This window comes from Elaeis guineensis, chromosome 15, assembly GCF_000442705.2.
Source record: "Elaeis guineensis isolate ETL-2024a chromosome 15, EG11, whole genome shotgun sequence".
In the NCBI taxonomy this organism is placed as follows: Eukaryota; Viridiplantae; Streptophyta; class Magnoliopsida; order Arecales; family Arecaceae; genus Elaeis; species Elaeis guineensis.
Window position 1 is genome coordinate 64,253,673 of NC_026007.2, and position 72,089 is coordinate 64,325,761.

At 37.8% G+C, this 72,089-nt stretch overlaps 2 protein-coding genes and 1 pseudogene across 2 annotated transcripts; 1 reads left to right on the plus strand and 2 right to left on the minus strand.

Moving 5' to 3' along the window:
• Positions 1–9,759: 9,759 nt before the first annotated feature.
• Positions 9,760–11,223, minus strand: LOC105058238 (uncharacterized). The gene has a single exon (XM_010941117.4). It carries the CDS (start codon positions 11,039–11,041, stop codon positions 9,827–9,829), a length of 1,215 nt encoding a protein of 404 aa, XP_010939419.1. The 5' UTR covers positions 11,042–11,223; the 3' UTR covers positions 9,760–9,826.
• Positions 11,224–26,629: 15,406 nt separating this feature from the next.
• On the minus strand, positions 26,630–35,102 carry LOC105058239 (protein DCL homolog, chloroplastic). Its single transcript, XM_010941118.4, has 3 exons — positions 34,522–35,102; positions 29,055–29,169; positions 26,630–26,968 (listed from the first exon to the last, which is right to left on the minus strand). The coding sequence occupies exons 1-3, from the start codon at positions 34,911–34,913 to the stop codon at positions 26,792–26,794; spliced, it is 684 nt and encodes a 227-aa protein (XP_010939420.1). The 5' UTR covers positions 34,914–35,102; the 3' UTR covers positions 26,630–26,791.
• Positions 35,103–63,161: 28,059 nt separating this feature from the next.
• LOC105058303 (uncharacterized) lies at positions 63,162–64,563 on the plus strand (annotated as a pseudogene).
• The last annotated feature ends 7,526 nt before the right edge of the window (positions 64,564–72,089 follow it).

Sequence of the window (72,089 nt, forward strand, 5' to 3'; positions counted from 1 at the left end):
CTCATGGTTCTCTTTTGTTCTTTCTTTCTTTTTTTTTTTTTTCTTTTTTTTTTTGGCTGAGTGGTATCACTTTGATCTTTGATATGACACGATATGGATGGCAGTTTAGTATTTCAGTCTCATGACCACCTCGACAGACTATTGCTAACAAGGTTTAGAATAACTGTCACAATGTTATAATGGCTTTTGTAATGATTTTGGCCCCCTCCATTACATTACCATATATAAAAACGGGAAGATAATGGTTGTTATGACACATTATTTGGGTTACAATGATCCGTTTATGATATGAGTTCTATTGTTTCTCTAATAAAAATTGATTTTGAAAAATCATTTTTTTCCATCAATTTTCCTTTAAAAAAGATTATATGTTCCCCTAAAAAAAATAATTTTCTTCAAGCAAATAGTTATTGGAAAAAATAACCATTATATTTTTTGTAATTGCCTATTATTTTCCATTATAACATCATTATAAGGGCCATTACAATGTGATATTAATATTAAAAATATTGAAATGATAACCGTTGAAGCAAATAACAGCTGTTATAACTATTATAATTGTTGTGGGGGGTTTAGTCCCACATCGGTTGTCAGTCAGGTATATTCTGTTTTATATGAGATAGGAGATCCTTTCTCTCTTAGGAGATGTTTTTTAGACCAAAATTTGGAGGATAAAGTCGTAAATTACGGTATAGTGAGGCAAAATCTGCAATGTCACAAACAATCATGGTAAAATCACTTGTTAAGATAATTGAGAGAACCAAAATGACTGAAAATAACTACAGTTTAAGTGCAGGAAAAAAACAAAAGAAGGAGAATCTTATTAAACATATAAACCTATTTGTGATCCCAATCTTTTTCATAGCCATCGCATCTGCACTGTCACCATAATTACTTTAATTTAAATCATATTCACAAGAATATGGTTATTGTTAAGATGTTAGTGTTGGTGGTTATTATTGTTACCGTTGTTGATGTTATTATGCGTGAGAGAGACCCTCTCCTTCGCAACCTGACAATTGAAGACTAGTGATGAACTAGGTTTAGAATTTTGAAAATATATTTTAGTTTGAGAGATCAACGTATTTTGAACATCAGGTTTTTCATTTTTTTTGGATCATTCATTTGAAAATATTCATGATAGTGCAATAAATGATCAAAGCGAGCTCCACGAGACCAACTTGTTGTACTCGTCCCAATATTACAGACTTAATGTGGTCTACATGTGACTTAATCGTTATAGATAATTTAAGATAATTAAAATAATAATAAATTATTAAAAAAAATTTGAGATAAATTAAGAAAGACTCCAATCAAAATAAGGGCTCCACTATGATTATGATTTCTTGATGGAAAGAAAATTATGTTCATCCAAAAGAATCCCTGGTCTAGTTTATAATTATAACCTATGACTCTCTATCAAATAATAGGTATCGAGATCCGCAGACATGATTGAAAAAAAATTTTTATAGCATTTTTTTGCAGGATAAAAATATTGATGTTCCAGTATTTTTGCAATATTCTTCGTCTTTGATTTATTTTTGGACTTGAACATCAATAACTGGAGGTATATTTATTTCTATATTCAGATTAAATTTTTTATATTCAGTGATATCAGAACTATTTTTATGTTATTTTGTTCAATCCAATAATTTTATTGTTATATGAAAAATTTTTATATTTTATATTTTTATTTATTTTTGACATATCAGGGATTTTATGGTTATTTTTTCTGATTCTTTCGCCAACCGAGGGGATGGGGCTGACGGTGAATCTTGCAACCTCAACATCTGGATCCTGTTTCAGTAAAGAATATAAAGTTATTTATTTATTTATTCTATAATTTATTTTAGAGCTTGATTATTGCTGTAATAACTAAATAAATAAGGAATTTTTAATGGAAGAAGAAGGCCGTTGCCCTCCTCTTCTCATCACGGTGGCCGGACCTCCGATTCGTGTCTATCGGCCACGATTAGCTGCCAGCGTCTTCCCTTTCCGACGACCTTTTTCCCGAGAGCCACCCACCGGTAAAGTAATATTCAAAAAGGAGGAGGAGGAGGTTAAAGATGGATCCGCTGGATCTTCGTAATCCGGCGAATCTTCCTCCCAATCGTCGGCATAATGGGGTGCTCGATCTTGGGAGACGGCGGCGGTCCGCCATATGGATTTTCTGACGGCCGCCGGCCTGGGTTTAAGGGGCAAAAGCACCGGTATGTGCTCCTCGTTCCCCCACCGATCTCCCATCAAGCAAATTCGCTCATCGCCGACCCACCGGCGGTCGGGACGGCCGTCTAATTAGGCCGGCCGTCGGTGGTTGAGGACTCCAGTGCTTTGTCGGTGGTGGATTTGGGGTGTTTTCCCGCCGCCGACCATGGGGTTTGGATGGTAATCGGGAAAAGAGGAGAAAAATGGGAGGAAGAAAGGGGATTTGGTTTTAATGGGTTTGGGTCTCAATCCGAAATCCGATACCCATTTATTAAAATAGGAGATTTTGCATTTAAACCCCTGAGAAAGTCTATATTCGGAAAAAGCGCTTCTAATTGAGTCAACCTGATCTATTCATGCACTTTTGCAACTTAGTCCCTAAAAAATAATTAATTTCATAAAAGTCTTCCTAAAATTATATTTTGATCCCTATCATAAAAATTGTTATATAAGAGCCATTGAATTATTATTTAGTCTCTGTATTACATAAAGCTTCTTTTAAATTATATTTTATAATTTATTTTGAATTATTATTTATTTACTAAAAATTTTGTGATCATGATAAAGATGAAAATCATAATAAAATTTTATACAGTTATTTGAGTTATTTAATATCATATTAAAATTAATAAATTTATTATATTCAGAAATACTTATAACATCTTAGATATAGTAAAAATCATATAAAGATTATAAACTAAAGTGTAATGACATGCAAATAAAATTATAATTAAGTCATAGAGATAATTATATTTATTTACAGGGAGTGCTTATTTTTGTGATTTATTTGAAATAAGATGGTAATTTAGATATTAAAGATAGATTTTTTCTAGGCTCACAGGTATGAAAATTTATTATCTCTTGATATCTATATTGCAGGTCTTATTAATAAAGTATTAGTAAATTCTATACATGATGCACCTCTATCCACAGAAAAGTTAAAATTTATTACTAAAATTAATATTGATTATTTTATATTACAATTTATGCTTCATAGCACTAAAGTTTTCTTTGCTTGTTGATTATTGCAACTAATTCTACTGCATATATTAATGATGCTGTTCTTATTCCAATATTAAGTGGTGATAATTTTTCTGACAGAAAAAATAATATTTTTTACACTCTTGAATATAAAGATCTTGACCTGGCGCTTCATATGGATGAACGACCTATTCTTATATATTCAATTACGCCACAATAGATTTTGGCATAAAAAAAATGAGAGCAATTTAATCATTTGAGTTTGATGCTCATCAAGTCTCGGATGCCTAAAAGTATTAGAAGATCAATCCTTTAATATGATAAGCTCAAAAATTTTATAAAGGCCATTGAAAAATAATTTGAAAGTTCTGATAAGGTATTGGCCAGTACCCTAACGAAGAGGCTTTCAGGCATGAGATTTGATAGTACTACGTTATCATATCATAGAGATGAGAGATATTGCTGCTCAACTTCAATCTTTGGAAGTTGAATTTTTGGATACTTTTTTAGTCCATTTCATTTTAAATTTTTTATTTACAAAATATAGCTTTTTTAAGATTTTCTATAACACACATAAGGAAAAATGATCTGTCAATAAACTTTTGACCATATGTATCCAAGAGAAAGAAAGATTGAAACAAAAGAAATGAGAAATAAAATATGAAAGTGCTAAACTTGCTTCTCATCGTACAGAAAGAAAAGAAAAAGTTACTCCTAAAAAGAATGATGTTGCAATACCAATAAAGCGCCATGGCAATAAAGATACATGTCTCTTTTGCAAGAAAAAGGGACATATGAAGAAGGACTGTATAAAGTATAAGAAATAGCTTGAAAAGAAAAGTATTTTAATATCTCTAATGTATCATGAATCTTTTTTTGTTGATGTTCTTAATAATACACGGTGGATTGATTCTGCTACTATAATTTATATTGTCAATACCATACAGGACTTTCTCAATCTAAGAGATCCAAAGAGAAGTGAACAAAGTATCTATTCAGATAATCAGATACTTTCACATGTAAAAACTATGGGAACTTTTAAATTAGTTTTCAATTCTGATTTTATTTTAGATCTTGAAAACACTTTTTATATCCTAAATTTCTCTAGAAATTTAGCTTCTATTTTCAAGTTAACAGATATTGGTTTTGATTTTTCATTTTTAACATTCTGTGGTTAACCTTTTTGTATATAAGTGTTATTGGCATTGACTTTTTGATGAATGATTTTTATAAATTAGATTTCAATCTGAATTTTGAATGTAATCATTCATCAATGCATGGTGATAATATTGGCATAAAGAGGAACATTATTAAAGAGAATTTTTCAAGTTTATGACAAAAAAAATTAGCCCATATCTCTTTAGAGAGAGTAAAAATGTTGGTAAATAATGATATTTTAAAAGATATTGATTTTACTGATTTTGGCACTTGTTTGGGTTGCATAAAGAAAAAATAAACAATTAAGTCCTCTAACGTGCCAGAAAGAGTTCTAATATTTTGGAAATCATACATATCGATATCTGTAGATCGTTTTTTAGTCTCTGTTTTAATAGATAGAGATATTTTATCTCATTCATTAATGATCATATCAGATACATATATCTCTATCATCTTTTTGAAAAAAGTGAGGCACTAAATGCCTTTAAGATTTATAAAATGGAAGCAGAGAAACAACTGGGCAAAAAAATAAAGATCGTAAGATCTAATAGAAGTGAGGAGTACTATAGAAGATATACTAAAAGGGGTCAGTCCATAGGCCCATTTGGTAAATTCGTTGAAGAAGAGGGTATTATTGCTCAATACACAATATCTGGAACATCACAACAAAATAGCGTGGTAGAAAGAAGAAACTGTATACTGATGGATATGGTAAGGTGATTCTAATCTTCTTTTATCTCTTTGAAGTGAAGTATTAAAGATTGTAATGTATGTCTTAAACAGAGTTTCATCAAAGACTGTACCTAAAACTCTTTTTGAATTGTGGAAAGAATAAAAATTGAGTTTAAGTCACTTACACATATGGAGATGTCCCGTTGACGTGCGGATTTATAATCCATACTTAAAGAAATTAGATTTCAGATAATTAATGGCTATTTTATTGATTTTATGGGAAACTCTAAGGGATATAAGTTTTATTGTCTTAACCATGTACCTAGAATAGTTGAAGCTAGGAATACTAAGTTTCTTGAGGATTATGAACTTATTGAGAGTAATTTTTCTCGTAAGGATGAATTTGAAAAAATAAGGAATCAAATTGATCAACCCACGAAAGATATGAAATTGATGGTTATTGAAGAACAATTAATTCAAGAACAATCACTTCATAAGAGCAATTTTGTATTGAGCTTACTACTGAAAATACTTAAAATACAGATACAATATGATTAAGAAGATCTACAAGAGAAAGAAGATTTACAATTCCTAGTGATTACATTATGTATCTATAAAAATTCGATTTTGATGTTAGGCCGGATAATGATTCTAAGTTGTTTTCACAAGTCATGAGTGGAAACAAATCCACGTACTGGCATGATGTCATGATAGATGAGATTGAATCAATGGCTAAAAATCAAATCTGGGATCTCGTTGAATTACCTAAAGGTGCTTCAGCTATTAGTTGTTAATGGGTCTATAAGACCAAAAGAGACTCATCAGGTAAAATTGAACAATATAAGGCCAGACTTGTAGTTAAGGATTTTACTCAAAAAGAAGACATTGATTATCATGAAACCTTCTCTTCAATTTCAAAGAAGGATTCATTAAGAATAACTATGGCTTTAGTAACTCATTTTGAATTAGAGTTACATCAAATGGATATGAAAATGATATTTCTGAATGAAAATCTAGAAGAGACAATGTACATGACTTAGCTTAAAGGTTTTTATACAGATAAAGATAGTCATCTTGTTTGTAAGTTAAAGAAGTCCATAGATGGACTTAAACAGGCCTCCACCAATAGTATATGAAATTTCATGATGTTATTAGCTCTTTTAGTTTTAAAGAGAATATCGTGGATCAATGTATATACCTTAAGGTTAGTGAGAGTATATATATATATATATATATATATATATATAGATGATATATTACTTGCAAGTAGTAATTTGGGTTTATTATAGAAGATAAAACTATTTCTTTTTTCAAACTTGGAGATGCAGGATATGGATGAAGCATCTTATATCGCTGATATAGAGATTTACAGAGATAGATCACGAAGGATTTTAGATTTATCTCAAAGGACCTACATCAAAAAGTTTTTGAAAAGATTTAAAATATTAGATTATACTTCTACAGTTGCATCCATTATGAAAGATGATAAATTCAATCAGAATAAGTGTCTACAAAATGAATTGAAAAAAGAGCAAATAAAAAACATCCTATATACATTTACAGTGGGAAGTTTGATGTATGCGCAGGTCTGTATAAGACCTGATAAATACCATAATAATCCTGACCTTGATCACTGAAAAGCTACAAAAAAGGTTATGTGGTATCTACAAGGAACCAAGCATTATATGCTTATATTCGGACTCAAATTTTATGGATGTGTGGATACAAAAAAAGTCTACTTCAGGATCATTTTTCTTCTTGCTGGAGGTGATATATCTTGAAGAAGTAATAAGTAATTTATAGTTGCTTTATCTACCATGGAGGCAGAGTCCGTTGTATGCTATGAAGCTACTTCACTGGCAATATGGATAAAGAATCTCGTTTCTGATTTGAGAGTTATCGATTCTATTGCAAGATCAATAAAAATTTATTGAGACAACTCCGCTATAATTTTTTTCTATAAATGATAAAAGTGAAAGTCACAGCAAGCATATTGATATAAAGTATCTTGCTATTAAAGATCATGTCAATAAGTATGAAGTGGATATCCGACTTATCAGTACTAAATTAATGATTGCAGATCCCATGACTAAAGGATTATCGATCAAATAGTTTAAAGATGATATGGATCATATGAGAATCATTAGTTCAATTTTTATTTGATTTGCTTCTTATGTAAATATTTATGATATTCTTAGAAATAAAAAACATGATTTTTTTTTATATACATAAAGTTCATGTCATAAAGTTAGGCTCTGAATAATTTATAGGAAGTTATTCATAAAGAAAAGTATAAAGTGTTTAAATAAAAGGTTTTATGCATCATGATACATGGAAGAGAGTATTCAATTTATAGAATATTACTGCCATTATTCGTGTATTGAAATTTCTTATTTAAGTGGGAGTTTTGACTTGAGTTGATTTAGGTCTATATTATAGTTTTGTTTATCACCTATAGGGTATCTTAATTATAACACGTGGGCCAAATGGGAGAATATTGTACTCGTTCCAATATTAGGGACTTGATGTGGTTCATATATGATCTAATCGTTAAAGATAATTTAAGATAATTAAGATGATAATAAATAATTAAAACTCTTTTGAGATAATGATAGACTCCAATCAAAATAAAAATAAAGACTCCGCTACGGTTATGATTCTTTGATGGAAAGAAAGTTGTGTTTATCTAAAAGAATCCCAGGTCTAGCCTATAAATATAGCCTGTGACTCTCCATCAAGTAACAGTCATCGAGATCCTCAGGCATAGACTGAAAATATTCTTTTGTAGCATTTTTTTGTAGGATAGAAACGAGGCAGATCCATCTGGTAGATCGGTCTTCCGGTATTCTCGCAATGTTCTTAATTTTTGATTCATTTTTGGACTTGAACAACAATGGCTGGAGGTATGTTTATTTCTGCATTCAGATTAAATTTCTTATACAACCAACAAGATTGGCTCTAGTATTTCCAACTAACAACCTAGTTCAATTCTAATTTGGCTTGAGCTAGTAATTGTGTATGAGAGAAGGTGCCGTAGTCTGGACCCAACCCAACCCATCGCCAAGCACTCTAGGTGCACCAACTCGGACATCAATACATGTAATATTACAACATGACTTCATGAGCATAGGAAACTCCCACATGATTAGATGTCCTAGACTGTACTACTTGACCATCGAACAAAGATTCATGTGGTGGCACTACTTGACTATCACACCTGGCATGCCAAACATTATCCAAGATCAGGTTAGATTGTTAGAAATCATGTCGGCTTGGCATCAAAGAAGCATGATCTAGTTGGGTAGGGGTCATATGTCAGCGTTCAAATGGGCCATAATTTAGGCCAATCTGCTCTTGGATCAAGATGGAAGTCAGTGTCACGGGCTTAGAATTTCTTCAAGCACCCATATGGTAGTTAGAAGCTTTGCTTGACCGTAATTGCCACTAGGTCAGCCTATGACCCTAGCTTCTCAAGCTCGAACATCCAAGAGAAGGAGAAGAAAAACACACAAGAGAGAAAAAGAGAGCTTGGGAGGATGAAGAGTCTAATAAGACTTCCACATTTTTATAGGTATTATCGGTTATAATGAATAGTTAAGATACGTACAAGTGTCACAAATTCCAAGAAGTAAGATTCCTCTACCTCTTTTCATGAGAATCTGAAAAACTATCTTATCTTCGGCCAAGAGAAGACATGGTAGACCAGTCCCACCTGAGCTGAGCCAGGTTTTACCTTCCACTGAATAATTGCTGTCCCGTGGTAGCCTCCTGAGTTGGTTCCCGGCAGGTGACCTCCTGCAAAAAAGCCTGCTCCTAGTAACATGACATAAGATCTGATCTATACATGCCTAACCGATTGGGCCACACTCTGGATCGCAACCCAACGTCTCACGGCCCTCAGCCTAAAATTTCAAAATGCGAGCCGATCCGACCTCATCTCGACCCCATCTTGTACACTCCAGATGCCCATCATATGCGTGGCAACTGGCACGGCAAGAACCCCATAAATAACTTGTACCGGGAGCGCTGCTCCTCGCTCTCTTTTATGATTATTTTTTAACTTATCTTTTCAAATTAAAGCAAAAGCATTTTATCCTGTCCTGCGGTAAAATAAAATTTAGGGATTCTCGAATGCCACATCAGAGGCGAGTAGGGACGTGGCAGTCGAACATATTTTTCGACTAAACAACAACTACTTGCACGTCACTTTCGTCCTCCTACTAGGATTTCTTCGATGCCAATCGGGACAGCTCCAAAGCAATCACGCAAGGGAACAAAAGAAAAGGAAAATGACAGCGGGAGCTTTCACGCTTTCACAAAAAGTAGAGCAAGTCTGGACGCCTCTCTCTTCGATATCAGGCGAGGCCCGCGAGCGTGTGGTCGCCGTGCCAGAGGAGCTGCTGCACAGCAATTTAAAACCAAAGAAATAGGGACAGGACGCACAGCCACCGATCCAGGCTCACACATTAGCCCAAAAAACAAACAAATCCAACGCACACCAACCCCAAGGAAACCACCAAAGCTTGAACCCAGGCTCTTCGCTGGATCATATCATTCATGTTATTCCCCTTACCATTATTGCCCCACTTTTATTTATTTATTGATCTTTTTATAACCTCCTCATATATAAAAATATATATAGTACTTGTACACCGTTTTTTTTTTTTTGTGGCTATACTCTTTCCTCGAATTATACAGTTCTTTGTAGCGTTACAAAAGAGTTTCGTTCACGATTTTTTCCAAAAAAAAAAAAAAAAAAAAAAAAGGAAAGGAAAGGAAAGGATTCGGTTTTGAATCCGGAAACGGACGGTCAGGATCGAGCGACCGCCTGGGCGAGCTTCTCGATCTTCAGAGCGATCTCCGGTGGTAACTTCACCAGCGGTCGGCGCGGCTCTCTATGGCGGCGGAAATCGAAGCCGAGCGCGTCGGAGACGTCGTCGGAGCTCCAGCCTGAACGGCGGAGGGAGTCGGAGCAGCGGTCGGCCTTGAGGAGTAGAGCATCGAGCACCGCCTGGGTGTCGACCACCACGGCCTCGCCATCGTCGTCGAAGAAGTCGGAGGTGGCGGACACGTCGACCATCTCGCGGACGTCCGATTCGTCCCACCCGCCCTCCCGCAGAACCGAGCCGATCCGGTCCAGGTAGGTCTCGACCCAGTCCGGCAGCCTCGGCCGCGGCCGGATCTCGACGAACAGCTCCGGATCCGGCGGCGGCGGCGAGGAGGAGGAGGATGCCGTCTCGTAGGAGGAGATGGAGGTGGTGGAGGAGGAGTTGCGGCGGCGGCGGTCGGAGGCGGCCGCATCGCTCCAGAACTCGATCCAACGAGGGGTCTTGCCGACGATGGAGTCGAGGCTCCGGCGGGTGGACGGCAGGGATTCGTCGGAGGCGGACGGATGGAGGCGGAGGGAAGGAGAGGGGGAGCGGAAGGCGGACTCGCGGGGGAAGAAGTCGGAGAGGTCGAAGCCACAGCAGAAGAGGCGGGACTCGTCGACGAAGAAGACGGGGTTGCCGGCGAGGCAGGGGCGGCAGGGGATGTAGCAGCGGTCGAAGAGGGGAAGGAGGAGGGGGGCGCGGCGGAGGGCGGCGCGGGCGAGTCGGAGGGCGCGGTCGGGGTCAGCAGGGCGGGGACCCCAGGAGCGGGGCCAGAGGGCGGCGCGGGCGATCTGGAGGGAGACAGCGGCGAGAGGGAGGTCGAGGGAGGTGCGGAGCCGGGGAAGGGAGCGCCAGTCGGGGAATCCGGGGCCGGCGGGGAGGCCGAGGGCGAGGACAGCGCGGAGGTCGGGGGGGAAGGCGAAGCCGAACTGGGCCTCGAGGCGGGCGAACTCGGCGTCGGAGAGGCCCGGGTGGACGGGGACGGCGGAAGCCTTGAGGTGGGAGATAACGGCCTCGGCCAGAGGAGAGAAGGAGAAGAGGCCATTGCGGGCGGCGGATGTGGAGGGGGCGGTGGCGGCGCGGGAGGAGAGGCGGCGGAGGCCCGCAGCGTGGGCAGGGGTGAGGCCCGCCATCCTCCGGTCGACGTCGACCATGGCCGGCGATGGAACGGCTCGCTTAGGGTTCCGGCGACGGCGGAGTAGGGCGCTGCTAACTAAGTTATCGGAAATCGAGAGAGAAACGGGAAGAGAGATGTCGGGCGAAGGAGGGAGAGGGTGGTGGTGGGGATGGGGGTTTATATACAGGGGTGGAGGAGGACAGAGTACTGGAGGGGACCACCTGAGAGATCCTGCCTTTCTAGCTGGTAGTTGCTATGGTGAGCTTTTGTTAGATTTATCATAATACCCCTAGAGGCGTGAAAATGGGGCTCCCGTGTTGCACCGCCGGGTGGCATCGCTGGGTGCAATTAATCTTCGGTGCCTTTTGTTATTATTAAATGCAAAAGGTGCTAGTGCTTGTAGGTTATGTACGTTGGGCATTTGAACTTCGGATACAATTCAAAAAATACAAAAAATATTTTAACTTGAAATATGTTCTCAAACACAGATTTTCAAATGGATCCATTCTACATTTATTATATTTATTTTCGGTAGTGATAAATGATACAAAAAATTTGCAAATTAATGATCCCACTTCTATAGAAGGTAATGCAACGTGCAACTTTTATATCTGATTTTTTGTTGGGAATTTCTCTCTTTATTTTGTTGTATTTGGATATAGTTTCAAATGTTTATCTATTATTTGTTTTCTAATAATATTTCTATACATAATATTTTTATTTTGAGGAGTGCATCAGAATAATAAAAAGATATTTTTTAGTGAAAGAAATAATAAAAAGGTATTTAGGAGAAACATAATCTTTAGGTTAGACTAATTGAAAAAGAAAAAATGATACAAGAATTACTTAATCTTGCTCGACCATTATAAATCTGGCACACAAATGGATCATCACTCATTTAATTAACTCCAAATGAATCATAATGGTCCTTCGGGCAGCTGATGGATTTGTTTATTTGTGTAATTTATCAAATTTCAAGAGTTGAAGTATTTGGACTTACTCTAGTAATTGAAATAGTATTTTTCTGCTAGCATGCCATGCAGTAAAAGGGGATTGCTAATTCATGAAACTGGTGTGATATACAATGTATTTGGGGTATAAACAATAAATTGTAAATTCACTTTTGGTGTGTGATCAATAAGCTTTTCCTTTTCATGGTTTACATGTAAATATAAAACAATTTGACAATATGTAGTAATACTATTAGTTATCAATTATTACAAGCCACTAGATATTGGAGGAGCTTATAACCATTACAGAATTTTGTTTAAATGATGGCTACTAGTAAAACTCTTTATTTGCAACATGTTTGATGTTTTATAAGTTTAAACTTAAAGATACAAAATCCAATATAGGAAATATTAGTAATTCAAAAGAGTTCCTTAGCTCCTCTTGCTATGCTATTATTATTAAAATCCATCTATTTTTGGTACGAAACAAAATAAGTTTTCAAATGTTGCAATTGAAGGTACAATAGTTTATGGAACAGCAAAAGCTTTTGCCTCTTTTTTTGGGTTTACAGTTGCTTATATATAATGATTATGTAAATAACCAAGATGATCAGTTAAAAAAGAATACAGATCTTGATTCCATTTGTCACAGCATGCCATAGCCATTATTTCTCCCCAAGTTCTTTTAGTGCATTATTGGTTACCTTTCAGTATGTATGGGAGCTGTTGAAGATTTGTAAACCAATGATTAGCTTCCAAATATCATGAGTATTGGATGATGATCAATGCATAGAGACACTATGACATCGCATTTCAGTACATAACTATCATGGAATCTCCCTCCAACCATATACCCTATGCAGGAAGGACCTCAGTGCAATACATGCATTTGCCTTTTGATGGATAAGTTTGTGTTCCACAATGTACACTTATGTCATGCTAGGACAACATGATGAGTGTTTTGCTAGAACTACAAATAAAGGCAATTTGGTCTGTCTTTATAAAAGAGAAGAGAAAATAATCCTAGAACAAAGAGATAAAGCATATGGTCAAGAAATAATCCAGGGCTTCAATGTTGGTACTTATGCAAGACCATAATATATCATTTAAGAGATCACTTTAATGTAGTAGTTGCAATAACTTGGATCGATTTAATAATGTTTATACTTCATGATTAATTAATGGTACTATGCATGCATATATGCAATAGAAAAAGCAGTAATTGGTTGTAGTTATCACAATCTGGTGCCATTTAATTTGATAAAAGAATTTAGTATAGAACATTATCAAGAGAAAGATTAAGAAATTGTCCTTAATTGAAGCACATCCATTCATGCATCAAATAAATAAATAAACATTCATGCTATGTTTGGGTAGATATATAATCTTAGTGCAAGTACATAGATGTGTTTAAAACATGATGTAGCATTGAATATTGAAGTGTAAATAAGAAAAAAACAGTATGGATCCTCAAGATCTGAATAATATTAAAATATAAAAATCTAAAACATAATAGAAAGAAACTAATAATTTCTTCTATTGAAGTGCTCCAAATTTCATGTCATGATTTATTATTAATGATAAAAATATGAAATCGTACAAGACTCTATGTACGGTTTTGCTTATTCACAATATTCTTAACAGATGTAAACTTATTTAAAAGCAATCAAAACCTCCTTATTAGCTTAATTATTTTTTTTCAAATATCAAACAAAAAAGAAAATCTCATTTATTTGATACCAAAGATAAACTTTAAAAGTTTGAAATTTTTATTTAAATATAAAAATACATGAGTTGGATTAGAATCAGATCGATCAGATTTGAGTCATCAAAATTCTATAATAAAAGTTCTACATCAATGATCCAAACCATTTGATCTACTGCTTCAAACTGTTTGTACATAAAAATTCATATGATTTGGTGGTCCTAATCTATGCATCAAGTACTTAAAATTGAATAGTCTAAATAAAATTGAATTAAATATATTGTTTGGTCACTTGATGCATAAGTTAGGAATATTCCAATCATATAATTTTTTGTGTATAAGTAGTTTTGAGATAGTAGATTATATCCAACAGTTTGAATTATCGATATAAGATCTTTATTATCTAATTTTGATCTAATTAAATCTAAATTTAAATCTGATCAATTTTATTTAAATTTATTTTATAATATTATATATATATATATATATATATATATATATATATATATATATATATATATATATATATATATATATATATATATATATTTTTTTTGCAAGCATGCTGCACATTTACAAAGGGCTATTTCGATTTAGATGTGCATTTATTGACGCCTGACAATCCTCGAAGCGCATGCATCACCATGCATGACATGCAGCATGTATCGCACGTTGCAGTTATTTGGCCGACCTTTGGGTGGGGTGCAGATGTGGTTAGGAGCGGCGCCGTATCGACGCAGGAGAGGGATATGCGCAGTGAGGTGAGGTGACAGGGGAATAGGAGTGAGTCCCCATCAATCGCCGTCCAGTCACGATCGGACGATTTCAATCGGTGGGCCCTTTTGAACTCCGAGCCCAATTCCACGTTGGACGGTGGCAATGGCATGCATGCGTCTCGACGTTTTAGCCCGCAGGACGCACGTCTCAGTCTGTCCATCACTCACTCTCAACCGCAGTGGTTGCAGCCGGTGGTGGTGCACCTCCCTTTCTTCTGTGAGGTTTATTAAATGGCATCCCCACCCTGTGGAACGCATTTTTCACATCATCTTTAGCAAAAATATCTGAGGGTTTATGAGGTCTTTTAATTAGTGAAAGTTAAATAATAAATATTAACGCTTTGAATATATAGTATTCCAGAAACTCTACTTGATAATTGTTGAAAAAATCTTCTAATTAGTTAAATTTAAATATTAACTGACCAACAAATAATTCTCTTTAAATTTTAATTATCTTGATAATTGTTGGAAAACTTCATTGCTTGATAGCAGCGGATCTTTTACAAGGAAGACAATTAAATGATCGAGCTAGTCATAAGCAATTCATGATCAGCTTGAAAATTTACTTGTTTGATTAGAAAAATTTAGATCTAGAGTTGGTTTACTAGATACTAGATCTCTAACTAGACTACGATGGAAATAGAAATAATTAGTTTATAGTGTATTATTCTTTGAAGTACTATCTGATACAAATTAATTTTCTATGCTGTAGTAGATTAATATCAGTTATATATAGGAGAATGTGCATAGGCTATATATAGAGATAAAATGCAGAATTTCTTTTTTCAAAGTAAGCAATATGAAAGCCTTGGGGGACGACGTTTTCATATAAGAGATGTGAGGTTCAATCTTGAGTGGTTGGAAATAATTATCATATCATCAAGAAAGAGAAAATATGGAAGCCTTGCTGGATTTTTTTTTCTCCAAAAAAAAAAAAAAGGTATTGTGAGATCTTTGTATCAAATATGCTGTTTGAGAGCGGGTTAAGTTCAGCTTGAAAATAAATAAGATGGTCCGAATTTGGCTCAATTAGAAAATAAACCAAGCTTGAACTAGGCCTGGCTCACTCGAGCACAGCTTATTTACATCCCCAATTAATCATAGGTTTCATATATACAGGTCAAAGAAAGTAGACATGGCATTTGATTAACTCTATATATCTTTCCTTAATCTCAGCATGAAATGCATTATATGTGGGACTGGGAGAGAGTTACAATGTGATTTTGTCCCCCTTGCTAAGAACCAACCTCCTACCAGGCTGTAGGAAATTCATAGAAATGGGGTTGTAAGGTTTCACCGGAAAAAGAATTGAGAAGTACCAAAACTCGCTCCTTTTCACCAGCTATGAGCCCCACCCCTTGTCTTTCCCCACTTCCTTCTTTTTATATGTGCAAGTTCGCAGGCTAATATCACTTTAGCTCAGTCTTATCCTTTCATACCCAAGTCCCTACCAGCGGTATCAGGGCTAAATATAAAAGAAGCCCCTCATTGCCCAAGCCCCACCATGTGTCAGTGAGGAGTGTAATGTTAGATGTTGTCAAAAGTGGGAGTATTAATTATTAATATAATCTCCCATAAGGGAACATATAGATCAGCCCTTGGATACACCCTTTTGATGCTTCTAGGCTGCATGGTTTTATGTTCCTGCCATTTTCTTGTCCTTGCTGCAGCAATGTACTGATGCATTTAAATGTTTCCAAACTACTAAAACAATTAGAGCTATTGGACCACCAATGTTATTTCAAACTCCAAGAACAAGCATTTAGAGGTGGTCCTCACCAATAACCTTCCTCACCTGATAGTGGACCATGAGAAACAACTTGAAGGACAGAATTACCAGGCCCTCAGTATAGCCATAACACATGTTAATATTGCCATCATCTTCATCCATAAACTTATAAAGACATAGCCATCAAATTAAAAGGAGACTATTGGTTGATGCTCCTCTGCAATCCAGAACTAGAAGCAACTAAAATTATTCTATTTCTTTAGCAGCACTTGCCACAAAAGCTCACATTGTCTTCTAAGGGAGCATGTGTTGGATGGTGTCTACTAGCCGTTGCGAGATAATGATTATATATATATGGTTTGGTACGTCCGAAATCTTGTTTAATACTTGAGTTAAATTTCTTTATTTGTGCACCAAGTGTGAAGCAGTTGACGAGAGCTAGTAGTAAACACTGATTCCTTCAGCAGCACCGCTCTGCTCGTGCTTTTGAATTCATACGGGGCATGTGGCATCGAACTCAGTCTCCATGCACGTGCCATCACGTGATGGTGGCTTCTGAAGTGATATCAGGTCATCCTCATGTACTTGTTCAGGATAAACAATATTTTTTAATGTAACAAGATAAATAATATCGTCATTAGCCAATGACTAACGAGTTTTTTTCCCCTTAAAGTAAGGTAGAATCTATGGGCTTTTGGAAGAAATAAGGGAATCGTAAGTTTGAATGCCTGTTCAAAAGACTATGCTGACAGTTTTGTTACACCACTTTAGCATCTAATCAAGAAAGGAATCATAATGGAAAGATAAACTATATCCCAACATGTGATGGTGCATCATACCCATCATAGCCGTTTGTTTCTGTAGATCTTATTCATCAAGTGCTCATCTCGATGCACAATTATTGGAATGGGTAGTTATAATTGATGCAGTGCACCACCACGCCTAGTACTGTGGTGTAAGATATAATTTCTTGGAATGAAGATATTTTTTTGCCTCTCCTTTAAATGTGTTACTAAGTGAATGGTCTTTGATATAGAAACAGGCATCATTCTCAAAATCTTATCTACATATGGAAATGTTGAAAGACAATAGAAATAATACTATTTTCTATGAATCTCCAAAGAAGCATCGAGGGAGGGATCGGAAGAAATATTGTCAATATTTATGTTATTTGCTATGATTATGCACATAATGGTTTACTTAATATAGTTGAATGGATTCTACATCAATTCAAACTCTATGAGAGTATGTTAGTAAAAGCTAAGAATCTTTTAATGGCAGAATTATAGAATACAAGAACATTTCAACGAATTCATATATTTTATTTTTGTGATATGTATATTTTTAGTTTCTGTTTGTTTTAAAATTTTTTTTTTTCAAATAAGTGGTAGAGCCATAGAAGTACAAATTAGGAATAGACTACATATTATTTGTAACTGTTGATATGCAGGCATGTATTTGCATAAGTACACAAATATATACTATATAACACTAACTTCTATAATGCGTATGTGCATGAGATGTATTTGACTACTTGCATTTCACTTTTTTCTTCTAGATGTCTTCGACCTACATCAAATTATCTTGTGCTCTCTTCATGTGTTTCACTTTCTTTGTATGATTGTTAACTATTAGGTCAAAAATTCAAACCCTTTTTTCTAACAATCATTTTTTAAATATTTTTTATTTTATTAAAAATAATATATTGCATGTACGCTATTTTAGTATATGCATAATGAAAGAATCAAAATTGAGCAATAATATTGTGATATCATAAGATGAGGGTGAGCTTTGGCACAATGGTAAAATTGCTCCACTTGGATGTCACAGTTGGAAATATAGAAATAGCATATTTGCACATAGAGGTGGAGAAGTTGCGGAAGGTAAGGCTAAGCATATCTGACTCTCCTTAGATTCTGTAGTGGCGAGAGTATGGTGCAATAGGCTACCTTTAATTTAATATCATAAGATATTATAGAAGTTCATTAAAAAACTTGATACCTACCATCATTAATTTACCGTATAGTTCACGAGATCCCTTAACAGTACCAAAAAAAAGAAGAAATTGAAAAAAAACCAATGAAATTTCATCTTAAACTCTCAGGATTAAGTGAGGCTCCATGATCCTCTGGTTCATGAATCTTTTCTTTAAAAAGGAAAAGAAATGCATTTGATGAGAACACCATTGCCAAATCCTAGGATTAAGTGAGGCTCCATGACCCTGTTATTTTTCAGAGAAAAGGAAAGGAGACTTGCCCTTAATTTAGTTATCAAATCCTAGGTTTTTTGGGATGCACTATCCACAAATCTAATCTAGAACCTCTGGTTGCTAGAAGAGGAGTGTGGTCACTAGGGAAAGCCATGTTTTCTATGCTCCATGATCCTTTACTTGGTGAGTCCTTCCTGCATCTAGTTTGCGGATACAGCATGGCTTGAGCTTGTACTCTTAGAAACAAAGGCTTAAATAGATTAAGGTTCCCATATATAAAGTTGTCCTAGGTGTTCACCCTATATATCTCAACATATAGTTCAAGCGAGTGAAGTCAGTTGCTACATGAGGTGGGCATACTGCAGAGCTTGAATGACCTTGACCTTCACAAAGATAAAGGAGAGTGGGATCTCACATCCACCAACTTCATTGCAACTATTTCTAGTCAAACTCGGTATTCAATTCCAGTAGACGAATGCATGGTTGGTTAATTGTGCTTTACCTTTTGTTGCTTTTGTGTGGAAATGACGACAATAAAACCAAGATGTCATAACCTTTTTGAAAAATAAAAGAAGGCAACCAGTAGCATGCTAAGCAACTCTGTGTAGCTCTCCCACTTGTTCTCCACTTTAGATGACAATAATGGAGTTCCAGTTAAAACTGTGTTCTGATGGATAGTAAAAGTTAATCAATAAACATACTTGCAAGCTTAAAATTATAAAATTGTCAACATACTATAAATTATGATCAAGTCCTTATCCCACAAAAACCAATTCACTGGTGAGGGTTCATTTAAGCTATGCTAAACCTGCATTCCTTTCCCCTCCTCGATCGAAACATCCATATAATAGGATTCTTATTCGATCGGATAAGTTAAATATCCTTTGATCATTATGCAAAAGTATCATTTTTGTCTGTTTATTAAGAAGAAAATTTAAAATTCATGGTTAATATTGATTAAGAACCTCCATTTAAACATGGATGGTCATGACTTGGCGGCTTTTAGAGAAGCTTTGGAAGTCAATATTGTATTCTCTAAGGTACATTGGAGACAAGCAACTCACCCTTATATGTATGTACCCTTTTAGTTGACTGGATGTTTAATAAAGATCCAAACTTTGAATATGGTATGAGAAAGGCTGAAGTAATTATCACTTAGTTGAGGTCCATCCTTACTCTTTTAACAGCCTTCTCAGTGAAAGCAAATTTTCTACTTGTTATCTTCAAGCATTGTTCCCCTTTTCAGACAATCTTCCACATCTTTTAGGCTGGCATATTGTATGACTTCAAGAGAAAATGGGATTTTGTGATCATCTAAAGAAATCTTTTGAATGCATGCATTCACCATGATTTTCAATTCAAGTATCATCGAATCATATTTTGGATTTTTTCCCTTTAACCTATGAGAGTTTATTCTCTCTCTTTCACCAAAAAGTTTCCAACATTTTAGTTTTCCTTTTAGAAGCATATCATTATATAAACTTCCTTGATCGAAACAATCTTGCTTTATGAAATGTCTGAAGAACAATATTAAAGCCTACTTGGACTAAGGAGGTTCTTATCTGATCTGCAAATCTTTTCTGTTTATTTCCATGCTTACACATATAATTATTTTCCCTAGATAGAAATGAAAAAGAACTCACCCATGATCAGTGATAATTTCTTAAAGAATTCATGGATAAAAATCTGCACAGAAAAGAAAATTTAATATCATTTCCTTATTTTCTTGTAATAGGGGGAGTGAAAAGTATCAATGCACTTCAGGTGGTCAGACCAGTCTCTAGATCATGGTCCTTAAATCAAAGGTAAAACTCACCATAGCAATCAAGACTGAGAGACTTAATATATTATTATAATAGCTCACTCTTTTATATTTTAGTACTTATTGCACCAAATGAACCATGAATATATGCAGTCTAAAACTCACCATATATAGCAATCAAGACTGAGAGACTTAATATATTATCATAATAGCTCACTCATTTATTTTTTAGCACTTATTGCACCAAATGAACCATGAATATATGCAGTCCTGCCACCCCATGTGCACTTGCTAGATTCATGAAACCTTCCCAAAAAGGAGCTCCATCTCACTTGCTTCTAAAATTTTTTAAGTGTAAACTTTATAGAAAGAGGGTTGTTAATAATGGATTACAGGATATAAAGGCTATACAGCCTACAGGTGGGGTGGATTAATAGGGGCATCATTAGCACTCTATTATATGCTAACATAGATTAGTAAACAAGTAAAAGGGGTTTGGATATAGATTGCTTTAGAGGAGTACAAAGTGTGTTCACATCGAGGCATAGAAGTGGGAAGGGAGATATTTCGCTATCAAACAAACAAAACAACCTGATAGAACAAAAAAGAAGATGCCAACTTACTTTTAGGTAGTTAGAGATTAATTAAAGGGAAGCTGCACCCGTGCGTTACTGTAATCAGATACCTTCCCCGAGGCATGCAGAAGAGCTTGATATGTAGAGGAGAATAAATAAATTAAGCTAATCTTTATTGTTTGGGGAGGCATTGCAGTGGGTCCTCTAAAGCCCAAGCATCACGGTAAAGGCCCATGAAATCAGCATTAAAACTTCTCTCACAATTGATCGAGCCATTTGTAAGAAGCTCATGTTTGGCTTCATATTTGGTTGGATGAAAGAGCTCATTTTATCGATAGATTAGACCAATTGTGAATCTAGATGGGCTTGAAAGTTCCCTAGCTTGCTCGAAATTTGCGTCATGACACCTAGCTCCCACTCTATGAGATTTGTCTATGCTCGAGTGTTGGATGAAGATCTAACCTCAGATAGTTAGCCTCCCACTATAGTGTTGTAAATCAATATGGTTATGATCATGAGTGGGTTACAGTATAGGACATTTTAACATGCAGACCTTGTTGGAACAGGGCTTTGATGTAATTTAAAAGGCTAAACAAAATTAACTAATCTTTATTATAAAAAAATTATAAACGACTCACAGAATATCAAGACATAAAAAATGATCAAATTTGGAAGCATACGAGGCACTGTCCTAAAATCTATTCCCACCCTTCATATAAGAATATTCGAAAAAATCATCTCAAGATACGATCGGAATCCTCCGTCTGCGAGAAAGAGATTGATGAAGACTCTTTCAGTACCCAAAAAGAAAAAAATTTGAAAAAAATATCAGAAGGAAGAGAGGGAGAAACTTGGATGGGATAACTAAAATTAGGTCTCAAGACAGTCTTTTTATAACCATCTAATATGACTGTTTGTAACCATTGGGACTTTTATTGATCTATTAAAATCTTAATAAGGAGTCCAATGGTTATACAATAAAAATGATATTAAATGTTGGTAATTAGGAATCCAACAGTTAGATATTAAAATTATGATAAAAAGATTAAAATATTTAAATGATAAAATTTAAAAATTAGATTAAAATACTTGAAGGATAATTTTAGAAAAAAATTAAGTTTTTCTCCAACAGACCTCTCATGGATTTGTGTGTAAAGGTTAAGGGCCTGTTGACTGTCTCTTTAATTTGCGGCCCCTCTCCTATTCACCGCTACCACGTGTGATGCATGGTTGAGAGGGACTAGAGTTAAAAAACACCTGATCATGTGAATCGGGTGTTGAAAGAACAGTCCAGAGGGGTTTATTGTTAGAATCCGGTCCACTAGGAGACCGGTCAATAAGCTCCCACATAGTATATTCCATGAACAACATTTCAGACTCCAATTATCATAAAGAGAAAGACAATGTTATCTTTCACACATGCTTGCATAAATGCGTATGTAGTTTTATGTATAACATTTACTTTGCCAATGTGAATTCGCCCGTGTGCTGAAGAATTGGTTTCACGCCTGAAGAAAAATGACACGTGGACATGAAAGCCATGCATGTGTTCCTGAGAAAATAATATAGTTTTTTTTTGGTAGAAAAAGTAATAATAATATAGATTTGAAAAGGAAATTTTGTTCATGCATCCCAAGATGGCACAATCGGGTATTTGTGCAACAACCCAGATTTAAAAAAAAAAAAAATAAATAAAAAAACAGAGGAGGAAGACTCCTAGCCGGAGTCTTCTTCCTTCCCGTCTCCGGCAAAATCGGATCGATAGAGTCCGATTAGGGGTAGGAAATCTCCTCTATAAAATCTCTTTTCCCCTTCCTTTAGGTTTTTATCACGGGATTTTGAGAGATCGAGGGATTTTTTTTCAAAAGGATCCGCGGGTTCTTAGATGGAAAAGAAAAAGATTGCCGGAGTTCTTCTCGGCTGCCGGAGCTCGAGGTAAGCCCCTCCCCTTCTTCCTCTCCCTCTTCCCTTTCTCCTCTGGCCCAAAGCCTCGCCGCCGGCCACCGTCTTCGCCGGAAAATCCATAAACAAAAAAAAAATTTCCTGTTTTCCGATCTCTTTTTGATTCTCGCCGGCCGAACCTTGCCACCGGCCGTCCACTGCCCACCGCCGCCTCCATCTGTTGTCGAATCTCCGGCCAAACTGCCGGAGCCCGAGCCACCGCGGGGGGGGACCTCACGGTCCTCCCCTGTTTCAGCCAAGGGAGGCCGCGGGAAAAGAAAAGAAGAAGAAAGAAGAAGAAGAAGAAAAGAAAAGAAAAAGGAAAAAGAAAAAGGAAAAAGAAAAAGAAAAGAAAAAGGAAAAAGAAAAGAAAAAAAAAAGGAAAAAAAAAGAGAAAGAGAAAAATAAAAATAAAAATAAAATAAAATAAAATAAAAAGAAGAAGAAGGAGAGAATTTTTCTCTCTCTCCTTTCTCTCTCCTTTTCTCTCTTTTTTCTCTCTCCTCTCTCTATCTTCTCTCTCTATATTTTCTCTCTCTAGACTTTTCTCTCTCTTTACGGATTTTGTCTCTCTAGAATCTTTTCTTCCTCTCTGATTGCATCATGAACCCTAGAATAAACTTGAAGATGAAAATAAGATGATTCGAGATTGCTCCGAAATTTGTGCGATAGATCTGATCCCAGCTGATCCTATTCGAAATTTGTAACACTTGATTCATATTGAGTCACCCTGATAGGACCTCTGATGATCTCGATCATGAGTGCCTCATCGGAAGGATACGAAAGTTTCTCTCTCCACTTTCTCTCTCTACTTTCTCTCTCTAAAATTTTCTCTCTCTTCATGAATTTTCTCTCTCTAAAAGTCTTATGGATCAGTGGAGGATCCAGATACTTAGATAAATCCTAATTTTGATTAATCCTAAGAGAGATCCTCGATTTGTGTATTAGGATCAATTATCGGTAATTTTCTCCATATATGTGATTTTTATATTGATCAGGGTTATGAAGAGATGATTGTCTGCATATGATATCGAGTGGAATATTTTGTTAAAGAAATTCATAAATCAAAGAAGAACATCGATTTCTGTGTTTGGATCAGTCACCAGTAAAGGTAAGAATCCCTGTACATGATCACTATTATATATGCTATTTTACTATTGGTCTTGCATCGTTGGTTTTGCATTATCGGATTTGAGATCGATGAATTTATTATATCTGAGATACTGTTATTTGATTTTGAGCATGAGTATGTTATGTCAATATATATGTATTAGAGATTTATAGCATGATTATATGGATATGACATATCTGAGTTGATCATAATGCAAGTCGGAATTGATTTGATGAAATCAATACATAATGATTAAATGAAAAGAAAGAGATATATGGTATGGACTAGCCTTATCATGTGGAACAGCCGGCCAGGAGCTTATGCCTAGGATAGCCCGCCAGGAGCTTATGCCTGGGACAGCCCCCACTGGCTTACAGGTGGATCAGCCGGCCAGGAGCTCATGCCTGGGACAGCCCGCCAGGAGCTTATGCCTGGGACAGCCTCTCACGGGCTTTGGTACGTGGGACAGCCGGCCAGGAGCTCATCCTGGGACAGTCTTGAAAGACTTTTAAAATGGATTCGATCCGGATGATGACTGAGGTATAGACTTGGATAGTCCAGAGCCAGAAGGAAACTGTTAAAAATCATGTGATTGTGAAAGAAGAAATGAAAGATAAGACATGAAATAATTGTGGAACAAAAGTGTTTTACCTGTTAACATATGATGATGCATCTATTTTGACAAGACAGAAAATTTATGAATGTTTGCATTATTCTGGACATTGAACATGAGATTTTATATTTTATTGCTTATCCTTATTTTCAGACTATATTACTATATCAGTGTGATATGGGAATTCTTACTGGGCTGTAAAGCTCACACCCCTTCATCTTTCTTTTTCTTCTCAGAGTTACAGGATGACTTAGATTGGCTATGGCTTGGATTTACGGGTGAGGAGAAGGATAAATAGAGTGTCATAGTATCTGATCAGAAAATTGAAAAAAAAAATTAAATTGTAATTATGCAAGATTTTATGAATTATTATTGAAATTAAATATTATGGTTGATGAGATTGTAATGATTTAATTTGGCCTTGCATATTCTTTAGGGCTTGCTCTAAGGAGTGTGCGGCCATCACGTATCCGACCCGGATGTTGGGTTCGGGTCGTGACAATTTGTATGCAGATCTTTCAAGTTGGGCCACAAAATGACACTAAGAACTCATTTAGGGGGAGCCGTTGGGCTCAGTTAAAAGTATACGAATTGAAATCACCTAAGTTTGTAACATTCATTCGATGCTAGCTAATCTTTCCCAAGGAGGCAATTATGCTCATATAAAAGGAGGTTGTGTTTAGTATAGGCTTGGTCTAAAGATTTAATAACAGACGGCAGTATTTAGGCTGGTTCTGCAACCTAAGAACTGAAATCAGAACAGTTTAAAACCAAGTTTGTGGTTCCACATAATAGTAACATCCCTTCTGCGAACCGGTTGTAAAGTCTTGCCTTTTTCTTTTTCTTTATTTTTTTAGTACGTTTGATTTCAGGAGCAGTGTCAGGGCTCAAGCTTCGCGCAGGGGGTAAGTCTGAAGAATTGTGAATTGTTTCTGTCCAATGCAATATCAACCACATGTCCTGAAAGCAATAGACTCTGGACTGCGCAGGTACGAGGCAGCCTCAGATGGGCATGCCCAAACTTATTTAATAAAAATATAAATTATAAAATCTTTTTGAGATTCCTCTTTATTACACTTACGTCCAATAATTTTTAAAACCAATATTTATATCTAGTTAGTTTAATGAAATTAGTGAAACCATTTATCTCACATAAAATGCCAAAATTGCTCCCAAAACGGGGAGGAGAATGCACATATTTTTGTGATCTTAGATGGTTGTATGTCCACTTAAGATTACTTTGATTATGTTTGTAATTTTTTCCTCTCGAGGTATTCAGACATTCTTTAAGATTAATGATTCTATTAAATTATGGATTAAAATATTAGATAAAAATAAATTTTAAAAGATAAATATAATTTTTTTAAATTATTAGATGTAAATATAATTTAACTTTAATCTTTATTTTTTTTATAAAAAGGTAAACCAAGTAAATCAACCATACGTCAACATGTCAGTCCTCGAGATGCATTATAACCAGGATGGAGGAGTGGATAGAATCAACGTCCTCAATAACATATGGATCTGTGCATGAGTGCAGCACGCAGTTAAAACCATGTTGGATGATCGTAAAGTCCCGCAAATCTGGCATCCATATAGGAGTTCTTTCACCTCACTAATCTTGACGGGATAAAGCTTTTTCACCTCGGTAATCTTGATGGGATAAAGCTTAGTGCTGTTGCATAATATATTTATAAACAACAGAAAAATGCCAAATATTGATCGTTCTGACGGTTGTATGAGGTCACTATCATATTACAAGTATCGTAGGTCATTGGCCGATTCACAATTTAAAAAAACGTTCCCTGGAACTTGTACAACCATGTTGGTGTACGACTGTAAGAATACAACATGAAAGCCGCAGTCATGTCAGACAATTTTGGAAATATAGACCGGCCTCTAATATCTATGAATCCATATCTATGAAGATTAAATCTGCTGTCTTATTTCAAAGATAACTGTAATATTTTTCTCATCCAAGATACCAAATCCTATACTGATGATATGATATGGTTCAAGATTGTATGGCAAACACTACTGTCACCCCTCTCTTCAACATAGCTGCTCATCTTCATCATTGATATACTTTATTCCCATAAAGTGTATTACAAGAACTACCACCAACCATACGTTCTCTAACGTGTTGATGACCATTAATCTAAAGAAACCAGCAAACCACATAATCGGCGTCACCTGTTAAAAGCTCTTGGACAGTGTCAGCACTCCATATGGTTGCAAAGACGAGACTCAGGCCTTCCAATAACGAATCTCCATTTTGTAGATAAATAAAAAAATTACAAGGTTGCTGCTGAATAAGAAGCAGAAAAGAGTGCTACCTTAATTAAGACAATTCAGGATATGACCTGTAATTATAGACACATACACACATAAGGGCACACTTGTCCCGCGAGTCACTTCAATCAGTATGCCTGCGTCTCCGAAAATGTCTGAGAATGAAACCATCTGCATACAGGGGGTAGTTCTTCCTTATAAGACCTTTTATGCACTTCCAATATGAGAAGTCAACCATCTCACCATCCTTTCGTACTATGAACAGACAACGGGAGTTTTCAAATTCTGGATGAAATCCTATCTGCCAAATGAAAAGTAACAATAGAATTAAGTATTAAATCCAAGCCAGAAGGTTACATCAACAGACACATGCAATGAAGAAAAAAAGTTGTTTATATGAGAATCAGATAAGTAAAAAATTACTAGTCATTTATTTATTTTCTTTCTTGCTTATTCTCCTCTTCACTTGTCTATCTTCCTTGCCTCCACTGCCTTTAATTCAATCTTCCTGTACCTCTCGTTCCATTCCCTCCTTCAACTGTCTTTCTTAAATTTTCTTAGATTCTATTGCTTTTTTTTCCCAATGAAGCAAGTTCTTCAACCTAGTTTCATACCAATACTTGCATCCTTCATCCTTTTAATACTTCAAGTTTTGGAAACTCTTCATAAAACAAAGAGTAAAATATATCGTATTTTTCAGATTGATGGACTGTGGCTCTAACTTGTGTGATCGTGATTCTTTGTGGATGCAGTTTCCATGCATATTGTACACATTACAGTGCAGCAAAAGACAGACTTATAAAAGGTTGTAAAATTGTCAAATTGGAAAGAAAACCACTGGTCCACTAGTGCTGTTAATCATCCATTGATCTTTTGAATGTTGTCATATCGGCAAGATCCATGTAGCAACTACTGGAAAATGCAATTATGCACTATTGAGCCGAACATTAAGTTTTGAATTTCTATTTGCTATTTAACCATTTGGCAAAATGAAAAAGTATCATTTCTACCAAGTCATTAATTATTTAGACATAGATTAATCTGAAAATTGGAGAAGAGATGGTTCAAAAAGCTTTCTAATTGAAACTAAGCACAACCATATAAGAAATGCATTGCAATATTTTATGAAATTTCTCGAACTTAACCCTTGAGATTTCCTTTCTGTTTGTCTATTTCTTTTCTGGTAGGTGGGATTTCTGTATCAATATTTGTATTACAGATGTACTCTCTGTAAGCCACCTTATTACATTTTTCGATTTAAACTTTGGCAGAAAATGGTTTCTATAAAGGTTAAACCATCAAAGATGAATGTATGTTTAGAAATTCACTAAAGGTGTTAATTCTCAGATAAGACAAATAAATAGAATCAGAACTGAAATTATGAAAAGAACAGAAAAGAAAAGTAAGAAAGGAAGAATGAAGAACAGCAACATGAGAAGTGGAAGGAACAAAAGAGAGCAAAACAGAGAGAAGAATATGACAACTGACTTGTGAGAAAGGGAAGGGATTGCACCCTTTTGCACATGTTTATCTTTACATGAGTTTGCATAACCTCTATCAATAAATCATCTGTGTCCATTTTGTTTCACATATTTAATGCCTCTCATAGTGATATTCAAGAAAAAAAAAGTATCTTTATGTTCGATTCAGTTCTCACTAATATTAGTTAAAGATAAGTTTGCATTTTCTAATATTTCATTCCTTATTGCTATATTTATATGAAGACATGACATCTTAGGGCAATCAGATACTGCTGCTCCTATCCTGTAACTAGATTCTTGTCTCCTATCAGCAGTGAAGGTGCAGGGTCACAAGATTTTCTTTGTGAAACCCATATGTTACATAAACAGAGGAACGGTAAAACAAATGCTTCACTTTATATTGTGTGACCAGATTCAAGATTAATTCTGCCATCACAACACAAACATGATAAAAAAATGCATCACTCTCAGCTTTCAGATACATCTATTCCTCCATAAAATGGTGAACAGCTAACGTCAACAGACAATGGCAGAGGGTCAGGAGCCAACACAAAACATACTGAACAATATACATGCATAAGAAGAAAAGCTAGCCTTCCAAAGAAGTATGGACAAGATGCAAAGTGAATTTTCCACAAAATACCCTTCTTATGAAGCTCCATAAGCTAACAGACTAAATGATGTCAAGCTGTGGTTCAAGACTCCAACAATGATTTATTGAAAAATACATAAATATCTGTTTATGACCTGTAACTTCTTATAGATTTAGCATAGGGCAAGATAAAATGAACACGATAAACAAATGCATGGACTCAGATGTCAGTGTATGGAGAATAAAACTATCAAACTCCAGATTGTATCAGGTAAAGAAAAATTAATAACAAAAGCATTTTAAAGAAGACATACTGTGATAAAATCAATTCCACATCCTATCTTCTTTTCAAACTGTGGATGATATGGAAGCACCCTTTCCAGAATTGTTTTTTCATGTTCTGGACTTAGTCTGTCACCGTTTTCATACCTGTAAAAAGGAATTGCAAGAACATTTCGTAACACAAAATTAAGATTAAAAGCAATACAATGTACACTTGATAATTGACGATCTGCAGTATACAATTAAAAACTCAATATGTAAATGCAATGCAATGGTAACTATTGACTAAAATGCAACTAAAGATGAAGGGAATCCAAATCATTATTGGTTATGTTAAACCATTATATAAATTTTTCATAATTGTTGAACGGGAAAGATCTCCAGTAGAAACAAAGTTATAGATTAAAGACTTCACATATAGATCATCAGAACAATACCAAAGACATAGTACATTGTCAGACATTACAATACCAATAATTATCTACTAAAAATTCTTATTGAGTGTTCCACTAATAGTTTGCATCTCTGATAAAAGGATATATAGGACATTAGTATGTTCAAAAGAGATTCTTGAAAAAAAAAAAAAAAAAAAGAGAACTAGAGTTACTAATTTTATCACATCACTATTAATATCAGCCCCTCCCCAAACAATTCAAGTGACTATTTGGTTGGTAATGAAAAGAGGTGTGAAAGAATAACAGGACATCATTTCCCAGTTGTTTTCAATTAGGTGATATTCGAAGAGGTGCACAACATGTAAAAAGATCTGGCTAGATAAAGGTAAAATGCAATGCAATATGCAACACATGCATGTCTTTTAGTTATCCAAAATGAAAAGTTTCAAAATCCTACACAATCTAGACCACTTTTTCTTAATACATAAGATATATAGACCACTCACCTTGCAAATCTAACCCAGAACTAAAGTGCTTGACTGTAGCATAACTTATCCTGCATACATAACCCGCCAATAAGTTATTGCCAATAGTGCGAGGCTGCATACAAACCATGCTTAAGTGCGTCAAAGTGTACCATCTAGCATTGGTGCTTATGTCTTTGATATGCACAATAAATACTGATATATAGTAATATAAGCTTGGGACAGAATGTAACTGTGGATCTACATTCAGTCAAAAGCTAGCCCCGTATTTTCTTTATTTGCCCTTTCTTTATAAAATTCAATTAGATTATTTCTTCTTGCTCTAAACTCATTAACTATAGAAAATGAGGAAATGTTACATCAGAGACACAATGGCCAAGGTCTTCTAGGTGCTCTAAGATACATCCCACAGGCTTAGGAGCTATTGCCCCTAGATTCTCAGATGGAAATGATGTCCATCAGTGATAACAAATACATGTCTTTCTATGTCTATTCCATTGTGTGCGTTTTACTCAGGAATGTCTACTACTTATTTTGCATGTGGTTCATGTTCCTATATGATGACCATAGTCAAATTCAGCATTCTACATGTGTGGGTGTATGTGTGTATATATGTGTGTGTGTGTACATATATCTATTTAATTGTTTCAGATCCATATGACCTGTAGATGCTCAATGAATATAAGTATCCTTATCCCCACTATGAATACGTACTTCAGACTAGCCTTATGCATCATGCTGGTGTCGGCCTATGTTCACAACAATGTAATAGAGCATATGAAACACATAAGATGGTATTAAGAATGTCGTGATATGTACATGCGCTTTCCACTGAGCATAATCATAATTTCAGTGTTTGGGAATTGTTTGGCAAGAAAAAGGATTCCAAATATGGAGAAAATCTGGCAAATTCGTCAAATGTTCAGAAATAGTTTGGATAACTTATACTAGGAAAAAACAACACAAAGCTAAGAGAAATGTAAGCATCCTAAAATATTTGTATGATTATTCACTTAAAATAGGTGTAGGAAAAGCAAGAATAACATGGTTGCTAAAAAAATCACCAGCAGCAAGCCAGCAACACTATATGGTATCAATTGTAACACATAAATATTTCTTAAATCTCATAGATAATGCATGAACAAATCGTTAAATCCATGTATGATTCAAAAGCAATTGAGTAGTTCTGGATTTATTTGTTTAAGGAGAATAATACAGGAAACCATTTGGCTAAGAGAAAAGAATAACTTGAGGTTTTTTCAATAATATGAAGAATATTGTCACTATGCCATGGCACACGACATGTTATTAGTGCATAAATATAGTTGTATATCCTCCTAATTTTTGACTCTGATAAAGGCAGTTGATTACATTGCCTTTTAAGACATTACATGAAATTATAACTGCAGCAGTTAAACAATCATCACCATGAATATTTATGAAAATATATAATGTCAATTTTCTATAGCACAGTTTGAAAGAATAGCTGAACTTGTTCAAAACATGTTTATCACCAGTATAAAACAATCAAAATTTGTCTAATCTATATATAAAAGAAAAATAGAGTAACGTAATTTATCTTAGAATTCGAATAATGAATCTTATGGTAAACTTGCATATCTTTCATGACAATGAATGCCAAACATCAATACAATACATGTACCATGCTGGCAGCTAGCTTACACAAATGCAATATATGATACTTAAATCCCTTAATCTCACCACATACTGGTTAATTGTTAATATAAAATTATAAAATTAGCACCAAAGTAAATTTCTTTCCAAAATCAAGAAAGTAAAATTTCAGGTTTTTTTTTATATGTTCATTGGAAGATTTCAACAAGCTGGAAAACTCCATACCTGGATAGGGACAAATGTATTTTAGTTGGCTTTTCAACAATATGCTTACATTTTCTGCATCACCACCTCTAGGTGAATTTAATACTTTTCAACCCTTCTCACTCCTATAACATCTCTTACTCATATATAATGGAAAGTCCTAAGAGACTGTCCATTGAGCAGACATTAAACCGATTCACCCGATCACATGTGACACATAAAACACATATAATAGAAAGTCCTAAGGAAGAGTCCCAAGGAAACCAGGTTTCAAAGAGTCCAAAGAAACGAGCAAAGAAAAAAAAAAAAGGTCTCTAAAAAGTCCAAAGAGACAAAAAAGTACTGGATAGAGTCCAAACTCCAAAGAAATAAACACAATACTAGATTTCAAGGATTTGTTTCAAAAAATAAATAACAATAAGATACATTAGTCTAACACATTATTTTTTCTTCCCATCTCACACGTATTAATCTATTTGTGAATCTCAACACTCCATGCTTTCACTGATCTTTTTCTCTAAAGAAATCCAAATTTGAAGACTAGATGGATTTATCATAGCCATCCATGCTTATCACCTTCTTTCACATGCATAGCATGTGTTAGATAATAGTGCCTAAAAGCCAACTTCAATCAATGTTACCATAAATTGTTGCTGAAACTTGTTGGAGGTCTGGAGTATATGTTAGTTGATCAAACAGTTAACTGTGACCCTTGCATTGTCTATAAGCATCACCAGTAACATTGTCAGATACTAGTGATTGCTCACTAGGAAGCCAGCACCCATTGCTTGATTCCAATTAGGATGTAACAGATTGGTTGAGCCGAACTATCCATAAATACTAGAGTCTGGTAACTACGGGCTTGGAATCTTCCATTACTTAATAGTGCAACCAGCTAGGCCTTTACAATAATGCTCTCTCTTCTTGAGACCAATCCCCCACAAACATTTTGTGAAGGTGAATCCTATGTATCACCAAAGTTCTAGCAAGTGGTAATGAATCTTTTGGCTATTGATTTCTTCTTTTTATTGGTCTATGACCATCGATTTTGGTCCAATATGAACCTGTGAGCCCCTTTAGTATCCATTTCCATTTGCAACTATTCTCATGCCCTTCTTTAATTTGCATTTTATATTAGTATCAAGGTTTGTAGTGCTGGAGCATACTGTAACATATTGATACTAAACCAATACTCGGTAGAGGGGGCGGACCAAGTCTTGATATGCCGAATCAAACCTCATACTCATTATACTCATTATAACAACATTGTACCAACATGCTATTGGTACAGGTTTTGATACCGAGATTACAAACCTTGATTAGTATCATAAAATTACTTCATGACCTACCCAAGGTATCCTACTGCCCACACTATGATTGCTTACCGTTCTACCACTACTTTCAATTTTATCATCCCTCATCAGCTTCTTGATTGTGACCAAAAAAGAACCTAATAATTAATACCATAAAGTTTGGTAAAAGTAATGCAACTCCACTCATGGTTGACCAAATCATGCTATATCTAATGCATAATGTCTAGAGAATTAAGCATTAAGTTGGCTAACAATTTTATTCTTATCTAATATCCTTAATCGTCTTTGATTCTAGCATCATTATAGGTTTCATCTTTTAATACATTTCAAATTCTGAGACTTTTATTTTACTTCTAAGGATTAAAATTATGTGATTAGAGCCCTGAATATGTTTAATAAAATAATGCTGCCTTATAGTACTTATGATCAATTTGATGCTCAATATTATATAGTTTTATAAATGAACTTACTGATTAATTCTGTAACTTTTACAAAAAGTAATGCACACTCCTCTAATGGGTGATCAAATTATGTTGTTTCTAATGATCAGTTCTTAAAATACCTTTTCCTTCCAGATGAATTTCTAGTGAAGTTAGCACCAAAGATAAACTATTGCATATCTCACCCATATTGGCCAAAGGAAAATTATGTTCCAACACACCAGCACGTCACACACATCAACATCATAAGGTATGCAACTAAGAAAGAAGATTAAGCATTGGCATACCAAACTAAAACCTTAATATTTCTCAATCAACCAACTTCACTTCTTTGAATAGTGTATGTACATTCTTTGAACAAATAAAAATAGATTTACGGGATCAATCAAAGCCTACAATCACAAAAATCCTAAATATTTTGTTGATCACAGGTTAGCACGTGCTTTGAATTGTTTCAAGTAGTTTAGACACACTAAACAAGAGAATACACAAAGCTATGACTTGGAACCAAAAGTACACTGGCACACACCACTATTTCATGTCCATAACTTGCAAATAAATGTAATGGTAAGGACTGGTACTAATCCTTGTTCAGAAAACTAACATTCAACTCTACAAATGAACAGACTGTCAATAGAGCTAAATTTAGACAGTGATATGAAAAACAAGAGAGTAACCTTAGGAACTACATACAAGTCCAATGTGCTTTCCATCATAAGCATAAACCTACTATTGCAACATTTGCAATTAGGCAGCAGGGAATTGAACGACAAATCCATATGAAAGATCTATGATACATCAATTTTTATCCAATTCAAAGATCAGAAAATGTAAATCTTTTGAGCTTTTAGTTAGTACGTGAGTCAGAAAAATATACAAGATTTCATCCATTAAAGCCTAACCTATTCCTTTTACAAATTAAAATGACCAATCACACAAAATATGCTCAAAATCACCCAACCAATTACTAAACTTCACATCAGAATGGAGAAAGGCCATCTAAGTAGCTTAATTGAAGAGAGCTTACTTTCCAGAGTGGAGGATCATCCGGACAAAACTGACAAGGGGCACAGTGTCCTGCAGGATCACATCCTCCCAGTCCACCAATTCCTCATCCTTCGTCCTCTTGCTTCTGATCTTCTCCTCTTCCCCCGGGTTTCCGTCCACGGCGTCCACGTCGGAACTGATCGCAGAATCTCCGTCTTCCGGCGAAGGAGGCGATGGCCTCCTCAGGAGGGCCGGATCCTGGGGGCCGTGGCTCCTGACCCGGATTCCATCCGTCCCCGTGGCTCTGAGAGCTAACAACCTCGGGAGGAATGGGGTTGGGAGAGAGATGAAAGGGAGAATTAGAGAGGAGGGGCGAAAAGGGACGGAGTTGCGGTAGAGTGGAGGAGGGAAGGAGGTAGAGATGGAGGCCATGGATGAAGGCTAGAGAGGAATTTAGAAATCTTTTCTTCGCGATTTCCTTCTTCTTCTTCTTCTCCTCCTTCTATCCAATTCAAATCATTATTATTACGTTAAATCCGTGTCCGCATCTCCTCCGCTCTGCTTCTGAAGCTGGGGTTTTGGCTGGGGAGAGAGGGTTAACGCTTGCGGCTCCAGCACCAAACGGATATAGATGGATTCGATATGAGGTAAGGGGAACGATATTCCTACACCTATTTTTCTTATAATACGTCCCATATTTTTACACCTGAGCCACGCCTGGTTAGCTCTATCACATGTGAACTTAGAAATATGATCCCTATTCCTCTCTCAAGACATTTATTTACTTATTTATTTATTTTTTTTATGCAAATGAGTTAGGAGCTCTACGGCAAGAATTGAGTTTGTGGAAGATTGTTGAGGTAAAAATTTTTTAGAAGCTTTGACCAGATTGCTTGGAGAATGGATACTATTTTTGAATTTGAATCGCACAATGAGCATTTGTCCACACCTTTCCAGCCTCTTTTAATGAGGTTCGATTTAGTTAGAATTCTGTCATGGAAGCAGAGATATATAAAGTATTTAACCTTCCCTGGGATGTTTATTTCCCATATGATTTTGCTAAAAAATAGCCTGATTCCTCCGTCCGATAGAAAACAATAATAATATTTTGATGAGAACTTGCCACTTAGAAACCATTTCTAATCTAATAAATCCTATTCATTGGAGGGCATGACAGTAGACATCTCATACCTTAGTTGGTGATAGCTCAGATCATGAAGCATTGGTGTTGCTAGCGATCAGTAGTTGGAGTTTCTGAAGAGTGTGTATGCTTCTGCGATAGAAATATTTTTTGTAGATGAAAGGGCATATAAACATGGGAACCAGTCTTTAAGTGGTTGATAGAGTAACCATGTGTCATTCCAAAATAAGATATTTGATCTTTGACCAAGGCGAAATTTTACCATGGTTTGAAACAAATCTCTAACTTTCAAAATTGACTTCCAGAATGCTGACTGTGTCTGATGCTGTGGTAAATTCTACATGATAGGATGGTATTGGTAATAAATTGCAAAGACTAATAAACACCATGTTTCCTGTGGACTTTTAAACAGTTTCCACCACCATTTGTAGAGCAAGACTTTATTGAGTGTTGTGATATTAGTTGTACCCATTCCGCCAAAATTCTTTGGTTTGCAAGCCATGTTCCAGCTTAATAGATGCTGACATTGTTTGGCCTTATCAGCACCTGCCCATAAGAATGCTCGTTGCAGTTTGTCTATTTTTTGGATAATACCAGGTGGTATTATGAAGCTGGTGTGATTACTGAATTGAGTAGGATTATTCTACCAGCAATGGTGAGTAATTTACCTTTCTAGCTTGCTAATTTATTTATAATCCTTTCAAGAAGTGGTGTCCAGTCATTTTGTTTAAGATACCCAATTTGTAACGGCAGATCGAGGTAATTCAAAGGGACATCACTAGTTCTGCCGCCTAAGATAGATGCAATCTGATCTCTGCGCTTTTGGGAAAGTCCAATTCCTATTATCATAGACTTCTCCAAGTTAATTTTTAATCCAGACAGTAATTCGTAAGAATAAAGTATAAATTTCAAAGAAGTAATATTCTCTCTTTGTATTCCACTAAAAATAAGTGTATCATCAGTAAACTGGAGGTTGAGTGTATGGCTGATATCTTAATTCTCTCCAATGCCTTTGATCATTCAGTTTGAAGCAGCAAACTGAGGATTCTATTCAATGTGTCTATCACTAAGATGAAAAGTTATGGTAAGAGTGGAACGCCCTGGCGTAAACCTCTGCAATGAGTAAAAGATTTTTTCATTGAACCATTGATAAGGATGAAAGATTTAGCTATGGTAACTATGTCTTGAACCCATCTACACCATCTGTCACTGAATCCTCAGGCTTTCAAGAGATCAAAAAGAAAAGGCCATGCTATATTGTCAAATATCTTCTCAAAATCTAATTTATAAAGTATACCTTTGAACTTCAAAGTTAATAGCGTGGCATAGGATTTCATTTGCTATTACAAAGATGTCATAAGCTGCTCTTCTCCGAATAAACGCCGGTTGGGATGAAGTGATGAGCTTATCAAGCTTGTTGGCAAGTCAAATAGAAAGAACTTTGAAAATGATTTTGACAATGCCATTCATAAGTCTGATTGGTTGATAATTTTTGACTGTGCAGTTAGATTCCTTCTTTGCTAATAATGCTATGAATGAGTAGTTAAGACGGTCTAGGTTTGTTTGATGCCAGTAGAAATTATCGCTAGATATATTCGAATTTATTTATTTACTTTTGTTGACAAAGTTAGAGTTTTATTGCATGGAATAGCATAAGTTTCAACATTCCATTACAAGCCGCAAGCTAGCTCAGATAAGCTGAGCAATACAAGCAAAAAGAACAACACAACATGATACATGGATGCTGGATACAACCAGGGATATGGTAGACAAAGCAAAAGAAGTGCTAATAAATACATGAACGTGAAGACAAGATGATCGAAGCCATAGCAAAGCTGCAACATCAAGAGTACGACCTTTAATTCGAATTTAATTTATTTAGAAGGTGTTTGGTTAGAAAACGTTGGGATATGAAATTGGAATAAGAATGGATGACTCTCATTTCAATTATTTGATTGGAGAAGTTTCATTCTGATTCCAATTTCGGGACGAAATGAGAATAGTCTAATTTATCTAAAACTTAATCGTCATTCTCCTTTAAGGATTCAAATTCCGATTCCGATTCTGATTCCAATCTATTTCGATTCACATTTCGATTTCAATTCTATTTGTGAACCAAACACCCCCTTAAAGTATTGAACTAAGCCATTTAGATATTTGTGACATTGTACCAATTATTCATCCCTTGTTTCATATTTTCCTTTGATTTGCTGGATTATTAGTAAGAAACCCCAAGTGTTAATTTCGGTTCTAAATTGCAAACCTCATACTCTACCCTATCAAATGTGCAATCAAAATCTAATTTGACTGTTGCAAATAAAATTGGTCACCACAGAGATGAAAATTGTTGTGCCGGCACTACCACACTACTGCAAGTCAGATTCAATGAGCTATTTTCCATCATCAATAAGATATCCTCATCAGAAATAGAATTGTGGAAAGCTAACATTATTCAGGGATGATATTTTGCTAGATGATCTGCTAATGCTTTGAACTTTTATGATTTTCTAGATGGCAAATGTTATATCATACTATGTGAGTATCATTTTCCACTTGGATAACCTCATGGTTCATACAGGCTAGTTAGACAAGTGTTTGAGTTGGTCTTGTCAGGCCAACAACAAAATCAGATAGGTTAGAGTTTAGACACAAGCGATGAAAATGCTACATTGTCGAAACTAGCATTCTGCAGATGCTCTCAATTTCAGTGTACTTGGTCTCATAATCTATCATCCACTTACTTGGATGTTAGATTGTACTGTCTTTCCTTTGTCATTGTCTTTTTATGCTGACTTAAAATACAACCTGTTGATGTTTCAATGGTGGACAAATTCATCAACAATGATTGATCAAGAGTGAGCAGTTCCAATAGTGGAGGATTGATTAAGTATCTCTATATTTTATCAAATGCATGCAGCCAGTCATCATTCCATTTTTTGGAGCATCTTTCCTTGAAAGTTTGAATATTGTTTTACAATTGGAGTTAGATGTGCGATAGAGTGGCTATGCTCAGTCCTTTCAAAGAATATCCTCTTGTCTCCTCATAGACAGTGGTGTCATTTTCCAGAATGAGTATAAAGGGATCTAAATTTTTTGTTTGCTAATAGTAAATCCTAGGAGTTTTCTTGATGTGGCTCCTAATATGCACTTTATAAGATTGAGGCGGAGCATTAAATTCCTTCATCCTAGCAAAATACCTTCCCTATCCCTCTACATCTCGAATTGTAGTCATCATATTATTCACATAAACCTCTATCTCCTTTATAGCATCAGGCTGTTATTGCCCTCTACTAAGTGCGTGGTGCCGGAACGTCCCCACAGTCCAATTTTTAGGTAATTAGGTCCCATTCTGGTGTCCAGTCTTTGATCTCGGTAATAATTTTGTAATGGCCATCATAGCATTTTTTTTTTTTTTTGGAGGAAGCCTTTATTTGTTAGTAAGAGGCATTAAAATAACACTGGTTATTTCAATCATCACAATGAGAATAACGGTTGCTATTCATCATTTGCACCATTCATCCAATAAAAACTTTTTCATGCAAACTGAAATATCGTTCTGGTTATCCGATCAAGAATTAAAGAAATATTTTTATTGATATAGGAGTGATTTTTTTTTTTTTTTCAAATTTAATAGTGATTTGAACAAATAGCTATGGTATTTCTCCAACACTTTTAATTAAATGACCAACAATCAGCCGTCTGATAAATACTCTCCATTCGCCAAGCGATGGTATTTCTCCAATACTTCTACACACACTTATAGCCCCAAACAAAGCCCGAGCCAGAGTGAAGCCAGAATGGCCGAGTGGCGGGATCATGCAGCCTCCTTAAAATTTGACATTCTATCTTTCCCAGCCCGGCCCATCATTAGTTCCAACTAGAAAACATCTAAACATGCTATAAATAGAAATTCACCGGAATAAAAAGATCAATTACACATAAAAAACTGATGTGAAAGCAGCCGAACGTGAAAGCTGGTGGCAATCCTTTGGTATCCCTGACAACTGCTATCTCTTGCCGGGGGTTTATTGCGAGCTGCTCTTGTTGCCTGATCAAATACATCTTTCGGGAGAAGAATGGTAAGGTTGATTGGATGGTATCCTATATTACTGAGCATGCTGATACTTATATATTGATCTATTTGGATGTGGCTCCATGTCTTCTCAAATGCTTCCTAATATAGCTAGTTACAAAAAAAAAAAAAAAAAGGAAAGAAGAAGAAAGAAGAAGAAAAAAGTTGACAGCAATCAGCTGCGCGCTCCAATGGAGCACAATTAGTGGTTTTAATTAACTAAGAAGAGAGAGGATTTGGCTGCGACCTGGAGAGGAAAGCAAAACTATTTAATAAAACAACCTTTCATCTGGCGACTGCTAAGAATATGACGGAGAACCATGGACCAGATGTATGATGTGGGATCAAGATCTGCTAGCCTCTTTGTTTGATTGGGTCAGAATAGCTTGAAATGAAATTAAGTCGGATTAGACACTTGAACCTAGCCTAATAATAACTCAGTGCAACTGCTACTTGGACTGCAGAATAAAATTTTGTTGCCGTTTCCCTTTCAAAGTCTCCTCGAGAGAAAATTTTAATGGAGAACAAGTGAAAAACCTCACATTGACTCGATCATAATCAATGTTGCGGATGAAATTCATCCCGAACCGAAGCCACTGGAGCGTGATGAAGCCCGGCGAGTCGACAGCGGTCGAATCTATGAAATTTATCTCGGGCCGAAGGCACTGGAGCATGACGAAGTCCAACGAGTCGATGGCGGCCGGATCTGCAAGAAAAATTCCCATCGGAGATGGCTCTGATGGAGACCCTTCGATGCTCAAGTCAAATTTGTCGCAACAGGAGGAGAAGAGCGAGTATTTTTTTTTGAGAGAGAGAGGAGGCGCACCTTTTGGGATCCTCTATTTACTTTTTTATATGTGAGATCGGAGCCTTGAAGAGAGGAGAGGATTTCAGAGATTGTTTGCCCCTCATTGAGTGTCCTTGAGAATCACACTTGATAGGGTTATTTCATGGCACATGGAGGTCATGCTCATTAATGGCATGGGTTGACAAGCGATGGCTATAGAACGTAGGGGCTGCTATACTCATGACTATCTCTATTTATTAATGAAATGATTTGATGGGCCACAAAAGGGTCTCATAGAGGATGATGGCTGAATCTAGTAGCGAAAACCGATATCGGGATCAGTAGTCAAGGACTGATCAGTTGAGAGTGGGTTAGCAGCAGATGCAAGGATCGAGGCCGTCATGGGGCTCGCAGGCCGAAGTGGAAATCGATCGAGCGCAGGAAGCATGGGCACCTATGGGCAAAAATTGGATATGCGGGTGCATGTTCTCTTTCTTCTTCCACCACCTTTTCTCTCTTCTATTTTTATCTTATTATAATACCCATGGGAGAATAGCACGAGAAGAGGAGAGGCAGTTAATGCTTCTATTAAATTCACATGACCTCCTTTCCTTTCTTTTGTCTTGTTGTGTGCTTTTAGGGGGATGGGACAAGAGGTAGTGAGGCAAATAAAGCTTCTGTCAGAGCCGAGTGAATCAAGGCAATATTCAAGGTATAGGCATGGTGGGTAATGCGGCACGAAATTCCTTTAGATCCTACATCTTCGGTCGGTTTCACTTCTCCTCGAATATTTTGTAGTCATCAATACAACATATGATTGGGAGTAAGGATCGGTTCGAGATCCTCAAGAAAGAGGCTAGGATCATCACATCCCTAAGATTGAGGTACTTCTTGGATCGACGTTTGGTGTCTGGGTGCTATATCTGATCCGACAATCATGTTGCGGATTGAATCAAAGATCGACCATCGAGACCAAAGTGGCCGGTCGAAGTTGAGATCGGTCCCATAATTTACTGCCGCTGGGATCATGCCTATTTATCACTTTGGGTTAGTATTATAATAATATTTTTGCATGCCATCTGTCACGAATCCCCTCCTTGTCTGTGTCTTTAGTGTAGCAGGGGTATCACCCCCCTCCAACATAAGCCTCCTACTCCTTGGCCTGAGCAGGGGTCAGGGCTAGGTAGCACAAACCAATATTTTATTTTTGAAGATATGAGTCAGATCCCAGATGGATTTAAAACGCTTCTAGGATCTACAGGAGATGCTTCTCTGGAGATTTTGGATGCCTCCAATGAACGGGCGGGACTTGATGTAGGCTAAAATCGATCCCGTCGGTGGAATTTGGTGTGGGCGGAGGCGAGACGCATGCAGGAGAGTTCAGATCTAAGGTTGGATGCACCGACGGGTTCGGCAATGCTTGGGTTCGGATCGTTGTCATGCCTAGGGAGTATGACTTGGCTTGCAGTTCCTGGAGACACGAATCAGGTCCTAGCATTTTAACCAATATAAGCAAATAGCCTCAATTTATTGCCTCTGGATTTAATGTTTGATAGCATTCTCTTCGATTTGCAATTTGCCATTTCTACGAGTGGTTCAGATCTGTAATTTCATATCTTGGTGCCTTGACATGATTAGATGTAGAGTCTACAGACGACGTCGTACTTTCATGATGGCTTGGTTTGACTAGAGGACATACAGGGGGCGTCTAGGTAACTTAGGTCCAAAAGGGATTGGGCATTAATGAATTTGCCATCGATTATGGAGCTCAAGGGGGATGGGTTCGTACCCAACGGACTAGATATTGGCAAAAGATGCAATTTGTTCGAGTGGCCTCAGTCTCAATCTGTTACGAATGAAATTCATCCAAATCAGAGGTGCTGGAGCATGACAAAGCCCGATAAGTCGACGATGGCTGGATCTGCAAGAAAAGTCGCCATCAAAAATGGCTCTGATAGGGATCTTCCAACACTCAAGTCAGATTTCTCACAACAAAAAGAAAAGAGTGAGTATTTTTTTGAGAGGAAGAGGAGACATACTTTTTGGATCTCCTGTTTATCTTTTTATAGGTGAGTTTGGAGCCTTAAAAAGATAAAAGGCCACAAAAGACCTTTTTGCCTCTCTTAATGCTCTTGGAAATCATGCCTGATCCTTTGGTTATATAAAGGCTAGAGAGTGATGTCATCTCATAGTAAGTAGGAGCCATCCTCATTAATTGTTTGGGTTGACAATCAGGAGATGAAAATGGGGCTTGCTTAGCTTTATCCATGGCTATTATTCTTTTTAAATGAGATGATGTGATAGGACTATTATGAGGCCTCTTAGGGGCCAACGACCTAGGCCAGGGGTTAGAGGTCGATGTTGGGATCAATAGCCAATGTAAAGGTCAAGGCCACCGCAGAGCCTGTAGGCTGAGGTGGGGATCGGATGAGCATAAGGGGTGCAGTCATCTACGAATAGAGGCTAGATTCATGGATGCATTTTCTCCTTTTCCTCTCCGCCACATTTTCTCTCTCCTCTACCTTCTCCTCTCTTCCTTTCTGTATTGTTCTGATGCTAACGGGAGGATGGGATGGGGAGTGGGCATTGATGATGCATCTGATTCAATGAAGTTATGGATTATTTGGGCTAACTTCTCTTCTTCTGAGCTACCCATTTTCCTCCCTCCTTCCCTCTTTCTCTCTCTCTTTTTATTATGTACTGATAAATAGGGCAAGAGAAAGGAGGGGAAGTTCAGTTCAGGTTCGGTGCATAGATAATTGTGCCTAGATGGCTCTAGCATCGGCTGAAGCTGGGCATGCGAGAGAGAATTTGGGGCTCGTCTATAAATAACTTCGGAGAGGCATGACCTACCATACAGTGCCATGGTTTGGTGGGACCATGAGGAGATTAACTTTTTTCAGAATATTTTGTCATAGTCGACACTGGGGTGACCTATGATTAGGAGTAAGGATTAGCCAAAGATCCTTGAAGGAGGAGCCTGAGCCATAGATCCTTTGGATCGGTATCTAAGGTTTGGCAATCTGACTTCGGATTGCCTAGATCTGACTTCGATATAGTTGAGATCAAGGTGGGGTCGGTTGTATGTGGAGAGTGCAGGAATTTACGGGCTGAAGCTGGATGCGAGAGGAGAGCGCAAGCATCCTTTCCTTCCCTCTCCCTTTTCCACCACCTTTTGTCTGTCCTCTATTCCTTTTATCTTATAGTGATGCCCATGAGAAGATGAGATGAGAGAGAGAGAGACAATTAATGCCTCTGCCAGATCCAAGTGACCCAGGGGTTGATGAGTAGTAGTTGGCGCGGTTCAAGAGTCCTTCCCTACATCTTCGGCTAGTACCCCACATGTTCAGATAGTACCAAAATATCTCCAACAGTAGCCCCCCACTCCCGAGTCTGAGTCATAACTGGGTCGGGCGAAGGGAGTACCACAAATTTGCCGAAGATGTGTTAAGGTAACATCCCTTGCCGAGGATGAAGTCTACTCAGAAAAAAGTGAAGAGCCATCTACACGGCAAAGTTGGCATTTGAGGCACCCTTCTCAAAGCTACTTTTGTTTGAAGATGAGTTGTCGTCAAGAAATTCCATCGAGTCGGTCGTCGTGGTTGCGGCCTCCGATCGGCTCACTCATGGATAAAGAGTGTCATTGGGCCGCTGTGGACCCTCCAATAGTCTTCATATTATTTCAGCCTCTTCTTCTCTTAGGCACCCCTTTGAAATGCCTAGTCAACCTCTTCTTCTCATGACCTGGGGCTGGACTAGTGACGAGGGTCCCGGCACCAACAAGGACAGGATTGGTCGGTGGGCTCTCTTTGGGTTTCGATGCTCAGGAGGGGATCAGTGCCAGAGGGGTTCGGTTGGAGGGGTTCGGCGCCACTCAGGAGGGGATCGATGCCGGAGGGGTTCGATGCTTGGAGGGGTTGGTTCGTTAATGCCGGCTTCAGCGTCGCCAGTGGCTTCGGCCATGTCGAGGGTGCGTAGGAGCTTTTTGGATCTACGAATCCGACAAGGGTTGATGCGAGTGGACGTCTGAGAAGGGCTTCTGAGCCCTCGTAACCAATTTCCATCGCGTATGTAGGCACACAAGAGGGGGGTTCGGCTGTGCGGAAGCATGCAGATGGTGCACAGAGGGAGTCTGCCGCAGGGGAGATTTAGGGCCGCTGTGAGTAGTTTTGAGCCCGCCATCCGATGCATGGGGAGGGTTCGACCATCGAAAAAAATGGCTTTGGTGCCATCGACCTGGCGGCGCTTGGTACAAAAAGGTGTATGTGTGCACGAGAAGATAGGGGTGCTGATATCCCTTTCTTTCTTCTATCTTCCTTCTCCCCTCTTTCCTGTGTCACTGATGAGACAGGATAAGAGATCATTGCGCCCAACGAGTATGGAAAAACCAAGGCCCATCCCCTTAGTGGGTAACTCTTGATAGATGGTGCACTATCCAAGGGGTAACATGGTGTTTCCTTCACCATGGGGTCTGACTCCGTCAAGTTTAAAAAATGGTCGCTCTTGAAGCCATATATGAATAGCACCAGTATTGTTCGAAGCTGGACCTATTCGAAGAATCACAGGCTGTCCAAGGAGGATCGCCTATAGGAGGCTTTGGCCTCAGTATTCTTTGTTTTGATTTTTGCATTATTTTAAACTTATGTTCTAATTTTGTGTTAGGAAGGTTTTCTAACCCCCACTGAAGAGTGAGATGTTTTCTCCTCCACTAGAGTGCAGTCTTCTACTCCCCCACACCGAAGAGCAGGGCTCTTCCTCCACTTGAGAATGGAGATCTTCCTCTACTGAAAAGCGGAGTTTTTTTTCTCCACTGAAGAGCAGAGATCTTCTTTCGCTGAAGAGTGGAGGTCTTCTTCCGTTGAAGAGTGGAGTTAGGCTCGATGGCATTCTCGCTTTTCCAAAACTCGATGGCATCTTCTCTATTGAGGTAATAGGATCCGATGATATTTTTGCTCTACTGAAACTCGACGACATCTCTTCTCTGTCGAGGCCCGTTTTAGGCTCCTCCATCGAAGAGTAGGTTCTTCGGAAGGGCCTTTCTCTAGGGGCACATAGATGTTGAAAGGGCCTCTTCCCACATTAGTTCAGTCTTGGGCTTGACTCTGAATCAGCGTGGGTGCACAGGGAATGCGATCGCTCATGGGCCATCTCGGAGCAAGGGCATGGCACATGCTTGGAGGAAGAATTAACATACCCATTTTTTCTCATCACCTTTTCTCCCTCTTCGTTAATTTCTTCTTCTTTATTCTTCTTTGCTTATTGATGACAGGATGAGGCTAGAGGAAAACGACAAAGCCCCTTTCTCTCTCTCTCTCTCTCTCTTTTGTCTTACATATCTTCTCCTCTCTTCTTTCTTTCTTTTTCTGTGTCACTTATGACAAAATTATGATAGGATAGAACAGGAGGGAAAAAGAGACATTAGTGCATGTGCTATGCTCATATGGCTTAGGAGAAATCCGAAGCATATGCATGATGAACATCATGCGATCGAAAGTTGACAAAATGTAAAGATAATCGTGACATTTTGTATATTGGTGGCCTCTCGTAGCAGACTTTGGGGTTGTTAAAAGCCAAATTAATTTATAGGGTCACTTCCACATGCGAAAGTGTGGCAACTCATGAGATTCATATATGAATAGTATCGTCATAGTTTGGAGTTGGACACATGGAGTCTCTATTCTTGTAATTAAGCAGTTATCAATCAAAACATTTTGAATTTGAAATTTTTTACCTTTGCTCCCATTTTTAGACTTAAATATGTTTAGGCTTTGCACCAATGGAGCCTTCTATCTCTCACTGGAGAGTGACGTCTTCTGCCTCCCACTGAATAGTGGATCCTCGGCCTGCTCTCCCATTGAAGAGTGGGGGCTCTGGCCGCACTCTCACTGTAGAGTGGGGGCTTTTGCTGTGCTCTGACTATGGAGTGGGAGCTTCGAATGTACTTCCACCATCATGGGGGCTTAATCTGCACTTCTACCGTGGTGGAGGCTTCATCTGCATCTCCATCTTTGTGGGGATTTAATCTGCACTCTCACTTTTGTGGGGACTTCGGATGCACTCTCACCATCGTGAGGGCTTTGGATGTACTCCCATCGAACAGTAAAAAATTTGGTTGCACTTCAATTGAATAGTGGGAGCTTCGACTGCTCTTCCGTTGTAGAGTGGGGGCTTTGTCTGCTCTTCTGCTGAACAATAAGGGCTTTACCGGCTCGCTCATTGAAGAGTAGGGGCTTCGAATGCTCTTCCACCAGTGTGGGGGCTTTAGTTGTGTATGAGAGTGTGTGGTGCAGTTTCTTCGATCGTGTCGGAGGCCATAGGGGGCGCATAGAGAGCGCGTGGGGTTATTTTAGTCGTCGGGCGAGCTTCGGTGCAACAGATCTGGCAAGACTTGACGTACGGACGTGCAAAAGATTTAGGGGTGTCGATATCATTTTTTCTTTTCCCACCTCTCTGTCTTCTTATCTTCTTTTGTCTTTATCTGGTTGCATCTCCTGTGGGGTGACAAGACAAGAAGGAAAAAATTTTTACACACCCCAGGTATGATGGAGAGAAGGAATTATTACATGCACTAGGTTCAAGCAACCTAGGGTCAACCCCCAAGTATATGTATGGTGGATAGCGTGCAGCCAAAAATTAGTAATATCCAAGGATGTGGTGTGATATGCTTGGAGACCTCTTGCAAGGGCCACATGCGGAGGCCGTGCATGGGAGGTCTCAGCACCATCCAAGAGCGGACGCAATCGTCCAAAGTTGACTTCGGCATATACTTGGTCAGGGTGCCCATCACAGCAGATGTTAGAGCAGTTAAAGGCTAGATTAATTCAAGGAGCTGCCTACGCATGCAAAGGTGTTGCTCCTAGATTGATTTTGATGACTACAAAATAGTTGGAAGGGATACAAATAATTTTTATGTGAAAAAGACCTTATGCTCTACAGGGGCAAAATCGTAATTTCATCAAAACTCTGATTTGATAGCATCATCGTGTAGAACAAATGATATGTAATCTATTGGTGAAAGTTTCATGGTTTTTGGACTTATATTTTTGGAGTTATGAAGGTTTGAAGTTCATGAGTCGACTCATGAGTCAACTCATGAAACTATGAGCTGATTGGCACGCAAAGATTAGCCATGGCACGCTGGTTTTCTGGCTTGGCACGACCTGTGAGTCGACTCATGAGTCGACCCACAAGGCATGAGTCGACTCATGAGTCGACCTCTGCTGTTTTGGGCCAAGAAAATCCAGAAACCCAATCTCTGGACTTTGCAACAGAGGTCGACTCATGAGTCGACCCCTGAGGCATGAGTCGACTCATGAGTCGACTCATATGACGGGATTTGCCTGTAACGGCTAGTTTTTGGCCAGATTTGGTTGCTTTTTAATGCTGCTTTTTGTGCTCTAACGGCTTTTTTTCTGCCTAGTTTGTTTTCCCTTGTTTCTTAAGACTATAAAAGGTTTCAAAAGGTGGAAAACAAAAAGAAGAGAGATCCAAATATCCAAGAGGCATTCAAGTGATTTGAAAAGAGAAAATCAAGAGCATTCAAGAGGGCATTCAAGTGCATTCAAGAGAAAGTTTTTCAAGCCAACTACTCAACATCATTCAAGAGCTCATTTAAAGCCTTCAAGAAGCCATCAATCAAGCTCACCAACTCCTCAAGCATTTACTTCATCTCTCATCCACTTTGAGGAAATCCAAGAAGGGCTTCTTCATTTGAGTAAAGCGTATTTATTGTTATATTCGCTCACTTAAGGAGCTATTCTTGTACTTATTTGTGCTCTAAACTGATTTTATCTTGTGAGTAATTGTTTTTGTTTTGGAGGGTTTCCAAAACAAGGAAAGATTGATCCGAACCTGAAATCGGAGTGTATTGGGTTGGCTTGTACCCGGGAAACAAGTGGACTAGCTTGGGATAGCTAGTGTCAGAATTTCCGACGGTTGTATTCGGGTTGAATACAAAGTATAGTGGATTGGAATTCCCAAGTAGGAGCTTGGGGAGTGGATGTAGGTGCAAGGTTGGCACCGAACCACTATAAATCATTGTGTTTGTGGCATGCTTTATTGTTTCTCTTTAATTCTCCATTATATCCTTGCATTCTTGTTTTAAGTAATTAATCTCAAACTAAAGTCTCTCTCCTCATTCATCAAGCTTTTGATATATAATTTTTACAAGTAATTAGTTAAGCCTAAAATTTTTAAAACCCAATTCACCCCCCCTCTTGGGTTGCATAGCTGGGCAACAAGTGGTATCAGAGCCCGGTGCTCTAGCCCTTCTTTGATCTAACAATCAAAGAGCCAAAGATCTATGGCAACCCACGTCGGCACTTCTCTAGCCGAGGGGCAATCTACCAACCGACCTCCACTTTTCAATGGGTCTAATTACACCTATTGGAAAGCTCGGATGAAGATTTTCATACAAGCACTAGACTATGATATGTGGAGATCATAGTGAACGGTCCACACACACCCACCAAGATAATAGATGGTGAGGAGTCAACCAAACCCGAAAGAGAATGGGATGAGGTTGATAAGAAATTGGCACAGTTAAATGCTAAAGCTATGAATATTCTTTATTGTTCACTTGATGCAAATGAATTTAATCGCATTTCTACCTGTGCATCTGCTAAAGAAATATGGGATAGGTTAGAAGTAACCCATGAGGGAACAAATCAAGTAAAGGAGTCTAAAATTAACATGCTTGTACATAAATATGAGTTATTTAAAATGGAGCATGATGAGTCCATAACTGCTATGTTTACTCGCTTTACTGATATAATTAATGGTTTGAAGAGTCTTGGCAAATCTTATACTAACAGTGAGCTTGTAAGGAAGATTCTCAGGTCATTGCCAAGAACCTGGGAAGCCAAGGTGACTGCTATCCAAGAAGCAAAGGACTTGAACACTCTACCTCTAGAAGAGCTTCTTGGATCCTTGATGACTCACGAGTTTAGCATGAAGCAACATCAAGAGGATGAAGTCAAAAAGAAGAGAACCATTGCCCTCAAATCCACAGCCTCTCCTGATGAAGAAACTGACGACACAGAAGATGAAGAACAAGATGAAGAAATGGCACTCATCACCCGAAGATTCAAGAAGTTCCTAAGAAAGAGGAAACAGGGGATGAGAAAGAGACCTTTCACAAAAGGGGAACAAAGCAAAGAGAAAGAAAAAGATCAACCCCTTATATGCTATGAGTGCAAGAAGCCGGGGCATTTCAAATTCGAATGTCCACAATTGAAGAAAGGTCCCAAAAAGTTCAAAAAGAAGGCAATGATGGCCACATGGAGTGCGAGCGACGACTCAAGCTCCGATGAGGAGACCTCAACAGAACAAGCCAATCTGTGCCTTATGGCACACGATAATGAGGAATTTCTGAAACCCCTAGTGAATTTACTTTTGAAGAATTGCATGAAGCCTTCAATGATTTAATTGATGAATTGAAGAAACTAGGAATGAAAAACAAAGAACTAAAACTGAAAAATCAGTCTTTAGTAAAACAAGCAGAAAATCTTTCAGTTGAAAAATCTACTTTGCTTCAAGAGAACCAAAGCCTAAAGAATGATATTAATAAGCTGAAACCTATAGTAGATAAATTCACCTTAAGTTCAAACAAACTAAATATGATTCTTGAAAATCAAAAGGCCGTATATGATAAGGCCAGACTTGGCTATAACCCCTTAAAGAAACAAAAATTTTTGAAAAATATTTATGTAAATTATTCAAGTAACAAGCCTACCAATACTACTTGTTTTAAATGTGGTAGAATAGGACATAAATCTTACACTTGTGCAAACATAACTGTAAAGAAAATATGGGTTCCAAAAGGAACCATCTTGACTAACCAAAAAGGACCCAAGAAAGCTTGGGTACCTAAAACAAAAACTTGATATTTGTTTGCAGGTGTGTCTAGCATCCCATGGAGAAAACAGGAAATGGTATCTGGACAGTGGATGCTCGAGACACATGACTGGTGATGAATCACAATTCATCACGCTTGATGCTAAGGATGGAGGGATGGTCACCTTTGAAGATAATGGCAAAGGAAAGATCATCGGGATAGGTAACATTGGTATCACTCCCTCCAAATATATTGATAATATTTTGTTAGTTAAAGGTTTAAAGCATAACTTACTTAGCATTAGTCAATTTTGTGATAAAGGGTATAAAGTAGTTTTTGAATCATCTGTTTGTATTGTGACTAGTCCTATTAATAATGGCATCAAATTTATAGGACATAGACATGGCAATGTTTATATGGTAGATCTAAATGATTTAGCCAAATTAGACATGCAATGCCTAGTATCCTTAAATGCTAAAGTTAATGAGACTAGTTGGCTTTGGCATCGTAGACTTGCTCACATTAGCATGCATTCTCTTTCAAAATTAATTAAGAAAGAATTAGTTCATGGCTTGCCTAAACTGAATTTTGAAAAAGATAGGATTTGTGATGCATGTCAATTAGGTAAGCAAACTAGAGTTTCATTTAAATCCAAAAATATTGTTTCAACTTCTAGACCATTAGAGCTTTTGCATATGGATTTATTTGGACCAACTAGAACCACAAGTCTAGGAGGAAAACGATATGGTTTTGTAATAATAGATGATTATTCACGTTTTACTTGGGTTTTCTTTTTGGCACACAAAGATGAAACTTTTCATATTTTCACTAAATTTCATCGAAAAGTCACTAATGAAAAAGGATTTTCAATTCAAAATATTAGAAGTGACCATGGAACTGAATTTGAAAATCAAGACTTTGAAAAATTTTGTGATGAGAATGGAATCGGCCATAACTTCTCTGCTCCTAGAACACCCCAACAAAATAGGATAGTTGAAAGGAAAAACAGAACCTTAGAAGAAATGGCCCGTACCATGCTTTGTGAAAGCAACCTTCCAAGATATTTTTGGACGGAAGCTATTAACACAGCATGTTACATTCTAAATCGTGCTTTAATTAGACAATTTTTTAAGAAAACCCCCTATGAACTTTGGAAAGGAAGAAAACCAAATATTGCATATTTTCATGTTTTTGGTTGCCGATGTTTTGTATTAAATAATGGTAAGGAAAGACTTGGTAAATTTGATGCAAAATCAGATGAAGCAATCTTTCTGGGTTACTCCTCTACTAGTAAAGCTTTTAGAATTTTTAATAAAAGAACTTTAGTAGTTGAGGAGTCCATTCATGTTGTCTTTGATGAATCTAACGATCTTCCTTCAAGGAAGAATGAGGGTGTTGATGATGCAGATCCATTAATAGAAGGTATGAAGGAGATCACTCTGAAAGATTCAGCCACTCCAGAGGACAAGGAACAAGAAGACAAACAAGATGAGATAGGTGAGGAAATTCAAGAACAACCTCAAGGTACAAATGACCTACCCAAGGAATGGAGGTATGTTCACAACCACCCTAAGGAGTTAATTATTGGTGATCCTATGCATGGTGTAAAAACTCGCTCTTCACTTAGAGATGTGTTTAATCATTGTGCTTTTGTATCTCATTTTGAACCTAAAACTATTGAAGAAGCTGAAAAAGATCATAATTGGATTAATGCAATGCAAGAGGAACTTAATCAATTTGAAAGAAATAATGTTTGGACTTTGGTTTCAAGATCTAAAAACTGTTCAATAATTGGCACAAAATGGGTCTTTAGAAATAAATTAGATGAGCATGGTAATGTTATTAGAAATAAAGCAAGATTGGTTACTAAAGGATATAATCAAGAAGAAGGGATTGATTTTGATGAAACTTTTGCACCAGTAGCTAGATTAGAAGCCATTAGACTTCTACTTGCATATGCTTGCTTTATGAAATTCAAATTGTTTCAAATGGATGTTAAAAGTGCATTTTTAAATGGATTTATTGCTGAAGAAGTTTATGTAGATCAACCCCCTGGATTTGAAAATCATGCCTTTCCTAATCATGTTTTTAAATTAAATAAGGCTTTATATGGATTAAAACAAGCACCTAGAGCATGGTATGATAGACTAAGCAAATTTTTACTAAATAATGGTTTCTCAAGAGGCAATGTGGATACAACTCTATTTATTAAAAGAAACCAAAATGATATGCTAATTATACAAATTTATGTTGATGACATAATTTTTGGGTCTACTAATGAATCCCTTTGTCAAGACTTTGCTAAGCTTATGCAGGGAGAGTTCGAGATGAGCATGATGGGAGAACTCACCTTCTTCCTCGGACTCCAGATCAAACAATCAAAAGAGGGAATCTCCATCACCCAAAGCAAGTACACCAAGGAACTACTCAAAAGATTTGGAATGGAGAACTCCAAACCCATTGGCACACCAATGAGTCCCTCATGTAAGCTTGACAAGGACGATGAAGGTAAATGTGTAGACTTAAAATACTATAGAGATATGATTGGATCATTATTATATTTAACTGCAAGTAGGCCTGATATCATGTTTAGTGTTTGTTTATGTGCTAGATATCAATCTAATCCTAAAGAATCTCATTTGAATGCTGTTAAAAGAATCCTTAGATACTTAAATGGTACTCAAACTTTAGGGTTATGGTACTCTAAGGACTCACAAATAGATTTATTAGGATATTCTGATGCTGACTTTGCTGGATGTAAACTAGATAGAAAAAGCACAAGTGGAACTTGTCAATTTCTTGGAGTTAACCTAATCTCATGGTTTAGCAAGAAACAAATTTCGGTAGCACTGTCTACGGCTGAGGCCGAATACATTGCAGCCGGAAGTTGTTGTGCTCAAATCTTGTGGATTAAGCAACAACTCGAAGACTTTGGAATTAAACTTAATGAAACACCAATAAGATGTGACAACACAAGTGCCATAAATCTATCTAAAAATCCTATTCAACACTCAAGATCCAAACATATTGAAATAAGACATCACTTCATAAGAGAACATGTTCAAAACAAAAATATAATTCTTGAATATGTTTGCACCGAAAATCAATTAGCTGATATCTTTACAAAGGCCCTTAGTGAGGATAGATTCTGTGAAATTAGGAGAAATCTAGGAATTCTTGATCCTTTTGCCTAAATTAATTTTCAATTTCCAATGATTTATTGTCAAAATTTCCTAAAGCTCAATTTCTAACACCTTTCTTGATCCCAAAAGCTCAAGTTTTTCATTCTAAAAACTCATCTTAGAGCTAAACTCCTTCTCCCCAAATTTTAATTTTTTCTGGAATTTATTCACATTTTTCCTGATTTTCTGAACTTCATGAGTCGACCCCCATGAGTCGACTCAATGGCAAACTTGTAATTCCCAGCAACTTCCAACGGGCTGAAGGGTTTATATGTTGAATTACTGTTCGTGAGCCGACCCTCACGCTCGTCTTCCTCCTTCCGAAATCCATTCTCCCTTCTCCCATTTGCTCCATTTCCAAGGCTTGAGCTAGTGGAACTCCTCCCGCCTCCTCTCCACCGCAAATAGCCACTCCGGAAAAGGTTCTTTTGTGACCTCTTCCCTTGTTCTTCACGGTTGGAGCATGCCCTAGCACTCCACCGTCCCTCTCAAATCCACTCATTCTCTCCTCCAAAACCTCAAATCACTCTCTTGTGATCCTTCCTCAACTCTCTCACTTGCTCCTCAAGTCTCCTCGCCTGGTATTGAAGAGGTTATGGCACCAAAAATGAAGCTTCCCCAAAGGAGAAAGTCTGTCCGGGAACTTGAAGAAAGTGTCAGAAGGAAAAGGCAAGCGGCACAGTCCTCCTCTGCTCCCGTTCCAGCTTCAGTTCAAGGTCCTTCGCAGTCTTCTCAAACTCCCAGTAAGAACCCTCTCTCAGATAGAAAAGTAGAAATCGAGAAAAATATTGACTTCCGGTTCTTTGAAAGTGAGAGATTTTCTTTAGCAAGTAAGATCAAAAATCAGGGATGGAGCTTTTACTGTTCACTCAAAGAAGTCACCTTTGTTGACCTTGTTAGGGAGTTTTATCAGAATCTTATTTATGAAAATGGGTCAGTAACTTCAACTGTGAAAGGGATTGATATCTGTCTGGATCCTGTCATTTTAGGGGAGATTTTACACTTACCTAGTGAAGGTTATGCATACATGGAACTCCCCGTGAAAGAAGAAGGTATAAGTGTTATACTTGGAGGAACCTACCAAGGGAATTTGAATAAACTAGAGGCCAAGATTTTACCTATAGAAATGAGAATCTTACATCAAATGGTCACAAAACTTTTCTTCCCTAGGAGTGGTAGGCACGATCTTCTGTCAGGCAGGGACATATGCATTATGTTTCACATTATCACAGAAACCCCCCTAAACCTCCCAGCACTTATGATAGAGGCCATGAGAGAGACTCTGAACAGATCTAAGGCACATTTGCCTTATGGTATGGCCCTGACTAGAGTTTTCAGGAGGTTTGGAGTTAGTTGTGAGGGGGAGGCTCCCACCAAACTGTCTCATGTTGATACCTTCAACCTACACACCTTGCATCGAATGGGGTTCACAAAAAGTGGTGGTGGTTGGATCAGGGGAGCTGAGGAGAGAGCAGAAGAAAGAGCAGAAGAGAGAACAGAAGAAAGAGCAGAAGAGAGAGCAGAAGAAAGAGCTGAGGATACAGCAGAAGTCAGAGCTGAAGAAGAAGAAGGTCCATCATCTCCTGTTCATGACTTCAGGGCAGCTTCACCAGATATACAGTTCTTTCGGGATCCAGAGGCTGGCCCTTCTGAGTTTACCAGGATACCCACACCTGTGCATCAGCCAGAGAGCAGAGCACCTCCACCAGAGTTCACACTGTCCGATTATCAGATTGAGCGGATTGCACAGCGTATGGTCTCTTTGATGTCGAGTCAGATGAGCAGTACTTCATTTGTACTAGGGGCTACTTCTATTGATCAGACTTTGACTCCCCACATCTCCACAGTATATCAGATGATGGCAGATCAGTCCATGAGGATTCAGCAGCTTGAGGACACTGTTCTGAGATTGACTGGCAGAGTTCTCGAGTTACAGGGGCAGGTCTTCGATTTGGCACACCCTCAGCCTCAGGAGTCTTCGATTGAGGTCACTGATCTCACTGCAGAGGCCGGCAGACTCAGAGGAGCTCTTGAGGGCGGTTATGAGTTACTGAGGAAGGAGATCAGAGGATCAAGTGAGCAAGCTACTACTCAGTTCACTGCACTTCTCCAGGCTGTCTCCAGGGCACTGACTGTACTTGACTCCATCAGACTTACCCTTTCAGTTCAGTCCCTAGCTTCTCAGCGTTCTCAGCCACCCAGTTCCTCCCGTTCGCCTGCTCGTGCCAGTTCTTCCTCTCGTGCCAGAGGCAGACGGGGTCGAGGACGCATCTCAGATCCAGATCCATCTGATCCTTATCACATTTCTGATGATTCTGATCATTGATCATTTTTAGATCCTAGGTCTTAGTGTTTAGTCCTCTCTAGGATCTGTATTTTTGGGGCCATGTATTGACATGAGCTAGTTGACTTTGTATGTTATTTTTATGTTACAATCTATGTACTGAAATAATTATGGCTTTACCTTTGGAATGATGATTATCTTACTTTGGTCATATATTCTCTTTTGTGAAATATTGTCTTCTCTTTATGGTATCATCATTTTATGATTGTTGTTAATAGTTGCTTCATTAAGGGGGAGCAAACCCTACAAGAGGAAAAATTAAAGAATGCTTCAGAAAAAGGACTTAACCTTGTTTGATGATGTCAAAAAGGGGGAGAAATTAAACATAAAGAAATCCATCAAAAGCAAACACTACAAATTATGAGAAATTAATACATTGACAATTTTAAGTACAAATGCTAAATATAAGTACAAATGCTAAATATTCTGCAAATAAGTACCTTTTAAAATTACTCATACTCTGATTTGCTGTAAACCATTGAATATGCTTTGATAGGCTTTCAAATTCCAAACCCACTCTGATATATTGAATACATTGCTCTAATACTTTGACTATTTTACTACTCCGATACATTACTCAATTTTACTCTGATATATTGAAAAACTGTTTTTATTACTCTGATACTTTGCAAAATTTTTCTCTGACACTTTGTAAAATTATTTTCCCTACACTGATACATTGCAGGATTTTCTTTTCTCTTGCTCTGATACATCTTAAACTTAAATGATCTAATACTCTTTCCAAATCAACTATTCAATATGCTTTGGCACACATGACTAGTTTTGAGAATTGAAATTTTTTTTTCAAAATACAGTTTGCTCTGATAATAAAATCAAATTTTCTGCTCTAACACCAAAACAATTATCCAATGAGCATATCTTCCAATCTTTAAGCAAATGGACAAACTATTTATGCATATAACCATTTGTTTCACATGCCAAAAGAATCATACTCTTTTCAAGCATATGCACCTAAAATGCAATCTGTTGAAATTCATGATTCAGAAAAATGCTTTTGTTCAAATGTTTTGTCATCATCAAAAAAGGGGAGATTGTTGCTCCTAGATTGATTTTGATGACTACAAAATAGTTGGAAGGGATACAAATAATTTTTATGTGAAAAAGACCTTATGCTCTACAGGGGCAAAATTATAATTTCATCAAAACTCTGATTTGATAGCATCATCGTGTAGAACAAATGATATGTAATCTATTGGTGAAAGTTTCATGATTTTTGGACTTATATTTTTGGAGTTATGAAGGTTTGAAGTTCATGAGTCGACTCATGAGTCAACTCATGAAACTATGAGCTGATTGGCACGCAAAGATTAGCCATGGCACGCTGGTTTTCTGGCTTGGCACGACCTGTGAGTCGACTCATGAGTCGACCCACAAGGCATGAGTCGACTCATGAGTCGACCTCTGCTGTTTTGGGCCAAGAAAATCCAGAAACCCAATCTCTGGACTTTGCAACAGAGGTCGACTCATGAGTCGACCCCTGAGGCATGAGTCGACTCATGAGTCGACTCATATGATGGGATTTGCCTGTAACGGCTAGTTTTTGGCCAGATTTGGTTGCTTTTTAATGCTGCTTTTTGTGCTCTAACGACTCTTTTTCTGCCTAGTTTGTTTTCTCTTGTTTCTTAAGACTATAAAAGGTTTCAAAAGGTGGAAAACAAAAAGAAGAGAGATCCAAATATCCAAGAGGCATTCAAGTGATTTGAAAAGAGAAAATCAAGAGCATTCAAGAGGGCATTCAAGTGCATTCAAGAGAAGGTTTTTCAAGCCAACTATTCAACATCATTCAAGAGCTCATTTAAAGCCTTCAAGAAGCCATCAATCAAGCTCACCAACTCCTCAAGCATTTACTTCATCTCTCATCCACTTTGAGGAAATCCAAGAAGGGCTTCTTCATTTGAGTAAAGCGTATTTATTGTTATATTCGCTCACTTAAGGAGCTATTCTTGTACTTATTTGTGCTCTAAATTGATTTTATCTTGTGAGTAATTGTTTTTGTTTTGGAGGGTTTCCAAAACAAGGAAAGGTTGATCCGAACTTGAAATCGGAGTGTATTGGGTTGGCTTGTACCCGGGAAACAAGTGGACTAGCTTGGGATAGCTAGTGTCGGAATTTCCGACGGTTGTATTCGGGTTGAATACAAAGTATAGTGGATTGGAATTCCCAAGTAGGAGCTTGGGGAGTGGATGTAGGTGCAAGGTTGGCACCGAACCACTATAAATCATTGTGTTTGTGGCATGCTTTATTGTTTCTCTTTAATTCTCCATTATATCCTTGCATTCTTGTTTTAAGTAATTAATCTCAAACTAAAGTCTCTCTCCTCATTCATCAAGCTTTTGATATATAATTTTTACAAGTAATTAGTTAAGCCTAAAATTTTTAAAACCCAATTCACCCCCCCTCTTGGGTTGCATAGCTGGGCAACAAAAGGTATGATCGCTCGTGGGATTCATGTAGTGATGGCCTCATCATGATCCAAAGTCGGACACATGGAGTCTTCGATTCTCCCATTAAAAAGTGGGGTTTTCAGCCAGTGGATTCGGGTTCCCGCCTCCAGGAGCATAGTCGGACCTGCTTCGATCTGGTCTTCTCCTTTACTGAAGAGTGGGATCTTCAACTACATTCATACTAAAATAGTGGGAGCTTCGGTTGTACTCTCATTGAGCAGTGGAGACTTCGGCTGCACTCTCATTGAACAGTAAAAAATTTAACTGCTCTTCCGTTGAAGAGTAGGGGCTTTGTCTTCTCTTTCACTGAATAATGGGGGCTTCACCGGCTCTCCCACTGAGCAGCGAGGGCTTTGACATTAATTTTGATGCTCTTAGGCCAGAGAATTTTATATAGGTCTTTTGAAGCATATTTCTTCTTTCGATCTAGATTGCATGCCCCCCATTTATTGGACTAACCAAAAATGCCTGGGAGGACTTTGATCGATCCATTTGATTTATGGTCATGAATAAAGTGGCATTTGAGCAACTGGATTTGGCTCCATTTACAAACTCATAGATCACCCATAGGACTTTCTTCAATAAAACCCTCCTATCCTGACAAGAAAGCGGAAAAGGCATTTATGACCATAAATAATGGAATAGGTGTAATGTCCTATTATGATGAGGTATAGACAAAAGAGGAGACATCGGGATTAGTTCAAAATCTTTTGTATATTTTTATGTTCTTTTTCTTTCTTGATCTCTGGGAGATCTTTTCTCCCTTTCTATTTCTCTCTCTTCTTTTAATGCACACTTGAAAAGGAGAGAAGCCATGGGAAGAGAGGAGGTTTCGGAGGTTGGATATGCAGATGCATCCTCATTCTTTCTCCTTCCATCTTTTTTTTCTCCGTTCACTTCTTTTCTTTTCTTCTCTCCTCTCTTCTTTTTGCTGCCACTCATGACAAGATGGGACAAGAGAAGGGGAAAAGGAAAAGCTATCAAGTTAAGATAAATTTCGAAGCATATGTGCAGCAGATAATGCACAGTCGAAAACCGATGACATTCGAGGGGCCTAGCATAGTATATCAGTGCTATTCGAGGTTGGATGCGTGCAGGAGAAGTGATACTGATCACTCCTATTCCTTTCTTTTTTCTTTCATTCATTTTCTTCCTCAGCTCGAGAAATTGACGGGAGTTTCTTCTAGAGTTTATCCTCCTCCCTTGTTTGGAGTGCATGCCCCTCATACTTTCAAGCCTAAATGACGAACTGGCTGTGATTCCTCTCAAGATCCGACAAAAAGGGCTATGGGAGTGCCACTGGTTGCTAGCATGAAGTATGGCTTCCAGTCTGAACTTCTCATGGTCGGTATGCCACAACGTTGGAACATCTCAAGGATGTCCTCAGCAAGAGAGTAGAAATGGTTGCGTGGCACGGACCACCTTATTTTTGTTAGGAGCTAGTAGAGGGGGGTTGTGAGGCCGCTTTCGATAGCTAACGTGAGACGTGCTTTGGATTAGAATGTCTTAAAGACGCTCTCCTCGGTAGCATAACCATGAGTTACTCGCTCTCCCCCAAAAATAGGCGGACCTTTCCTCTAGCATCAATCTGTTGTGGATGAAATTTATCTCGGATCGGAGGCACTGAAGCATGACGAAGTCCGGCAAGTCAACGGTGACCGGAGCTATAAGAAAAGTCCCCACCAAAGATGACTCCAGTGGGGATCCTCCAACACTCAAGTTAGATTTCTCGCAATATAAGAAAAAGAGTGAGTATTTTTTTGGAAGAAAGAAGAGACGTACTTTTTGGGATCTCCTATTTACCTTTTTATAGGTGAGTTTGGAGCCTTGGAAAGATGAAAAGCTACAAAAAGATCTTTTTGCCCCTCATGATGCTCTTGAGAATCTTACCTGACCCTTTGATTATACGAAAGCTAAAGAGTATTGTCATCTTATAGCAAGTGAGAGCCGCTCTCATTAATTATTTTGATTGACAATCAAGTGATGAGAATGGAGTTTGCTTAGCTTTATCCATGGCTATTGCCCTTTTTAAATGATATGATGTGACAGGACTATTATGAGGCCTCTTGGGGGCCAATGACCTAGGCCAGGGGTTAGAGGCCGATGTTGGGATTGGTAGCCAGTGTGAAGGCCAAGGTCACCATAGAGCCCATAGGCCGAGGTGGGGATCGAACGAGCGTAGAGGGTGTAGTCATCCACGAATTGAGGCTGGATTCACAGATGCATTTTCTCCTTTTTTTTTCTCTCTGCCACCTTTTCTCTGTCCTCTACCGTCTCCTCTCTTTCTTTCTGTATTATTCTGATGGCAACGGGAGGATGGGATGAGGAGTGGGCATTGATGATGCATATGATTCAATGAAGTTGTGAATTATTTGGGCTAACTTTTTTTCTTCTGAGCTACCCATTTTCCTCCCTCCTTCCCTCTCTCTCTCTCTCTCTTTTTATTATGTACTGACAGATGGGACAAGAGAAAGGAGGGGGAAGTTCAGTTCAGAATCAATGCATAGATAATTATGCCTAGATGGCCCTGACGCCGACTGAAGCTGGGCACATGAGAGAGAACTTGGGGCTTGTCTACAAACAATTTCAGACGGGCATGACAAACTATACAGTGCCATGGTTTGGTGGGACCACGAGGAGATTAACTTTTCTCGAAATATTTCATCATAATCACTAGAGTGATATATAATTAGGAGTAAGGATTAGTCAAAGATCCTTGAAGGAGGAGCCTGAGCCATAGATCCTTTGGATCGGTATCTGAGGTTTGACAATCTGACTTTGGATCGCCTAGATCTGACTTCGATATAGTTGAGATCGAGGTGGGGTCGATTGTACGTGGAGAGTGCAGAAATTTACGGGCTGAAGCTGGATGCGGGAGGAGAGCGCAAGCATCCTTTCCTTCCCTCTCCCTTTTCTACCACCTTTTGTCTGTCCTCTATTCCTTTTATCTTATAGTGATGCCCATGGGAAGATGAGATGAGAGAGAGAGAAAGAGACAATTAATGCCTCTGTCAGATCTAAGTGACCCAGGGGTTGATGAGTAGTAGTTGGCGCGGTTCAAGAGTCCTTCCCTACATCTTCGACTAGTACCTCACATATTCGGGTAGTACCAAAATACCCCTAACAATCAACATTCTATAATGCCGTGGAGTTCTTATGGCATCTTTGCAAGTTGCAACACTATTGAATTTTTGAAAAGTCTTCCAATTATTCTTAATTTTTTTAAAATTAATGATGTAACAAATATAAAATTCAAATTGTTCATGAACATTTCTAGTATTATTAATAGATTACAATTTTTTTCCTAGTTTTTTATTTGTTCTGCACCCCTCCAAATTATTTGCAATTGTACATCGCATTTTTTATTACGAAGATTTGGTTCTTTTTTTTTTTTTTATAAGAAGAAGATTTGGTTCTTTAATCATCCAATTTTGATTTCAAGTGGGCGAGCCCTCTTTACTTATAACCATTTTTAGCTCTTTCACTTGCCAATTCAATTAAATGAATTCTTTGTACTTTTAGTTTTGCCTAATCCAATCTACATGGATGCATTCAGGTGGTGTTTGAACCAACATTCCAAGTTCAACCTTCAAGAATTATTTGCCTTCGCTTGTATCAAAATTCAATTTATTAATACATTTATATATTCATTTTGAAATAAATGAGCATAAAAAGTTAATAAAAACAAAAGATAGCGACCGGTCACCTTGGTGGATAACATTGTAGCGTCTTAAAGAGTGGGTGCAAGAGATGTACATAACTGGCACTGAATACCCCATATATTGCCATGAAAACAGCTTGATCTGGACATTCTTTATGATAAATATTTTTGTCAGTACACTCACCACCAAGAACACGAGAAGCTCACGAAGAAGTTAAGGGAATACTATATTAATACATATCAATTCAAATAATGAGAAAAATGATGAAGCGAAAGGAAAAAAATTTTGATTATTGATATGGAAAGCAATGATGAATCCACTGCCATCCATAAAAAAACTCATTGACTATTAATTACCCATCACAGCCAATAATAGTATCTAATTAGTGGACATTATCATATGCCTCCATCAGATACATTCTACTTTAATCTATTATGTGCATTCATTTTATTTGCTAAAACTTGTGAGTATCAAACAGAACATCCTCTCCTCTTTTGGAGAACCATATCCCACTAGGTGCACAGATACAGCACTAACATCGGATGCCAATTTTATTGTCAAACATTTTCCACCTACGGCTGAGACAGAGCACTAATTTCCTCATGCCCCGTGGCATGCCAACAATACAAAAACAATAGCTTGGAAATAGGATTGAGCTTCCTGACGATGGCCTTCTATTGCTAACAAATGCTCGGACGCTTATAGCGAGTTTCTCTTGCTGCTTTCTCAAGTGCATATTTATGAAAAAAAATAATATGATTGATTAGATGGTCTTTTATATCGCTAAGCATACTGGTATTGTTATCTGGACATATTTGGATGTGATTTTATGTCCACTTCACAGTCAGAAATTAAAAAAAAAAAATTGCAATCTTCAACAATTTCTTAAATATAAAATTTCTCTTCACAAAGTACTCAATTATACACAGATTGATGGGAAAAAATATTCGCTGCAACGACGATATCATATTATCGTTGTAATAAATCAATCATCCGTCGACAATGAGCTAAGTATATAAGATGGTGTGAGATATAATGCATAAAGATTAATAAAATATATAATAATTAATAAAATATAAAATTTATCATTAATTTGTTATAAATTTATTATAAATTTGATATGATGTCACCGTGACAATGAATATTTTTTCGGTCGACGAAGAACCATGACGCAGACGAACCAACGCACAAGCCCCACCCTCTGGGCGCGCACAGGCCCTACCATACTCTTTTCCCTTGAAACCCCGCCACCTCCACCTCCACTCCACACCCGCTCCCCCACCCTCTCCCGAACCTGAAACAGAAGCTCTCCGCGTCCCCGATCGCCTCCCGCCCTCCCCGAACACCGGAGTGGCGAGCCTGTGTCTGCCATGGCCGATCCCAAGCCCCGGCTGGGCCTCCTTAAGCAGCGCTCTTGGTCGCCGGACACTGAGCGCGACGAGGCGTGGCTCCGCCGGAAGGGCCTCCAACGCGGCCGGCGGTGCCGCCTGGGCCGGAACATCACAGCCGAGGACCTCGACGAGCTCCGGGGATGCATCGATCTCGGCTTCGAGATGGTCGACTGCCCCGGCGGCTGCCGGAGGCTCTCCGAGACCTTCCCGCCCTTGATGTCTACTATGCTGTGCACCGAAGCTACTACGATTCCATCGCCAGATCCTCTCCGTCCAATTCCTCCTCCTCCTCTACTGATGGATCGCCCATGGATAGTCCTCACTCCATCCTCCCCCAGGTATACCCGCTCCTTATTTGTTCTTAATTTAAAAAATAAATAATATTTGAAATTAAGCTCCCCTCCATCGTGTGATGGATGATGACCCACCGTTGGATCAGTAAGCCGCACCCGGTTCGATCTCCGGCGAGGTCGAACCGTTAGATCGGACGGATAGGCACGTCGGTGCATCTTAGATTATGCGGACGGCGACCCCTCCGGATTCAATGCATACAAATTCGGGTTTGGGTTGTATCTTTCTTTCGCGACGTGGACCATTGGATCACGCCTGCGCAGATATTCAAGCGTCTCGAAGTGGATATGCATGAAGAAAGGTGAATTTATTTTTTGTACAAATATTATATGCGTAAGATTGTACTGATGATGTTGGTGCGGACCTGAGAAACAACAGAAAGAAGGAAAATTTTTTGTATACCGTAGACGGTGCAGAATGCATGTACAGTCCATGATGATCGACTCATGCACAGAGTCAAAATGCAGTGTATAATTTTTTTTTAAAATTTAATGCGTGAGTTAATCATCGTGGTTGGTATGTGTAATTGTATATTATGTGCAGTGCACAAAAGAAAAAAAAAAAAAGATCGCATGATCAAAATATACGGACGGATCGCGTGATCATGCAACATTGTGACAATTTTCTTATAATAAGATAAGCGTAGTCAAAGGGGTATATTATTTGTTTATAGCTTTCGTGATTTGAGTGGTGGTTTTGGTGAGGTGGGTAGCCCAGACGCGGTGAAGGCGAGCTTGAAGCACTGTTATTAAATTCGGCCCGGACGTTAACTCGGATAAGGCACCTGATTAGTGGGTCAGCGATCCAATCATCGGGTCAATGGTTGAACCGATGGGTCAATGGAGGAGAAGGAGGAGGATGTGAAGGGGGGAGGGAGCCGAGCAGAGGAGGCAAAGGGGGAGCGTACGGAGGAGGAGGAGGAGGTGGAGGGGAAAGGGAACGGAGCGGAGGAGGAGGCCGAGGGGGGAGGGGGTCGAGCGTACGGAGGAGGAGAAGGAGGCGGCGGAGGGGAGAGGGAGCCGAGGGAGGAGGAAGCAGAGGGGGAAGGGGGGAGGGAGTCGAGCGTACGGAGGAGGAGGAGATGGCGGAGGGGGGAAGGAGGCGACGGAGGAGGAGGCAGAGGGGGGAGGGGTCGAGCGGAGGAAGAGGAGGCGGACGGCGGAGGAGGAGGCGGAGGGCGAAGGCGGCCGAGCGGAGAAGAAAGAGGCAGAGGGAGGTCCGGACTCTGGAGGGGAGGGGGCGAGCAGAGGAGGGCGGTCGCGGACTCGCGGTTGGAGCCTTGGAGGAAGCGGACGGAGGAAGCGGTTGGAGCCTTGGAGGAAGCGGACGGAGCAGAGCTGCCGGACTCCGGAGATTTGGAAAAAAAAAAAAGAGTTAGATTACTCACTGGAGACGAAGAAGACTCGGTTCTCCTCTTTCGCTGCCGGCTGCCGTTGCTGATTTCGTCGCCGAGGGAAGATGGGCTGACTGGCGAGGCTGGGCCGCTGGGGTTTGAGCTCGGGAACAAAGAGACGAAGGGACGACGGGAAGGGAAGTCGAACTGTCGATCGTGAAAATCAAAAAAATTTAATTTTTAATTTTACGGCTCAACCGGATTAGACCGGGTCAGATGGTTCACGGTTCAACCGGCTGGTTCATACGGTTTTAACCGGATTTTAAGCATAAACGGTTTAATTAGATAACCGGCCCGGTCTTCTGATCGGGTCACCGGGTTTTCGGTCCGATCGGCCGAGCCGGGCCGGGTTTAATAACAGTGGCTTGAAGCACTGGGCCCAGCTTGTTGCTTGCTCTGTGCGTCGACAACGTTACTGAATTTTTACCAGAAAGGAGAAAACAACGTTACTGAATTGTGCACCCATCCTTGCTGAAAAGTAACAGAAAGAAAGGATGCCATGCCAACTTTTTTTTTTTTCCAAAGCTTCTATATAAATACTTGCATATGTAAAAGATTCCTGACCAACTAACCAACTTCGGTTTCCATCTCTCTTTTTATTCTCCTTATCTTTCTGTTGGCATGATGTCTGTGTAGTAATGCATAACAAAAAGAGAACTCTAATCTTGAGCGTGACGCCCATAACCCGTGACTGCAACATTGTTGGCAGCAATTATTCGCCATCATTATCTCCTAAGTACCGATGTGGGTGCGTGTTAGCTGAGATTAAGCTATAACTAGTCGTCACTAAGTGTTGCAACAGATTCCGGATCTAAGCTGATGCTGCTGGAGTTTGGTGGAGCCCGACAAAAATGACAGCATTCGAATCTACAAAATAAATTTTTGATCAAAAATAATTTCGATAAAAATTTTTTGATGTTCAAATTAAAAATCTGAAATCGATGGAAGAGAACGTTGCAGAATGCCATACTCACTTCCTTTAATCAAGAGCGGTGCGATTCAATGTTGAATGATGTAATTTAATGGAAACTTTTAAGGGTCCTTTGTCAGCTTTTTCAAGTATAATTATCGGTTCGGATCGGAGAGGATATTTAGATTGAGGCCTTCCTTGGATTGGTGTCCGACATTCGGATATTGCTCCGATGATGAGTGAGATATCAGATGTAGGCCGATAATCTAATGTGAAGGTCGATCGATCTTAGAATCGGGACTCGAGTGACGATGGTATTGATGAAAAGCCAGGGATCTGTTATTATTTTTGCATCTCCGCCGTTTCAAGATCGAGGATGAGTTTGGAGGTTTACGATTGAGATGGTGCGACCCGATAACATTAAGTATACTTTTGTGTTCCTTGATGTGGGCTCTTCATCAACAAAGGATATGTACGTATCACTTTTGTTGAGTGCATCTAGGCTTCTGTGGCTAACGGTCGAACCACCCATACAAGATGCGTGACAGCTATCGGATCCGGTGGCTCCGTGAGAGCCCGTGCTTCGTTCCAGGGCGCGTACGAACACACGCATGGCATGCCTTGGTTCCTAAAGCGGCCGCAAGTTGCTTGGTAGCAGCCATCAATCAACTGACCTTCATTTTGCCAATGTAACAAGGAAAGGTGATGTACTTTGTTTATTTTTCCCAACTATTAATTGAGGAAGTATCCTGAGTAAAGTTCCATTTGGAAAATCCAATAAGATTGAACCGAATTTTTTATAGAATTATGGATTATACAAAGGCCTATATCCACCCAATTTCTTCCTAGCCTAAATCCTGTAGGGAAAAAAAAATTCCATAGATTTTTTATCCTGCAATCTAATAGACTCATTTAAGCCAAAAGTAGGATGAGCCTTTAAAAGAAAATGAATTAGGCAGGCTCATACATTCGATTTTCATAGAAAATCTAGTCTAATCCTGCTGGATTTTCCAAATAGATCCAAAGATGGTTAGAGATCCGCTCCTTACACTAATGACACTATCAAGGTTACATCTTATCTAATTTTCTCAAGAAGTCTTTCATCCTGTGCGGTCCTTCATAGATCCTTCTACTATTTCACACTATGGCTAATATGTGCTAGAGGAAATATTTGGATGGTGATGTTATGCTTGTAAATCTAATTTCTCTGTTTATGGTAAATCCTTTCTTGCTACGTACTCCCTTCTCTCTTGTAATTATATCATTGTAAGTAGATTATTTTAATAAATTTAAAGGAAGTGTCTTACTTTCTCTATTTTTTGTAAAACAAAAAAGGCCTAAATATGGGATTAATGAGCTCCCTTCTTGTGCACTACTTGTGGACTAAGATAAAGCTTGATATTTTGTACAAAGTGTTACTTAAAATCATGTGGTACATTAATTATGATGATGGATGTGTTACTTGAGTTAGGCGATCAAGAGAAATCTGCAAGATTCTTCTCCTGCTACAAAGAGTGGTTTCAAAGGTGCTTTGTTATGCCACTGTCTATCTGGCTTTCAGAATAGGTCTCTTGTATATATGGGTGATGAAGGATCTGTACTCAAAAGTGGTGGTTCGGTTCTATCACATGTTCTATTTTCAGATGATGATGTCCTTAATTCGAGTATGGGCAACTGGGTCGCCAAGCTAATTGATCTTCTCACGATCATGGGGCCACAAGGTCTGGCAATTTGGTTGGTTGCAGTTAGCTTTGGATGCTGCTTTACATCTATTTCTTCAATTTCAGATCTAAATCATTTAAGCATCATGAATGTGGGCTGTTTTTGAGTCTTGTAAGTTATCCCCATCCAAATGGGATATGCCTACATTCTGGCGTCCTCCTTTTTTTGTTGTAAATTGTTGGTCAGGCTTCAAGTTTAGGTTAGGTTTGTAAATGCTTGTGTCGTATTTTTAATGACTTTGTATTATATTTTATGTTCTGTTTTAATGAAGCTGCAACTTCTTTCCTTATCAGGAAAAAAAAAAAAAAAAGCTTTGTTACGCCACTATATCAGTTTTAATTGCGAGCCAATTATCCTTGCCATCCAAAAACTCCATATCCATGATTTTAGAAAATATGAATAAAAAGTTAAATAAAATTAAAAAAAAGATAAAGTAACACTGTCACGTCCTCGATCCGAGATTTTGAATCGAGAGTCATGGCAACCGCCGCATACTCATAGAAAACTCTTCCCATAAGCATACAAGGCATCTTATCATACTATCCTAAAACAACAGTGGAATAATTAGTCAACAATTTAAATCTAAAATATAATGACCTAAATTTTTTCTTTAATATCTCAATAAATTCAACAATAATTCATAGTCCTTACATCAAATTCAATAAGACTTTCAACCGAAAATAAAAGTATAGAGATTCTGCTTCTGATCACTCTTCTATTCATATCTTGTATCATCTTAATTCCTCAACATCTGTAAAAACAGTAAAATAAGAGGTAATGAGCTAGACAGCCCAATAAGCAATGATCACTTCTCAACAGATTTCATCAGGCATATAAGTAAATTATCATTTATAGAAAATAAGCATATAGAGTTCATCAATTCGAAATCAATTTCAATTATGCAATATAATTCATGTCAAATTCATTTCTTTTTCGAAAATTCAAGTTTCTTTCGAGATTTTAATTTCTTTTGTTCTTAAATTCTTTTCGTCAACCATGAGCTATGACCATATTTTTTCTATGGCAGGATCATAATACCGCATATCTGCTTGCGGTAGGCTGCGAATCATCTGGCAGCCATGTCCTTTGGAACCGCTGGTCTCACTGACGGTTTGTCGCTGGTCTCTCTGACGACATGTCGCTGGTCTCGCTGGCGATATAAACCCTCAGGACAATCAATTGCCAACGTATATGCCTCCATTGACGGGGTCCTTTACATAGTCAGGTTGTCAATTCATAATGTTTCTTATATCATAATTCTTCATAAATTATATTTCATATTCTAATTTCGATAATAAAATATATAATCATGTAGTATCGAAATCAATCAATGTAATGCATCATGAAATCAATATGTTCAATCATGCTTCATCATAACATTTCAAATAAGATATTTTCATAATAAAATACCATTCATCCAATTCATGCATCGTTTCACAAATCATGTCAGAAAAATACATTATAATTTACCAATAAATCTAGAAAAAGTGAAACATTACTTACCTCGAATGCATTCCAATAAATCCACATAATTCTATAATTTTTCTTTCAAAAATTCTGTTCGTAGATCATATCGCGGTATCCCATGATCAAACATCCACAATCCTATACAGAATCAATTTCAATAATTAGAAAAAAATACGAATACTATATTTCAACGGTTTAGATTGGGTTCGATCATCTAATTTCATCTAATCAAAATCTAATTAGGACCTAAACGATCCAAAGTTTGACTATCAGATTAAATCGGATTTGAAGTGATAGGACCAAGGTTTCTTCATCGATTTCATAAAATCAAGTGGAGAGAGAAAATCAGAGGAGAGAGAATTCATGAGGTACAATTCGAATTGATCAGATGACACAATCCAATATTACGATTGGTCCAATTTCTCGATTGGTAAAATCAATATGATCAAATCAAGTCATGACTAGATCGGGATCATGGATGATCAAATCTAAAGATTCATGGTCTGATTAAGGTGGGTGCCAGTACGCTATCTGACAACTATGGATCAAGATTCTTCATTAGAATCAGATCAAGACTATTAAAGATTTTTTTTTCATTCACTAACCTTTTTAGAGAGAGAATCAATCAAGAGAGAGAATATTTTAGAGAGAGAAAATTCTAGAGAGAGAAAATTTTAGAGAGAGAAAACTCATCTTGAATTCTTCAGACAATATGATTCAATAAATCTGATCGATCAGATCAAATCATGCTAAGATTATCATGTAGATAATCATGAGAAATAAAATCTAAAAATACCTGATCTGATCAAAGTGGATGTCGGTGTACCATCCGACGATCACAGATCAAAAATCTATCACGAGGATCATTTAAATTCATCATCATTCTTCTCAAAATTTTAAAAAATTTTAGGAGAGAGAAATAATCTAGAGAGAAGATTCTAGAGAGAAAAAGTAGAGGAGAAAGTTCAATTCTAGAGAGAGAAAATACTAGTTCAAGATGAAGGGAGAGAGGGAAGAGAGAGAAACTCTCTTTCTCATATTTTATTATTTATATCATTATTTAATAATTAATTTAATAATTTTTCTTTTCTTTTCTCTTCTTTTCTTTCTTTCTTTTTTTTTCTTTTTCTTTTTCTTCACAGAAGAGAGGAGAGAAAATCCTATTATTATTATTATTATATTATTATATTATTTTTTTCCCTTTTTTTTCTTTTTTTTTTTTTCTTTTTCTTTTTATTTTCCTTCTTTTTCTTTTCTTTTTCTTTTTCTTTTCCTTCTTCTTCTTCTTTTCTTCTTCCCGGGCTTGTTTTGACCGAAACAGGGGATCTTTAATCCCCTCATTGGTTGGCCGATCGACTATGCAGTCGGCACGAGGATGGTTGGTGGCCGAAGGGGGGCGATCCGACGACAAGAGGGGGACCAAACCGGTGGTCGGCGGTGACCACCGGCATCAGAAAAAATGGCAAAAAGAAAGGTTCTTCCGCAACAAAATCCAGCGACTCCGGTCGTCGGCGAGCGTGCACATCGGCACGGGAAGGAAGGGGGAGAAGAGAGGAAGGGGAGGAGGCTTACCTCCGACGCCAGCAAGACTTTTCCGGTGAGCAAATTGGATGGGCACAGGTCGGTCTTCCGCGAAAATTTTCCGACGATTGCCGCCGATCGGGCTTAGAATCTTCGATGGAAGGAAGAGAGGAGGGATCTCCTCCTTAAATAGGGCCGGAGGGAGCTCGTCTCCGACTCCGATTGGGAGCCGGCGAGAGGAGGAAGAAGACTCCCAAAGGGAGTCTTCTCCCTATTTTCTTTCTTTTTTTTTTTTGTTTTGGGCTTTGGTGGGCTGGAAATTCTTGTTCGGGCCAGGCCATCACATTCTTCCCCTCTAAAAGAAATTTTGTCCTTAAAATTTTTCTTGCTTGAGTCTTCATAGTTTCTTACTTGAATTTCACTCACTAATATTTCAATATTCTAATTCTTGATATAAAATTCATTCTTAAATCATTTCATAAGAAAAAAGTCAATACATTAAATATTGATCTGAACGGAACCATCCATTTTCTTATTTATCAAGATTAACATCTCAAAGATTTTCAATATTTCAAGATTTCAAAATTATGATCTCATTTTCTGTAAAATAATGTTCAATATCTCATGACTCAAATCAAATCTATCTCTTGTGAATAGAAGAAGGTCAATGTCTCTATTCTTGCATAAGAACTTCATTCATCATCATTTATTTATTTATTTATTTATTTTAAAATATTAACCACTCTTAATTTCAACCCATCATAAGATAGAAAAATATACTTCTATGAATCATATGATGACATCCCAATCAATCAAAATTTAAAAATATTTTTTCTTATTCGTACTTTTAAAGGTTGAAGATTTATCATTTCAATCTCATTCTCAAACTTTTGATATTTTATTTCTCGATGCAACTTCATCATTAAGTCATTTCATAAAGATCAATATCACCATTGTTGATTGAATCAATATCACTATTTCTAGTCATCAAAATTTTCTTACTCAAACCCTCAAACTCTTAAATATTCTAATTCTTGAAGCAAATTTTATCATTAAGTCATTCCATAATAAAAATCAATAACTCAAAAATTGATCTAAATCAAAACTATATTTTTTTTATAATCAAAATCAATGTCTCTATTCTAAGTAAGTATATCAATTTTCTTTATCTAAATATTAACAACTCTTAATTAATCGATTCATTATCAAATTATGAATAACTCCAATCCATCTTTTGTAGAACAATCGTCAATATCAATAGATAACCTCAATCTTTTTCATTCAGTCAGAGAAATAATAATAATCAAAAGAGTTCAAACTTCAAATTTTATTATACTCTGGAGATAAATATTTGAGTATAATAAT

Bases quoted from the DNA above. Each gene is read 5' to 3' on its own strand.
- LOC105058238 (XM_010941117.4), bottom strand. From the start codon at position 11,041: ATGGTCGACGTCGACCGGAGGATGGCGGGCCTCACCCCTGCCCACGCT.
- LOC105058239 (XM_010941118.4), bottom strand. From the start codon at position 34,913: ATGGCCTCCATCTCTACCTCCTTCCCTCCTCCACTCTACCGCAACTCC. The intron at 29,170-34,521 runs GTAAGCTCTCTT...TCCTTTTTACAG, and splicing joins ATGATCCTCCACTCTGGAAA to GTATGAAAACGGTGACAGAC. The intron at 26,969-29,054 runs GTATGTCTTCTT...TTCATTTGGCAG, and splicing joins GTGGAATTGATTTTATCACA to ATAGGATTTCATCCAGAATT.